This window comes from Lithobates pipiens, unplaced genomic scaffold (genome assembly GCF_037356315.1).
Source record: "Lithobates pipiens isolate NorthernLeopardFrog02 unplaced genomic scaffold, aLitPip1_a1.2 Scaffold_13, whole genome shotgun sequence".
NCBI lineage: Eukaryota > Metazoa > Chordata > Amphibia > Anura > Ranidae > Lithobates > Lithobates pipiens.
In genome coordinates, this window is record NW_027507718.1 from 362,353,993 (window position 1) to 362,426,081 (window position 72,089).

At 43.5% G+C, this 72,089-nt stretch overlaps 1 protein-coding gene across 2 annotated transcripts; it reads left to right on the top strand.

The window, feature by feature from the left end:
• Nucleotides 1-1,924: 1,924 nt before the first annotated feature.
• On the top strand, nucleotides 1,925-44,709 carry LOC143975135 (E3 ubiquitin-protein ligase TRIM63-like). Of its 2 annotated transcripts, XM_077477170.1 has the most exons (10): nucleotides 1,925-2,517; nucleotides 5,638-5,724; nucleotides 14,042-14,275; nucleotides 18,506-18,528; nucleotides 21,036-21,166; nucleotides 22,426-22,511; nucleotides 22,593-22,700; nucleotides 39,074-39,716; nucleotides 39,818-39,919; nucleotides 44,605-44,709. In XM_077477170.1, exons 1-10 carry the CDS (start codon nucleotides 2,050-2,052, stop codon nucleotides 44,607-44,609), a joined length of 1,887 nt encoding a protein of 628 aa, XP_077333296.1. In that variant the 5' UTR covers nucleotides 1,925-2,049; the 3' UTR covers nucleotides 44,610-44,709. The 2 variants fall into 2 exon arrangements, with proteins under 2 accessions (XP_077333296.1, XP_077333297.1); XM_077477171.1 differs by lacking the exon at nucleotides 22,593-22,700.
• Nucleotides 44,710-72,089: the final 27,380 nt, after the last annotated feature.

Sequence of the window (72,089 nt, forward strand, 5' to 3'; positions counted from 1 at the left end):
CACGCCATTCCTGTAGCCATCACTTCTGATGATGGACTAAATTCCCATTTGCTGGATGCAGCAGCTTTAATCAATGTGTCGTTATCAACCAACATTAGGAAGGCTTATGCCTCGGCCTGGAATTCCTTCCAGGTTTTTCAGTCTCTGTACCCGTCTTTTGATGGGTATGATGTTCGTTATCTGTTGCCGTTTTGCCACTCAAAACTGAAGTTGTCACATGGCACTATTAGGACATAGCTTGCAGGGGTTCAGCACCATCTGTCCCGTCAAGATCCAAATAGATCTTCCATCTTCACTGCCCATGCTGTTAAGGCCATTCTGAGGGGCATCCTGAGGAGTTTCTTTCATTCTTCTGTCAGTAGACTGCTGGTCACGGGGCCCATCTTCTGGGGCATGTCCGAGTTACTGGACAGGCTGCCTTTTGGAAAGCTCCTCAGTTTGGTCCTTAAAGCTGACATTTACTTGGCTTTTTTTGGATTCCTCAGGCCGGGCGAATTAACCCGTACCAGCTCGGGTTCACTGGCTCACAGTCAGTCAGTTGGTTAGGTATCCGGACCATTTCAGGTTACCCCTGACTGCGTGTAAGACACAGCAGTTTGGGGCTGGTACGAATGTGAGGTTTTTCAAATCCGGCAGTGATTGGTGACCCGTGGCAGTCTTGGATCAACTGTTGTCATTGGTTTCAAGCAAGCCTAGGGACAGCCCGTTATTACCCTTCCCTCACGCTCCCCTCTCGATGGCACAGTTCACCAGGCATCGCCGGATGTTATGGTCTAACCTACGTTTGAACCCAACAAGTCTTTCGGGTCACTGCAGCTTCTCGCCAGGGGATCCTGGCTCATGTTATTAAAAAATTGGGGAGATGGAACTCTGCATGTTTCGCTAGATATATCCCTGATCCCCATGTTGAGATGGCTTGGGCTTTCAGACATTTGACTGACTGATGTTATGTTAAATTTAATAAATTTGTTACTGAGCTACCCTATTGTCTTAATTTTTGCCCCCTTTAGGTATACTGACCACGTGACCTTTTGGCACACCCCAGGTCTTTTCCATGTGTTCTTTCGTCCCGTACTCACTCAATCTCTTGTTGAGACTCCGAGTACAAATGAGAAGGTCGGGCCGCAGGCCAGGTCGGAGTTTGTAGGAGGAGTCGGGGGGTATTTAAACCCACCCACCTCCTGCTTACTCCTGTCGGCCTGGTTGTTTGTATCCCACCCTCTCGACCCTTTTTATTCTTTTTTTTTAATTTTTCCTTTCCATTTCATATTTGGGAATGCCCCCTTTAGGTATACTGACTACGTGACCTTTTGGCACACCCCAGGTCTTTTCCATGTGTTCTTTCATCCCGTACTCACTCGATCTCTCGTTGAGACTCCGAGTACAAACATAATTTATATATACTGTGTCTAACCTGGTGTAGAGCTTATGTGGGAGCTGGTAAAACAGGGGGAGATGTAATTCCTATCTCTCTTGGCTTGGTGAACAGAGGAAGTCAATAATCTTCCTATTTCCGCCTGATTTCTCGGGTGAATTCTCTCCTAACTCCCCAATTCACCAGCTCTGGGCTGGTGAATTGGGGAGTGTGAATTTGAGCACAGATCGCCAGTGAAGTGCTGACATCAGCACTTCATAAACTGGCCGTTTCTGTGCATGTTAATGAGTGCTTCTCTGCTCTGTTGTGAAGATCAACGGAGAACGTGCTCTCCTTTGATCTTCTCACTGTGATAAACCGCTAATGGTCAGAGATGAGCTGCGATCCCCAGGATCACCGTTCATCTCTGTTACATAAACGGACACCAGAGACCAATAACAAGGCAGGCGGGGCTGTGTGCTGATGTAGAGGAGGCGTGTCCGGGGATGGGCTACATCCTGGAATTGGCCTCAGGAGCGCGCGAGTACTCGGACTGCACATGCGCAGTGTGTGAAGTAGCTTGCGGGAACGCGCATTAGGACTCTTCCGTATCTTGTGGTAACGACTGAGAAGTTTACGTTCTGTATGAGCCGTGGTTGCGTACCGGAACACACATATCGCGGCTGTAGGCGGAGATGGAAGCCAGCCTGACGTGTGCCGTGTGTCTGGGCGTGTTCCGGGATCCGGTGACTCTCCCTCTCTGTTCTCATAACTTCTGTAAGAGCTGTGTGCTGGAATGTGGCGGGGAGACCCACACCCGGGGCCTGCACTTCACCCTCCCGGGGCCCGCTCAGGTCACGTGTCCTCTCTGCCGCAAAGTCAGCTCCATCCCTGGTGGCCTGGCCGTTCTGCCCATCAATACCACCCTGGCAGAGCTGGTACGGTTTCTGTCCCTGGGCTCCCGGGAACAGGGGGCAGGCGCCCAGGAAGCCGAATATAGTGAGAAGGGGGCGGCGGGGCGCTGCCCTGAACACCCAGAACACAAGCTGGAGCTCTTCTGTAAGAACTGTGCTGTACTCTGCTGTGGGAAGTGTGTGTCCTGCCACCACCAAGGGATCTTCCACAACGTCAACCTCCTGGACATGGTCTACCAGGAGGAGAAGGTGAGCTGACATCAGCACCCCTATATAATAATAAAACATGGGTGGGGAACCAGGGCACCCTACATTGGAGACCCATTAGTGAAAACACACCAGTCTCCTGGACATCCTCTACCAGGAGTAGGTGAGCTGAAATCAACACCCCTATTTAATAATAAAACATGGATGGGGAACCAGGGCACCCTACATTGGAGACCCATTAGTGAAAACACACCAGTCTCCTGGACATCCTCTACCAGGAGAAGGTGAGCAGAAATCAACACCCCTATTTAATAATAAAACATGGGTGGGGAACCAGGGCACCCTACATTGGAGGCTCATTAGTGAAAACACACCAGTGTCCTGGACATCCTCTACCAGGAGGAGGAGGCGAGCAGACATCCGCACCCCTATATAATAATAAAACATGGGTGGGGAACCAGGGCACCCTACATTGGAGACCCATTAGTGAAAACACACCAGTCTCCTGGACATCCTCTACCGGGAGGAGAAGGTGAGCAGACAGGATCCCTAGCCAATGTCCCATAATAAAACATGGATGGGGAAACGGGACACCCTACATTGGAGGCCCATTAGTGAAAACACCAATCTCCTGGACATGGTCTACCAGGAGGAGAAGGTGAGCAGACAGGTTCCCTAGTTAATATTCCATAATAAAAAAAAAAAAAGGGATCCAGCCCAACACTGGATGCCTATTAGTGAAAACACAACCTTGTGACATGGTCTACCAAGAGGAGGAGATGTACTGCCAGGGCTGACATCAGCAACCATATCCAATATCGCATAATAATACAACGGATGGGGAACCAGGGCACCTTACATTGGAGGCCTTTTCGTGCAAACGCACCAATCTCCTGGATATCCTCTACCAGGAGGAGAAGGCAAGCAGACGACAGGATCCCTAGCTAATGTCCCATAATAAAACATGGGTGGGGAAACGGGACACCCTACATTGGAGGCTTATTAGTGCAAACATAACCGCCTGGACATAGTCTACCAGGAGGAGAGGGTGAGCTAACATCAGGATCCCTAGCTAATATACTATAATAAATAAAACGGATCCAGCCCAACATTGGAGGCCCATTAGTGAAAACGCACCAATCTCCTGGACATGGTCTAACAGGAGGAAAAGGCTAGCAGACAGGATCCCTAGTTAATATCTCATAATCATAAAAAAGGGATCCGGCCCAACACTGGGTGCCTATTAGTGAAAACGCAACCTCCTGGACATGGTCTACCAAGAGGAAGAGGTGCGCTGCCAGGGCTGGCATCAGCACCCTATACAATATCTCGTTATAATAATAAAACCTGGGTGGGGAACCAGGGCACCCTACATTGGAGGCCCATTACTAAAAACAAAGCCTCCTGGACTTGGTCTACCAGGAGGAGAAGGTGAGCTAACGTCAAGATCCATAGCTAATATATCATAATAATAAAACCGGGATCCAGCCCAACATTGGAGGCATATTAGTGAAAGCATAACCTCCTGCACATGGTCTATTAGGAGGAGAAGGTGAGCTGCCAGGACTGATAGCAGCACCCCTATCTAATATCCATAAGCATAATAAAACGTGGGTGGGGAACCAGGGCACCCTACATTGGAGGCCCATTAGTGCAAACCCAACCTCCTGGACATGGTCTACCAGGAGGAGAAGGCGCGCTAACATCAGCCCCCCTCCCATCCAATATCCCATGATAATAAAACATGGGTGGGGAACCAGAACACCCTACATTGGAGGCACATTAGTGCAAACAACCTCCTGGACACGGTCTACCAGGAGGAGAAGGTGAGCCAACATCAGGATCCCTAGCTAAAATCCCATAATAATAAAAAAGGGATCCAGCCCAAAATTGGGTGCCTATTAGTGAAAACACAACCTCTTGGCTATGGTTTACCAAGAGGAGAAGGTGCACTGCCAGGGCTGATATCAGCATCCCTTTCCAATATCGCATAATAATAAAACATGGGTGGGGAACCAGGGCACCCTACATTAGAGGCCTATTCATGCAAACACACCAACCTCCTAGACACGGTCCACCAGGAGGAGAAGGTGACCTGCCAGGGCTGACATCAGCATCCCTATCTAATATCCCATTATAATACATGGGTGGCGAAACCTGGGAACCAGTGCACCCTACACTGGAGGCTTAGTGCAAACACATCGACCTCCTGGACAGGGCCTACAAGCAGGAGGAGGTAAGCAAGTACCGTGTGTCATAGTAAAACGTGTGTCCAAACCTTGGTATCCAGTGCACCAAACATTGAAGTCCTACTAGTGGAAACGCCTCAATCCCCTGTACATCGTCTACCAGGAGAATGTGAGCTGCTAGGGTTGACATCAGCATCCCTATGTAATAGTCCATTATAACAATAAAACATGGATGCCAAACCCTGGGAACCAGTGCACCCTACATCGGAGGCCTATTAGTGCAAACACATCAACCTCCCCTCAACAGGGTCTACCAGGAGGAGAGCTGCCAGGGGTGCCATGGAGGAAATTGAGCCGTCTCTGGCTGCTGTTGCTGAAATTTGGCTATTGTCTGACGTTTTTGGTTCACGTTGCCCTTCCCAAGCAGCATACACATTTCCTCTACTCAACCAAAGTTTAGTAGAGCCACCAGGAACAGGCAAAGCACTCAGTACTCACAGGAATGAAGGCGTATGGGCCTCGCTACCCAGCCTCATGTGTCAGGGCTTGGTAATTAGATTGGTAGGGAGAGAGTCCATCACCCCCGTATAAGCCCTAAGAAGAGCGACCCCTCTGCAAGCATAGTCATATCAGGCATACGTTGTCTGAAAGATGCATGTATTTACGAGAAGACACAGAAACCCTGAATGAAGCGTGCTCCTGTGCATTCTCCATCAGAATATATGAATAAATTGCAAACTAATGAGAATTTTCTTGGCTAAAAAGCTACACATTTATAGAGGTGCAGCTCCCCGCTATGTCATATATGAAAATCTGTGAATATATTTGTATGCTTGAATAACATTTTGTAAGACCTCTGCTTTGATGACGACATTTATTTTGTATTATGACATAGTGAAGGTAAGGTAAAATGTTGGATATCTTATTTGCTGATACTGCATGTTACTTATATCACTTTTTTTTTCTTCCATAGCTGATATTTTTTAACAGTTTAAAAAAACTTAGAGAAATGCATGAAAGATTTACCAAGAACACTTCGGATGATAACAAGGATGTAAAGGTAAACTTCCTTTCTTTTCTATATATTATTTTTTTTTTATGATGTCTGCAGGAACTGAGAAACTGGGCATGTTTTGCTTTTCCAAATTTATAAGGCTACTTTCGCACTGGGGCGGTGAGAACGTTGGCGGTAAAGCACTGCTAAAATTAGCATTGTTTTTGTGGTGCTTTTCGGCCGATAGCGGGTAGAGCTGCGCGATTCTGGCTAAAATCAGAATCGCACTTTTTTTGCTTAGAAGATAGATCACGATTCTTGTAACATCATCATTCACATTTTTTTTTAATTGAAGTGCATTTTCCCAAGTCTGTCTTTCAGGACAGCCACCATAGAGAGACCCTGGCTCCTCCCCTCTTAGGAAACACCGCCTTCAATCCATAATTTAAGCCTCATCCTCCCGCCGGCCCATCAGTTATGGTGTTTCCTCTGGCGAGGAGACACCACCAAGGAACCGAAGCATGATCAGCTGGGGAGGCTGAGGCTATATTTTACCTGGAGGGAAGGAGACGGGTCTCTCTGTCTTGCTGGGCAGTCCGGTTGGCTAGGGAGCCTTGTTGTACTGAGCACGGCTGATTCTACGCGCCCCAGCTTCCCTTAAGGAAGGAGGAAGTCTGGGAAGGTCTGCCTTTCCCTCGCCTAGCATGGCGCTGCTGGAGGAGGTGCCTAGTTCCCCCTGTGTTCTATGGGCGGAGTTGGAGGCCGGACTGGATGACGGGCGAAGTCACTTCCGGTGGGGGAGGGCATCTTCCCTGCGTCTGTGAGTTCCGGACTCGGCAGCTCAAAGGGGACCGTGCGCTCGGCTGGTGGGGCCTCATGGTGTTTTTGCTGTACAGACAGCGTTCTGAGGCACGTTGTGACCACTCATCCTCGGCTGGACATGTCGGGAGCAGAGGCTTCAAGAACATCCCTGAAAGACAACAGCACCAGCCACTCTAAGGTAAGGAGAACCCTGGTGTGGTGTTCCCTTACTTTGTGACGGTAGCTCCACCGGTGTGGTCCCTCCATGGTGGTCGGGGGGGGGGGGAGGGGAGAGTATCTGGGACCTTGGTGGTGTTTGGTCCTGGGGGGCACTCCTGGTAGTCCTCCAGTTAGCACTGGTGACACTTAGTTTATGCTGCCTTCTCTTTCTATTTTTATGTGTTTCAGAAAGCCAGTAGCAAGTCGCCCCATGGTTCCAAGAAGAAATGTCCTTCATGCAGGGCCTCTATGGGGGAGTCTTGGGCTAAGGCACTTTGTAGGGAGTGCATTGAAAGGCTGGTGAGGGAGCAGGCATCAGAACAGGGTGCGGACCTGGCGGCATCTGTGAGGGAGCTTTCTAGCACCTTTCAGTCAGTCAAGGCGTTATTTTCCAGCTTTCAGTTACCTTAGCCCCAGAGCAACCTTCCCAGCGCAACGAGTGGTTCACCTAGCCCACTGGATATTGTCCCTTCTTGTGGGGATAAGCCGAAGGGCTCCAGAGAGGAAGTTGAGGAAGCAGACAGTGCCGCTTCAGATTCCCAGGGGGAGTCGGATGAGGAAGGTTTGGATGGAGAATCCAATAAGGTCCTCATGGTATAAGCTTTCCCTGGATGAGGTGGAGGAACTCTTAGGAGCCATTCATACCACTTTAGGTATTCAAGAGGAAAGGAAGGCTTTGTCACTTCACGATCAGATGTACAAGGGCCTGGGGGAACAGAAGAAGAGGGTGTTCCTGGTTCACGAGGTCCTGATCGATGCCATCAAGAAGGAATGGCAGGATCCCAAGAGGTAACCCTTCTTTTTCAGGGGTGTTGAAAGGGAGACTCTTGTATGGCTCAAGTCTCCTAGACTCAATGTGGCTTTTTCTCGAGTGTCTAGACATACTGGTATGGCCTTTGAGGACATGGTGGTACTGTCAGACAACATGGATCAAGGATGGATTCACTCTTTAAAAAAGCTTGGGACTCGAAACCTTAAGCCAGCCAAGCCAGCCATGGCATCTACTGTGGTAGCCTGTAATATGGAATATTGGCACACACATAGAAGCAGGAACAGCAGAGGAGACTATACTGTCTTCTTTTCCCACGTTACTCAAGGGAGTAGCTTATATTGCGGATGCTTCAGCGGAATCTGTTCGCATGTCTGCGAGGTACACGGCTCTGACCAATTTAGCAAGGAGAGCCTTATGGCTGAAAACATGGCAAGGAGATAGTGCGTCCAAAATCAAACTTTGTGGGATTCCTCTCACAGGTGATTTGTTATTCTGACCAGGCTACCTTATGGTGGAGGTATTGGCATTCCTACGACTCAAGGGCATCTCGGTAGTCGCATATCTGGGCAACCTTCTCCTGTTTGCACCTTCCCCGGAGCAGTTGGCTCAGGATCTTCGGGTAGCAAGAGACATCTTGAAAAACCTGGGTTGGCTCTTGAACCTGGAGAAATCCAATTTAGTTCTGTCTCAAAGAGTCACCTTCCTGGGCTACGTGTTGGATTCAACAGAGAAGAAGGTATTCCTTCCCTTGCAGAAAATTCAGAAGGTAGAGAGAGCAAAGTTGCTTTTCCAGGGCAGTGGTCAGGTCTCCGTAAAAGTGGTTATGTCGGCCTTGGGCCTACTGACATCCACGCTCCCGGCAATGTGGTGGGCGGGGTTGCATTTTCGTCCTCTGCAACTGTTCATTCTGAGAGTCTGGCACCACAGTCAGGGGTCCTTGGACTCACTGGTCTCTTCCAATTCAGGTCAGGAGGTCCCCCTGTTGGTGGAGACAGGGGGAAAACCTGTCACAGGGCCTGGAGTGGGTCTTACTGTCCAGAACTGTCACAACCAATGCGAGTGGCTCAGATTGGGGAGCGCACATAGATTCCTGGATTGTACAGGGTATCTGGGGGAGGACGGAAGCAATAAAGTCCTCAAATTGGAGGGAGCTGAGAGCAGTAGATCTGGCACTCAGTCTTTCAGAAGGAACTTTAGGGGCAACACATGAGTCCGGTCAGACAACTCTTCAGTGGTGGCCTATGTCAACAGACGGGGGCACCAGGAGTGGATTCCTTTTGGGTCCTGGCAGAATCCCATCCTCAGATGGGCCAGGGCCAATGTTCTGTCTCTCTGTGATACATTTGAAGGGGAAACAGAATCAGATAGCAGACTTCCTCAGCAGAAAATCTCTGAGGGAGGGCAACTGGGTATTGAAGCAAGAGGTCTTCGAAATGATCACCCGAAAGTGAGGATTTCCTTCTGTGGATCTTTTCGCCTCAAGGGAAAATGCAAAAGCGCGCCTCTTCTTTTCCATGAGCTGGTGGGACGGGGCATTAGGAGTGGATGCACTGGCATTCCCCCCCCCCCCCCCCCCCGGTTCTGATTCCGATTCCTGCAGTTTTAAGGACATTTCAGGCGGAGTGCACAACCCTCATTCTGATAGCACCACATTGGCCCAGGAGGCTGTGGTTCTCCATTCTAAAGGGCTTGGTGGCATAGTCCCCCTGGATGCTCCCAGTCCAGGAGGATCTTCTTTCTCAGGGGCTGGTCTGGTGTCCTCAGGTGGAGCGGTGGAAACTTGCAGCATGGCTTCTGAGGATGATTTGCTGAGGGGCAAGGGGTTCTCTGATCACTTAGTAGCCACTCTTCTTCTAAGTTGCAGAAAGTGGGAAACGCAGACTATCTTCTGGAAGGTGTAGAAGCGTTTCAATAGTTGGTGCTCAGAAAGCTCCTTTGATGTACACAGCTCTGTAGCAGTGTTGGAATTTCTGCATGCAGGGGCAGATAAAGGCCTAGCCCTTAGCACCTTGAAAGGACAGGTATCCGATTTAAGTGTTTTTCTAGAAAAACAACTAGTGACAGATCCATGGATAAGCAGGTTCTTTAAGGCCTTGAGCAGACAGAGACCAGTCAGAATCTCCCCCTTTCCTGTGTGGGATCTTTCTTTAGTCTTACAGGGGAACCTTTTGAGCCATTGGGAACCTGTACGTTAAGATTGATCACCCTCAAGACGGTATTTTTTGTGGCAATCGCTGCAGCAAGGAGTGAGTGAACTTGAAGCCCTCTCTGTGAGGGCACTTTTTTTTAAGGTTTTCCCAGACTGTAATATTTAAAAGGGATCCAGCATTTTTGCTAAAAGTAGCCTCTAAGTTTTCATAGAGGTCAGAAAATTGTTTTACCTACTTTTTGTTCGAATCCTATGAGGGAACAGGAACTTATTTTTCATAATTTGGATTTTAGAAGGTGTGTCCTGCAATATTTAGAGAGTACAAGTCACTTTAGGAGGATGAGGATTAAATTATGGATTGAAGGTGGTGTTTCCTAAGAGGGGAGGAGCCAGGGTCTCTCTATGGTGGCTGTCCTGACAGACTCCTGGAAAAGGATGTTAGCGGTAAGTAACTTTGTTCTTTTTTGAAAGACCGCTGGGCAAATACAGTATAACATAAAATATTGCAGTAATTGACATTTTATTCCCTAGGGTCTCGGCTAATAAAAAAAAAAATATATATATATATATATATATATATATATATATATATATATATATATATATATATATATATATATATATATATATATACACACACTGTATGTATATGTGTTTTTTTCTAGCAAAAAATATTGATTTTTAATCTAAACAAGTGTCAGAAATATTTTGACTTTAAGTGGTTAAACTTCCTGCATTTACACTTTGTTTAAAAACTTGGCAGACTGCCAGGATTTTTTTTTCTTCACACACAAGTTTCCCTTTGATCTAAGAAGGAAGTTGGTTACAATGTTTCATTTTAAAAACTTGGTAGACTGCCCAGATGTTTTCTTTTGACAGCTGAGCAGATAAGTCTCTCCACTTGTTATATGAAAGAATCGGCAAACTCTGCAATAGGGATTGTCAGGGGGGTTGAATCGAGATCACGCTTTTTTTTAATGATTAATTGTGCAGCTCTACTAGTGGGGCACCTTTTTAACCCTGCTAGTGGCCAAAGAAGGGGTTACTACCACCCATGTAGCAGTGATGACTATTCATTTCAATGGGCATTTTGTTCCCCTCAAAATACCTCAGAGAGAAAGACTTTCCATAGTGTAACACTGTAAAACTCTTTTAATCTCAATAAAAACCACTCATTATTGCACTCACATGAACATATCTTAAATGAAAGCACTTCCAAAACACTTCACTCTTCAACAACAACTCCCTTTCCTCCAAGGCATTGGTGGTCACACTAGATACTGGCAGGATTAGCGGCACAAATACTGCCTCTAGCTCTTAATTACTGCTGTTTGGTACCTGGCAGCGAAGCATAGAGTTTAAATCCGGCGCCAAAATCTCCCAGTCCTCTCTCCTGTGTCACCTCCTCCCTCCGCCTCAGCTGTAATCCTTAGTATGTCAAAAGATAGTTGCCAGATAGCCACGTCCCCGACATGTTTCGTCACGCGACTTCCTCATGGGTATTTTGAGGGGAAATTCCAGTGATATCTTAAGGAAATTATACTGCAAGTGATTGCCGAATATCTACTAACAGCTTTAAAAAGATCTTAAACGCTTATCTTGCTCAACACGAGAGTGCTGAGCGCTGCAGCTGGTGAGTGCTCCAACGAGGGGGGTCACGAACACCAAGGGTGTGGTGAAGGCTTTTATTATATGGACACTGATTTTTCACACAAGGAAAAGTTTTTTTTCATTTTAGATTTTTTCTTATGGACTATTTTGTTTCACATTTGTATTGTACTTTATCGCTTTTTGATTATAAGTGATTTTCTATATGCGAATTTATATAGATTTGGGGAAAACACAGTATTGCACTCAATGAAAATAATTTTTTTGTTGCATACGTGTTGTTTTAAGTCGAGTGCTACAAGGTGGTTTATGTGGTAATTTATTTATATTTCTTTATTCACCTTCTGGTTTATGTACTTATATATTTAAGTAGCAGCTGGGGTAGGGGTGTGTGTGGCGCTGTGATGATACACAAAGTTGGCGAATTTTAAAGTGTGTATCCAGTTTGTGTGTGTGTGTGTGTGTGTGTGTGTGTGTGTGTGTGTATGTATGTATGTATGTATATATATGTATATGTATAAAAATTTTTTATACAAAACACCAAAATGTATTCTTTAACTGTTTTCATATAGCAATGTGTGGTAATGATATGTAGGCTAAACCTAACAAAATATCTTTTTCTATGAATGCTCACATAAACTATAATAGTAAATAAGAGGGTGTATGCTGTGCGTTGCTTTTTTCTACTGTACAAGTGTGTCTGCATCCTGAGAGAGTACATAGGATAAATGTCACTCCTGCTTTTATGTGCCAGTTCCCACATATATAAATTTTCATACCACATACTGATGGGCTGATTTTGTAGTGCAAAAAGTGGCCATGTGCATGAACACTTAGCAGCCAATCAGAAATAGAGTATCCTCTGTAATTTTTGCTAAACGGCTGCAGGGTGGATTTGATTTAAATCAAATCAATTTTAAATAAGTCATAAAAAGGCTTGGTTTAAATCAACTAATTTAAATCAGAATTTTTAAAGAGCAACTGTCATCTCTGTCCCACAGCGGCGGCTTCTGGTCCCATTCACTTTAATGGGACCACTGGTGATGTGACAATGACACAACAAGGTGAGGGACATGGCGGCAGCAGGTGAGTGGATGCCCGCTAACAGGCGCAGCCATGATGTATCTGAAATTACAGGTGCTCTTTAAATGTAAGAACTTATTCTTGCTGGTAGTTAGAATCCTTAATATTTGCAAACAAAATGAAGGTTTCCTATTTAGAATAATAAGTTGTCAGGTTGGTAAAACAGTGATATCAGAACTGATTCAATCATACAGTTTGTAGTGTACATAGATTTGTAAAACAATGCGATAAAGGAATATTGTTTTTATCTCATGGTTATTTTGAAATTGTGTGACTGCATCAATATAGTGCATGTTATCTCAGCTTGCAGAGCTTGAATCCATTAAATGAATTTACCAAAAATGTAAATATTGCAGAATATACAGCGTCATGCTCCATTTTGTGCTAAATTTAAATTATTAATGTCTCTTAAATAGAAAACTATTTTGATAGATTTTTACTCCAAAAGCATATTATTATTATTATTATTATAATATATATATATATATATATATATATATATATATATATATATATATATATATATATATATAATATAATTTTTTTTTTTTTTTTATTTCGCTGAATTTTTCACTTCTACAGTTTTATGTTCCACTTAAATTTTGCGTTTTGAAACGTGCCAATTTGTATACTTTTATTTTTGCCCTTCAGTGGACATGACACTGACAAAAAAGGTAAGCTTGAGTTCTGTATAGTCTCTTTTACAGGAGTTGATATTCTAAATAAATTAAGCTACTGGCCTATATCAGCACAGATAAGATGCCTCATGTCTGTTTTTGATTTGTAGATTAGGCATATTTGTAAAAATTTCTCCAAAGATTGCATTGCAGTCATATACTGGTTTAGCAGTGCATACACGCACAATAACAGGCTAGTGTTGACATTCAGGAAATCAAATCACATTAATGTAAAATGAATAATGTATAGCTAATTAATCATAGAGAAACAAACTTCAACGTATTCCGTTATGGAGGTTTTGTCCTATGTATACACTGGGTAAGTAATTTGCGTTCCATTAATACAGCCAAGGATTGCTTTAATATAGTTTACACTCTTCAGCACATTTAAAATGTTTGACAGCATTTCTCACTTTTTTTTTTTTTTTGGAAACTTGAGGACTGTATGCCCTTACCTCTTAGGCTACATTCACATCTGAGCGTTTTTCGCTCGTAAAACGCCCAACAAGCAAAATTTTTCATTTCAGTTTCACCTGTTCACATCTGAGCAGTTTGTCACCTAAAAAATGCCTTAAGCTCAAAAAAGAACATGAGCTTCTTTGGGGCAGATTACAAGCCTTTTTTTCTGCTTTTTACATTGGTGAACTCTAACATCGTGGTAAAAACCCCCTTTCCCATAGATGTAAGGATAGGTATGCCATGTGAATTAGGCCCAAATGCAGATTTACCGTATCTGCAGGGCACTTTGAATATTTTATAGCCCCTGCAGTTTTTACTGTGACTGCCCTTGGAAACGTTTAAAAAAAAAAGTAAAACATTTCTTAAACAAGGAACACTTGCAAAGTTATTGTGAAGTGTTTGATATGCCTGTTTAAATGGTCTGTTAATTACATCCTAAATACAAGTCGTACACCCCTGCTCTATAGCAGTTTTCTGAAATCTCAGCCATATCCTTCTAATATATACAGAGATCAGTTGTTTTCCTTGAAGTGTGGTTGTAATACTTTTATTTCCTGTTACTTTTTTTTTTTTTCAGTAAGTCCTGGTTTCAAGTGTTTTCTGTTTTGCTTCTAGGAAACGCTAAAGAAGAACATTGACGTGGTTAGCTTAGCATTTGATGAAGCATATAAGGCTCTGGATTTAAAGAAAAAACAGTGTTTGGAGTTTATCAAACAGCAACAAAATGCTGCTATAAAACGGCGTGAAGTACGTGAGACGGCAGTGGCTCATCAGAAAGTCACAGTTGAAAGTCTTCTGAAGGATTGTGAAACCCTTGTGGATGAATCTGAACCAAAATGCTTTCTTCAGGTAATCTTCTATTACATGTACAATACATTAAATTGTACATTAAATGCAGATGCTTCCCCAACATCACTCTATCATTTCCTTTTAAAGGAGAAGTAGGTTTTTTCATTACTACCTATTATTCTCTCTCCCCCCCCCCCCCTCCAAAATTTATACTTGCCTAGGTAGATCCAGCATGGGGCCGATGCTGCATCTGTCCCCCAGCGCCTCTGCACTGAGTACTAAGCAATCGAACATTGCCGATGGCTTGGTTCCCACAGCTCTCCCCTCTGAACCACACCCCCGTGCGCTCACTGGAGCTCTGAGCTGCGGCGGGGCGGGGAGTGGCCGTCTCAGCCTCTCAGCAGGGAGCTAAGTGGCTTAGACTGGTATCAGGCACCTGGCAGATTCAGACTTTGTCTGATGCGATGCCTGGACTGATTTCTGTGACTGCAGCAGAGAGTGGACTTCAGACAGCTCTCTGCTGAAAACTGGTCGCAGGAGTGCATAACAAATTGCATTACTGTGACCCATAGGAGAAGCTCAGGCTGGACTTCACCTTTTTAATTCTAAAACAACTGTCTATATATTGTTCTCCGGTGGAATTCCCCACACGATGGAAACGCAAACATTTCAGCTGAGAACAGACACACACATATGCACTTGCTGGGTGACACCATATTTTACACTGGCAGGAGGGCTTGCGGATGATGGTGGCACATAAACTGAGCACAGTGTCAGGGCTCAGCAGCCACAATTAACCGTGGTGAGTTTACAGATGGGTGGGCAGAAACGATCAGGCTCAGCCAGGTATTTTAGGTGATAGAAGGGGCCAAATGACACAGCACTTACCTGAGCCCGATCTCAAACCATCACTGTCCCATCTGCAGCAGCTTTTCTGTCCCCTCCCCTATCTCACGGGCTTAGCTGAGAGCAGCGGGAGCTATTGCCTCCTGTTAGTCAAATTCTCTGAGCAGAGAGCAAGGGACAGGGCTGAGATGTGCTGTGTGTGTCAATATATGCACACAATCAGGCCCAGGATCGAGCCCCCACAAGCTCAGAATGGAGGAGCCGAGGGTGCTGGCAAGGGACACCAGAAGAGGATTTAGGTCGTCTGCAAAACTGCACAGAGTAAGTAAATATAACATAACATGTTTAAAAAGAAAAAAAAAGTTAGTCACTTTTATGTTTTTGTTGGCTAAGACCATCGTATTTAGACATGGTATGAGAAATGGCATACAATTTAAAAACTACAATGGACATGCTAACCAACTTTACATGAGTTCTGCATTTGTAAATAGACCCATATTTAGGGTCCTTGCAGGATAAATAACATAACTTGTTTTAAATTGATGATGTGTTGGTACTAGCAGTTCTTCAAACATGTTGAGTTTTAAAATGGTAAAACAATGCATTTTTCACATTTTGTTTCTATTTAGTAAATAATGATATCAAATTGTATTAACCACTTAAGCTCCGGACCATTTTGCTGGCCAAAGACCAGAGCACTTTTTGCGATTTGGCACTGTGTCACTAACTGACAATTGCGAGGTCGTGCGACTTGGCTTTCCCACAAATAGCTTTCTTTTGGTGATATTTGATCACCTCTGCATTTTTATTTTTTGCGCTATAAACAAAAAAGCGACAATTTAAAAAAAAAAAGCATTATTTTTAAAATTTTTGCTATAATGTATATTCCCCCCCCCCCCCCCCCCCAAAAAAAAAAAAAAAAAAAAAAAAAAAAAAAAAATATATATATATATATATATATATATATATATATATATATATAATATATATTTCCCCCTCAGTTTAGGCCAATACGTATTCTACATATTTTAGGTAAAAATAAAAATCGCAATAAGCCTATGGTTTGCGCAAAAGTTATAGGGGATAGTTGTATGCCATTTTTATTAATACATATTTTTTTTATTTAAATTTTTTTACTGGTAATAGCGTAATTATCATGACTGCGACATTATGGCGGACACATCGGACATTTTTGGGGCCATTGTCATTTATAGAGCAAATGCACTGATTCCTGTGTAAATGACACTGGCAGTGAAGGGGTTAACCCCTAGAGGGCAGTATAGGGGTTAAGTATGTCCTGGGGAGTGATTCTAACTGTGGGGATCTGTGGCTACGTGTGACACGTCACTGATCTCTGCTCCCATTCACAGGCAGCAGAGATCAGTGACACTGTCACTAGGCAGAGCGTGGAGATGCTTGTTTACATCTCCCCGTTCTTCCTCTCCGTGAGGCAATTGTGGGTATTCCCGTGGACATGGAGTCCGTGGGACTCAAGACCCAACTCACGGAGGTCTCGGCCGGTTCGCGATGGCATGGCGGCAAATTTAAAGGGACATACAGGTACGCCCATTTGCCCCGTTGTACAGCGGCGTGCATGGGGTCGGGAACTGGTTAAAGAAGAAATAAAAATGAATTCCTATCACAGAACCTTGCATGACTAAAAATAAAGCACTGTCTTCTTCTCTTATTTGGAGCTCTTGCACACTTTTGCCTAACATAAGGCACTGTATGCAAAGTGTTCATATGTTATTTATTTTTTATTTATTTTTCACGTGATTACTGTTAAAGTGGTTGTTAAGCCACTTGTATAAAAAGCTCCCACCCCCTCTATATTCGAATAAGTTTCCGTGTCTGTGTTATATAATAAATCTGCTTATCTGTACTGATAAAACAGTCTTCCTGCGATTAGTTGCCTCCTCTGCCCAGCTGACAGTTTCAGTGGGCGGGGCCGAGCACTGCCACTGATGTCGGCCAGGGAATGGGAGAGCCAGAGTTGAGGAGTCACATAATCGCAGGAAGACCCTTATCGGTACAGATAAGCATATTTGATATAACACAAAAAGCGTGCCAATAAAATATCCCACACACCGTTACACCACCACCAAGCCAGATATATATTGACCTAAACCGATGAAGAAATTTTATTATTTATTTTATTTTTTTTTGCAAAAAAGTGTGTTTTGTGTGTGTGTATACTTATGCAAGAGGTGATCAAATTCCACCAAAAGAAAGCTCTATTTGTGGGGGAAAACACCTCAATGTTTGGGTACAGTGTCGCACGACCTCAGAATTGTCAGTTAAAGTGACACAGTGCCGTATTGCAAGAAATAGCCTGGTCATTAAGGGGGTAAATCCTTCCAGGGCTGAAGTGGTTAATGGTTTACTGCTGTTCAGGGGCTCTGGGTTTCAGCAAAATGACAGCCCCCAGCAAGAAGAAAAAGGAGCAATGCTGGAGGCAATTTTACAGCACACCCTAATTTTGGCAGCATAATTAACATGGAATGCATGTTCCTGGCTAAAGAACATTAAGTTTTTATGGGTAAAGTTCTGCTTTAGCACTTTTTCACACATGCGGATTGTTCAGGTCCGCCTGTCAGTTTTTCAAGCGGACCTTAACGGATGCCCCATGCCCCTCTGTGGCGTGACGGATGTCAGTGGGGATGTGTCTGCTGACATCCGCTAAATCCAGATGTATGCAAACCCTATTTTCCATCCGTTAATAGGATGACAACAGACAGGCGGTCCATTTTCATCCGATTTACCCCCTCCACTAGAGGAGAGTGGGGCTCTTACAGGTCCGTTCCTGGACAGTGAGCAGAGATGGGCCTGTCATCTGCCAGCTCAGCGAGGATCAGCGGATCGATCCCTGCTGAACAAGCAGAGTTTCAAAACTGACAGCCCTGTGTGAAAGGGGCCTTAAGAAGGAAAATTATCAGATCAAACTCAAATTTTCTTCAGGTACCTAATTCAAGAGTGTCTCTATTTTAAAGCAAAACTAAACCCATTGATTTAACCCATTTTCAAAAAATGTTCCATTCCCGACTTATGCCGGGAATGTAACTGCCACATTGGTTGTGCTGTAAACCAAACTGTCGAACCATCAAATGACTGGTGTCATAACTGATCATGTGTAGCACCGTGGCAATTGAAGATCAAATAAAGGCCAAGATGGCAGCTTCCTTGGCTGAAAATGATAGGAAGGCTTTTGTTCTGTTTTTTTTTTTTTTTTTTTTTTTATTGAAAAATGTCCCATTAGCACATTACTTTGAACACTTAGGATTACTTCATACTGCCCTCCATTGACTGTCTATTTTTAAAGTTGTGGGTGTACCACCATTGTGTGTCACTTTCTCGATGTGCTGGATCCAAGGGCCTTTTATGTTCAATCTTTGCTGTTCCTTAAACAATGCTTCTATTACATTGCAAACATTCTTTCTTTTTCAGATGGCTTGCAGTCTAAATAAAAGGTCTGTATAATTTATTGTTGCAGTTCTTAATCATAATGTTAGTAAACAAGTCAGTATTATGGCTTTTTATTCCATCTGTACTCGTTTTCGTGAGTGCCAGCCATGTCAACAATTTTATACAGAACATTCAGGTAGATGCGAGAAGAAACTTTGCTGAACAATTATACAAGTAAAGTGTTCTAATCTCTTGTAGTATTTAGTTGTGTTTTAGCAAGACAGATATCTGATTTGATAGAGAACCTATAATGAATATGTAACTTTGTCATTGATTAATTCTCCTGCCTGGCTGTTACATCAATGCAAAGGCTGCATTCTTTCTAAGTTGCTGACACTGAACTGGTATGAATATCTATAGTTTGGAATCTCACTTGCTGCTGCATGCATTTGACTTTGAAGTCAGTGAAGCCAGACACAGCAAGGGAACTAGCATTTTAAGCAATCAGAATTGCAATCTATATCTTTCTCTTAGTGCAAGTTTACTTTAAATATGGTTCTAAAGTCTGACTTTTTTTTACTTTAATGCATTCTCTGCTTAACAGTAATAAAAACCTTCTGTATGCAGCTGCCCCTTACCTGAGCTGATCTCAATCTGGCACTGTGGCCAAGAGCAGTGGCCCTTTCTGCTCTCTCCCACCGCTGTAAAGAGGCAGGAGCCATTGGCTTTGCTACTGTTAATCACAGCCAGTTAGAGTGTGTGGGGGTGGGGGCCAAGACACTGTGTTTGGCAATAAAATCAGAGTGTGGCTCAGGATTGTGCTTGCACAAGTGCCCCCATACAAAGTGGCATGCTATGAGGGTGGGGTGGGGGGTGGCTGGGGCCAGGAGTGTTAGTGGAGGACCTGAGAAGAGAAGTATCCAAAACATTGCACAGCATAGGTAAGTATGACAAGTTTGCTGTTAAAGTGATTGAAGTTTTGTTAAGTGTGTGTGTGTGGTGTTTTTTTTTTTTTTTTTATTTTTTATTCTTTACCCTGTGAGTTGAATATAGAGGGAAAGTGTTACATCTTTTGAGTAGTTATTGCTGCCCTGTCCCTGTTGGAGAGGTGATGAGGTTCTCCTCAATAAGAACATGGCAATAAAAAAACTTGATGGAGATTCTAAAGTACTCTGTACTGAAAATGTTTTATTGCCATAAACGTTGGTTGCATAGACTGTGCTCATTCTTGTTGCAGTTCCCACACAGGAAATATGATCAAATTTCCCCAGCAGGGTCAAAAAAAGCTTTAAGAACCTGACCAAGGGTTCTTAACCACTTTCAGACCGGACCAATTTGCTGGTCAAAGACCAGACCACTTTTTGCGATTCGGCACTGCGTCGCTTTAACTGACAATTGCGCGGTCGTGCGACGTGGCTCCCAAACAAAATTGACGTCCTTTTTTTCCCACAAATAGAGCTTTCTTTTGGTGGTATTTGATCACCCCTGCGGTTTTAATTTTTTGCGCTATAAACAAAAATAGAGCGACAATTTTGAAAAAAACACATTATTTTTTACTTTTTGTTATAATAAATATCCCCCAAAAATATATAAAAAAACATTTTTTCCCTCAGTTTAGGCCGATACGTATTCTTCTACATATTTTTGGTAAAAAAAATCGCAATAAGCGATTATTGATTGGTTTGCGCAAAAGTTATAGCGTTTACAAAATAGGGATAGTTTTATAGCATTTTTATTAATAATTTTTTATTATTTTTTTTTTTTTACTAGTAATGGCGGCGATCAGCGATTTTTTTTTTTTTTTTTTTTTTTTTTTTTAATTTTTTTTTTTTTTTTTTTTTTTTTTTATTGTGACTGCGACATTGTGGGGGACCCATCGGACATTTTTGACACATTTTTGGGACCATTGTCATTTATACAGTAATCACTGCTATATAAATGCAGTGATTCCTGTGTAAATGACACTGGCAGTGAAGGGGTTAACCAGGGGGTGGCAGTGTAGGGGTTAAGTGTTCCTAGGGGTGTGTTACTAACTGTGGGGGGGTTGGGCTTTCATTTAGTGAACACTGATCTCTGCTCCAATCACATGGAGCAGAGATCAGCGTCACTAGTTGCTAGGCAGAATGGAGAAATGCTGTTTACTCGGCATTTCCTCCATTCGGCGGCTCCGTGAGACGATCGCGGGGATGCCCGCGGCGATCGAGTCCGCGGGTCCCGGGACCGGACTCACGGGGGTCCCGACCAGCGCGGGAGCGCGCCGCCGCCGGTGCGCTCCCGATGGCAGGGCGGCATTGAATATTGGACGTACCTGTACGCCAATATGCCTGCCCGTGCCATTCTGTCGACGTACATCGTCGTGCGCTGGTCGGGAAGTGGTTAACTTTCACCCACTATATGGCTTAAAGCTTTTTAGGGTGTTGGGCAGTGCAGGAAGCATGGCAAAGAAACCTAGTCTCCAGGTTTAAAGGGAATTTATTATGAAGCCCAAAACCATAACAGTTTTCTCTCCTCAAGCAGGCTTTTTCATGAATCAACAAAATCATATGAATATATGTGGCATTTATTTTCACAGAATGACCTCCAACCTTGACCTGATGGAACTTACCGCCTCTCATGATCAAGATATAGTAAATCCAAAGCCTATTATTGTGGATCTCAAGGCAGTTCTGGATGCTATTTCAGCAGTGAATATTACAGCTAATGGTCAGCCTGCAGTACCTCCTGTCCTTCTCTCTCTTTTTTTTTTTTTTTTTTTTCCAGTGTATATGAATTTAGTTCCAATGTGTATCTACATTATAGTAATAATTTAGCTTGTAATTGTGGAAAAGGATTTATTTTCATGGCCGCGATATCCATTATTACAAGATAACTGAGCCAAACTGCTTGTAGCTGCTGTGAGAAGAATGTAAGTGTGTACTGACAGTGTGATTTTGATATGTTTTGCAGTCTCCTCAAATGGGTTGTAAAGGTGTTTGTTTAAAAAAGGAAAAATGCAACATGTCGCCACCCTTACCTCTTCTGTGTAAGGGTTTTCCACAGAGTGGCCCTGATTCTCTTCTGGGGTCCCTCAGCGGCACTCCTGGCTCCTCGTCCTCTTCTCGAATGCCCCACATTCCATGGGGGCACTCGTGCGGATGTGCTCCCGAGTCCTGCTGCATCCATTGACCGACAACGGGCTCCCGTTTCACTGGACTTGATTGACAGCAGCGGGAGTCAATGGTTTCTGCTGCTATCAATGTATCCAATGAGGACCCAAGACAGCGGCTGGAGCTGCTGTGCTCGTCCCCCTCGCTGGAACCATCGGGGTCAGGTGAGAAAAAGGCGGGCTGCTGCACTACAGAACAATTTTCACCTTAATGCATTAAGGTAAAAAATCTTGAGTGTTTGCAACCCCTTTAATTCTAGTTGCAAGAATTTTAAAATACATGGCCAAAAAACTTTATAAAAGGGCTGTTTCCAAACTAAGGTGAATGCAGTGTTGCATGCTACCCCATGTTCTTGTAGGAACTACATAATGAAGCCATACTAACACCTGACATTGTACCCCATGTTCTTGTTGACACTGCTAAGTAATGTAGCCCCTTCATTGCATTAATGGAGCCAGATTACAATGCAAACTTGACAAAACATGCCCTAAGTATTCTCATCTCCTGGTAAGACTTCAGCCCTGTCAGTTTCCCAACGTGCTTCTGGTTTCAAAAGTACTGGGCCCACCTGTTAGCTGTGGGAACATTCATTCATACAGGTTATAAAGTCTACATGTGTTAGTTGATGATACAGTATCCACCAGTGGAAACAAGGTAAGGCTGTATCCGTGCTAATTAATTCAGCACTTTTATTGCAAATGCAGTAAGAGAATTGGTATTTAATTCCCGTGCTCCTGGGGTAAATCTTATGTTCTATGGACCTAGGATAGGAAATAATCGGGTAATTGTTGCTTACACCTACTTTTTCTCCTACAGTTTCTCAGCCTAAATTTAATGGAATTTCATTTAAAACCATAACTAAAATATGGAATCCTGAACAAACACCCGCTGAGAAATATTCTGTAAGTATCCGCTAGTGTGATAACATAATTGATCAGTTATGTGTGAATATCTGGCACACTGTTCACTGTCATATTTTACAGCCTGTCCAAAGTCAAGAGCTCTGTTATCTTCAAGGTCAGATACAAAAATTGGCCATTCGCTTGTTATCTATAACAGAGATGCCAGAGTATAAACACTTGAGCTTTGAGGTAATATTGCTCTCAATATTTTTTTATAATACATACTTGGTTAATCATTGACAATGTTGCACAGAATTTAACTGTGGTGAAATCTGTGATCGCATAAATAATTAGCAGGGTGGTTTGCTTAAAAACAAATTCTCATTCATAGCTGTACCAGGGAAGCAAGTAGTTGTTTTTGTCAAATGGTCAAACTGGTGGGTACTTGAACCCTCATCCTACACTGAGTTGTTTGTAGTGTTAGCCAAAACATTTATTTTAACTCTGACCGTTCCTTACTTTCTGTGATGGGAAGTCTCTCCAATGGGGCACAGAGAAAAAGTTTTAGTAGTGAGAGACCCTGAACTTCTGACACTGGTTTTATTTTTGTCTGTGGATTTATGTCCTGGTGATAACCACATTTCTAGTGGTGTTACAGAGATCAGCATTGAAGAATTGATTCCAGGCATCAGCAGTGACCCAGCTTGGAAAAGTGTAACTTTGTATATGGCATATCCATGCCCCCCACAGCTGGAAATCGCTGAAGTAGACAATGCTACTTCAGTGATCTCCCACTTGCTTCTGGGTCCTGTGCTGGGCACCGCTAGCCTGATATATTGTGAATACAGGCGGTCAGGTGACTCAGCATAGGCACTTTTCTGAATGAATAAAATGACCACCTCTCCACCTCATATAAATGCTTTGCGTTCATTCAGAAAATGCAAAGAATTCTCTGACTGTTGCCCACGCCGAGCGGCTGACCACAATGCAGGAGAACAGCCAATCAGCATGGGACCCAGAAGCAAGTAAATTACTAAACTATTACAAAAGTAGCGGTGTACTTTATTTTTCAGTGGCATTGGCAATATCCTCACATTTTCAGGTTTTCTTGAAATATGTGAAGCAAAAATAAAGTCTGGGAAACCTTGATAACAAAAGTTACTAGTTAAATGCAGTTTTTTTATTTTTTTTAAATTTGTTTATTTTTAACCACTTCAGCCCTGGAGGATTTTACCTCCTTCCAGACCAGAGGCCTTTTTGCGATTCGGCACTGCGTCGCATTAACTGACAATTGACGTCCTTTTTCCCATAAATAGAGCTTTCTTTTGGCGGTATTTGATCGCCTCTGCGGTTTTTATTTTTCGCGTTATAAACAAAACGACAATTTTGAAAAATGCTATATTTTTTTTTTTTTACTTTTTACTATAATCCATATATACAATATTATGAGAGAGAGCTGTGATCACTGTCCTGTCGCTAGGCAAAAGGAGAAATGTTTTACTTACAAAAGCATATCCCCGTTCTTCCTCTCAGTGACACAATCGTGGGCACCTGGCTGACATTGAGTCCGCGGGACTCAGTCACACACTGCCGGCCTTGGGCCCACGCCCACACCCACGACACCGCTTCTTAAAGGGGAGGTACCTGTACGCCCTTTTGCCTACCGGCGCCATCCTGCTGACGTACATCAGCATGCGCTGGTCTGCAAGCAGTTAACCACTTGCCTACTGGGCACTTAAACACCCCTCCTGCCCAGACCAATTTTCAGCTTTCGGTGCTCACAATTTGAATGACAATTACTCAGTCATGCAATACTGTACCCAAATGAATTTTGTGTCCTTCCCCCCCCCCCCCCCCCACAAATAGATTTCTTTTGGTGTTATTTGATCACCTCCTGGTTTATTTTTAATTTTTTGCGCTATAAATAAAAAAAAACTAATTTTGAAAAAAACAAAACACATTTTTCTTGGTTTCTGTAATAAAATTATGCAAATGATTAATTTTTCTTCATAAATTTTTGCCACAATTTATACTACTACATATCTTTGGTAAAAATAACCCAAATTAGTGGATATTATTTGGTCTTTGTGAAAGTTAGGGAGTCTACAAGCTATGGTGCGAATCATACAAAATGGATCACATCTGATGTACTGGTGGCCTATCTCATTTCTTGAGACCCAAACAAGCCAGGAAAGTACAAATTCCCGCCAATTGACCCCTTTTTTTGAAAGTAGACATTCCAAGGTATTTAGTAAAGGCATGATGAGGATTTTGATGTCATTTTTTTTCCCACAATTCTTTGCAAAATGAAAAAAAAAAATTTTCCCACAAAATTGTCATTGTAATAGGTTATTTCTCTCACATGGCATGTGTATACCACAAATGACACACCAAAATAAATTCTGCTGCTACTCCTGAGTATTACGATACCACATGTGTGGGACTTTTTCACTGCCTGGCCACTTGGAGAGGCCCAACATGCAGGGAGCACCGTCGCATGTTCTAGGAGCATAAATTACACATCTAAATTGTTGACTACCTATTACGCTTTTGAAGGCCCTGGAGCACCAGGACAATGCCACGTGGCACTGACCACAGATGGCACTGATACGTGACACTGATGTGGCACTGATGGCAGATGCCACTAATATGGGGCACTGATGACACGTGGCACTGACAAATGGCACTGACACGTGACACTGATATGGCACTGATGACAGATGGCACTTATACGTGGCACTGGGGGCAGATGGCAGTTTATTTTTATTTATTTTTTTGTAACTTACGGCCACTGCAGCTGTTCATCTTTCCCTCCTCACATGCTGTCTGTGTGAGGAGGGAGAGCAGCGCTGAGAGATCTCTCATTGGACACTCTGATCGCGCTGTAAACGGCTGCTGTGATTGGCCGTTTACACTGATTTGTGATTGGCTGTGTCCAAGGGACAGGGTCAGCACAGAACTTCCCTGATGCGCGCTCTCAGGAGCACGCATTGCGGAAGTAAATAGGAGGACGTCCAGGGACCCCTTCACGGCAGGTAGCGTCCGCGCTGTAGCCGTCTTTCAGCTATAGCGTGGGCGGGAAGTGGTTAAGTACCATGTTTTCAGTTTTATAATTCTGTTTTGGTAGAATTCTACTATAATTATTACAAACAGTGAAGTTGATTTACTAAAGCTGCAGAGTGCAAAATTAGGCTCACTTCTGCAGATTAATTTCTATGCAGAAGTGAGCTGGATTTTGAACTCCCCCAGCTTGGTAAATAAACCCCACTGTCTACTGGGTGAGCTTACTTGGTGTCTTAATCAATCTATGTATGGCCATTGCTATTCTTGTTTCATAAGAAATTGATCTATCTGGAAAATGATAGACTGCAGCGCTGATCTGTATATTCTGATGGCGGGAAGGCAGGATATAAATATGACACAGCGGGGAGGATTTCCACATCCACACTGAATGTGTAAATGTGGGAATTCAGTTTATGGTTTAGCCAGCTGAATGGCCCTCCTGATCACATGACAGCCATGTCCAATAACAGCTGTCATGTGATGTAAACAGCCAGTTGCCAGGCAATCGGCTCTCTTCTCCTCACACAGAAGTCGTTGGAGAGGAGAGCAGATCGCTGCAGCCGGCTAGTGATCAGTGAGTATGAGCTGTGTGGTGGTTTGTTATTTTTTCTCACTGATCACCAGTCTAGTATAAAACACATATGTCCTCAAATAATAAAAACATATGTCCCACTAAAATCGCATGTCCCAATGATTATCTGTACACATGTCCGTGATCACCTGCACACATCTGTACATGATCATTAGCGTACATATGTCTGTGATCACACAAACCAATTATTATATACTTAACAGAATTTTTTTTACCAAAAACATGTAGCAGAATACATTTATGACCATTCAATTTTATTGGATTCCTTTTAAAATAAAAAGAAGAAAATATTTTTTTTTCCAAATTTCCGCTTTTTTTCACTTAACGCAAAAAAATAAAAAACGGAGCCATGAATAAATATCACCAAAATAAAGCTCTATTTGTGCAAACAAAATTATAAAAATGAATTTGGGTACAGTGTAGCATGACTGCACAATTGTCATTGAAAGTGCAAGAGCGCTGAAAATTGGGCTGGGAAGGAAGGGAGCGAAAGTGCCCTGTATTGTAGTGGTTAAACACAACTATTTTTTAATTCTGCTCAAATCTACTATTACTAGTAATAAAAAATGAGAATTAGAACTTTTAAATTTTATTTGGAAAATACTGCGCTAATGGATGGAAGGAGCTGCTAACACCACGATTGACATAAATTGTGTAAATCTTAACCGATTCGCGAGGGGCTCACGTCTTTTTACGGGGACAGAATGGCACCCCTGTGCAAAACCCAGTGTGTATATTTCTTAATCGTGCATTACGGGACACAGAGCCCTAGTAATTACAGGTTACAGGCCATCTTCAGGTGACGGACACTGGCACACCATAAGACAGGAAGTCCACTATATAACCCCTCCCACAACTGGGAGTACCTCAGTTTTTTCGCCAGTGTCTTAGGTGTTGGTCATGAGTAAAGATGCATCAGGCTGAGCGTTAATAGCAGCGGCAGTTGTTGGACTATTGCTCAAGCAGTGAATGCAATTTCTTCTGGTAGTACCTCTGCATTTGCATCGGGCTATGGTCAGAAGGGGGTTAAAAACACCCCCAAAAAGGGCTCAATAGGGACTCCAAGCTCAAAAAAGCCTAAAATCATCTCTAAACTGGCATCCTCCCCTGAGAGATCTGAAGTGGCTGGTCAGAGCGAGCCGTCGGAGACATCAGTTGATGCAACGGTTTCCAACACTGCAGCCCCTGTCTATCACTGAATACATTTTTCTCAAGTATATTAGGATTGGAGCAGAGGTTAGGGGCTTTAATTGCATCCCAGAGTGGGTCTAGATGCGATAGGTCCCCTTCCTTTACCCAGGACCCTCAAACTGAAAAAGGGGGGTAGGAGATGAATTTTTCTCAGGAGACCGGGAAGAGGCGGATGACTCCTCTTCTGCAGAGGGATCAAGTTCATAATTGAAATATTGATGGTAAAATCTCTTGCTGAATTGGTCCACTCTACATTTATGCTACTCTTAACTGAGTCTGATGAACCTACTTCTTGTTTGGGTTCGCTAAAGCCTCCCCAAGCTGTGCATGAATTTCCTATCCATTCTTTGCTGGAAAAGCTTATGGGATCACCCAGATGAGCATTTTTATTCTATGAAGGAAACGTTTAATTATAAATGGGAGATACCAGCAATTGACAATGCTATATCCTGAATAAAAGATTGAGTTGTCCAGTAGACAATGCTCAAATGCTTAGGGATCCAACGGATAAGAAGTTGGAATTCCTATCAAGCACTTTTTCTCTGGCATGTTCAGTGACTCAGCCTGCTCTGGCAGCACTTGTTTAAACTCAAGGATTGACATACACCAGGTGCTCAAGATTATGTCTGATCAGCAGGCTCAGGATTTAGCCGAGCTACAATGGGGCGTTATGTTTTGCAATAGACGCTATGAGATATTCTGTTCTCCAGGCCTTATGCTTGGGCTGTTGCATATGTGTGGAATACTATGGTTGAAAAATTGGTCAGCTGAAGCGCCCTTCAAAAAGCTCCTGGCTAGTTTTCCTCTTCGTGGTGAATGGCTGTTTGGGGATGACTTGGATAAGTACATCCAAAGCATTTCTAAAGTTAAAAGTAACATTTTGCCAGTTAGGAAAAGGAGTAAGCATATTTCATTTAAACAAGCTACTTCAGTGCCAGGGGGGCATCAGCCTCCAGGCAGTCATGACAGCCTCCACTATCAAGTTCCTGAGGTAAACTTCAGGGTCAACCCCAGGACAAAAGGTCCTGGGGAAGGAAACCTACAAAACAAAATACTAAAGCCTCCTTATGAAGGGGCGCTCCCTGTCACTCGAGTAGGGGGAATACTTTTGCAGTTAAGGGTCTGGCAGGAAGAGTGTCAAAACAAATGGGTGGCTTTCTAAATTACTCTAGTGTACAAACTAGAGTTCCGAGAGTCCCTGTTTCCTCATTTTCTCAGCTCAAACGTTCCCAGGGATCCAGAGAAAAGGGTCTCTTTCAAGCATTGGACCATCTTGTGTCTCAAAAGGTGATATCGGTGGTCCCGATAGAAGAGCACGGGTTGGGGTTTTATGCAAAGCTTTTAACAGTACCAAAACCAAATGGAGATGTCAGACCCATTCTAGATCTCAAAGATTCCTTCAAGGAGGAGAACTTCTGGTGTCAGTCGACATCAAGGATGCATATCTCCATGTGACGATTTTACCCCCTCACCAGAAATATCTACTCTTCGAGGTAGGAAATCTTCATTTTCAGTTTGTAGCTCTGCCTTTCGGTCTAGCTACTGCGCCTCAAGTGTTTACAAAGGCCCTGGCCCCTCCTCTACCCAGATTAAGGGCCCAAGGTATAATGATTATAGTGTGCCTAGATGATCTGCTCTTGATAGACCAGTCGCTTAGACCAAAGTATGGTTACCACAGTCAACTACCTGGAATGCCTAGATTGGATTCTCAACCTAGAGAAATCTTCCTTTAAAACCATCAAGGAGATTGGAATACTTGTGTCTGATCATAGATACAGTCCAGAAGAGGGTATTCTTACCCCAGGCAAAGATCAGTGCCATAAGGTAGTCAAGCCAAAGAAGAATCCTATTTGACTTTGCATGAGGTTGTTGGGGAAGATGGTGGCTTCATTCGAGGCCGTACCTTATGCTCAGTTTCATTTGAGACTGCTGCAAAACAGTATCCTATCAGCTTGGAACAAGGTCCAAGCTTTAGATTTCCCAATGTGTTTGTCTCCAAAGGTATGCCAGAGCCTCAGTTGGTGGTTAATAACCAATAATCTGCAGAAGGGAAAATCCCTCCTACCAATTACCTGGAAGGTGGTAACTGATACCAGCCTTTGGGGTTGGGGAGCAGTCCAGAAAGCAGAGACTGTCTAAAGGAAATGGTCCAGATCAGAAATGACCTTGCCCATCCAATATTCCAGAGATTCGGGTAGCGTGCTTGGCCCTGCGGGCCTGGATGTTCAGGTTAAGGAATTGTCCTGTCATGATCCAATCCGACAATGTCACAGCAGTGGCCTCTATCAATCACCAAGGGTGCACGAGAAGTCATGTGACCCAGAGAGTGTTGAATCATATCCTAACTTGGGCAGAAAACAATGTACCTTGCCTATCGGCAGTCTTCATTCCAGGAATAGAGACTTGGAAGCAGACTACTTGAGTCACCAGCAGTTGTTCCCGGGAGAATAGTCTCTTCACCCTGATATCTTTCTGACAGTATGTCAAAGATGGGGTGTTCTGGACGTAGATCTGTTTGCATCCAGGTTCAACAAGAAGAGTGACAACTTTGTCTCAAGAACAAAAGATCCACTAGCTTGCAGAACAGATGCCTTGGTATGCCCGTAGAATCGGTTTTCACAGATTTATGCATCCCCTCCTGTTCTGCAGCTTCCATGGATTTCTTTGCAGGATCAAGCAGGAAGGGAAGTCAGTGATTCCTGTGGCCCAGGAGATCTTGGTTTGCAGAGATTATAAAATTGGCGGTAGGGGGCCCATGGACTCTACCACTACGTCCAGACCTTCTCTCGCAAGGTCTGATATTCCATTCTACCTTACTGTCAGAAACCATGAAACAGGCTGAGACAGAAGTACAATTAAATCACACTTTATTAATAAAAAGGTAAATAGAAAAAGCGTAGTCAAGCATAGCCAGAGTCCAGTAACCAGATCGGGTAGTCAGCCAGGCCAGAAGTCAGGGATCCAAGTAGAGCACAGCAAGCAGGAGCCAGAAGGGATGTCAGCAAGAGGTGAAGAGAGTTGGAAGGCTCTAAGTAGGCAGGTCAGATGAGCATCATCAGGAACAGCTGGTAACACTGGAGAGAGAAGAGAGCTGGCACTTAGCAGACAGCTGAGCGGCCAGCCCAGAGAAGGAAGGGCTAAGCCAGCCCTGACACTTACAAACGCTAAATTTAACAGTTTGGCTATTGAGACCCACATTCTGAAGAAGCTGGGCTGTCAGGTTTAGTGGTATCTACCTTGATTAATGCAAGGAAGCCGGCCTCAAGAATCGTATATTATAGAGTCTGGAAGGCATGTCTCCTGGTGTGAATCCCGGGGTTGGCCCCCCAGGAAGCATGACGTAGGTAAAATCCTTGACTTTCTGCAAATGAGGTTCGAAATTAAGCTGACTTTGAGTACTATCAAAGGCCAGGTCTTGGCCTTATCGGTGTTATTTCAACGACCACTTGGTTTGCAGCCTTTTGGTTCGTAGCATTATTCAGGGGTAACGCGGCTTAATCCTCCGATTAGGTCATCTCTGAACCCTTGGGACTTGAATTTAGTTCTGTCAGCCATTTGAGCCGATACAACATATTCCCTTGGTCCTTTTGACAAGGAAACTAGTTTTTATGGTAGCCATATCTTCTGCAAGAGTTGGCTGCTCTTTCTTGTAAATAGTCATATTTAATTATTTGTCAGGATAAGGTAGTTTTACGTCCTCATCCTAACTTTCTACCGAAGGTAGGTAGTGTCAAGTTTTCATTTAAATCAGGATATTGTTCTACCTTCATTTTTTCCAGAACCCAGTTCTATGGAAGTAAAGTCTCTACATTCACTTGATGTGGTGAGAGCAGTCAGTCTACTTGAAGGTGTTTGCGCAGATTCGAAAAACTGATGTTTTGTTTGCATTGCCTGAACATCCTAAAAGAGGACAGGCAGCATTGGATCTTTCTAAACGAAAATTGGATTCCACAAGTAATTGTTCAAGCTTATGGTTTGAAGAGAAAATTAATGTTTTGCGCTAAAGTGCTGGTGTGCATGAATTATAAAAATCTGTTAACCACAATAGATATCAATAGCCAAAATCATACCAATAAACATATGAATATAAGTCAAAACCTATATATCAGAAGTGCTAGAAATAATAGTATGCAGTCTTATTACAGAAAAGCAAGTGAAAAATCCCCAAAATGTGACTACTATAAAATTGGTGCTCAATAATATAAATAGAATAGAGAGTCCAATAAATGATAAATTATGTCCGATACGTGACCTGGTTATACAGGCTAGCTTTATCCAAGGCAATATAGATAGAAATGTGAATAAGATTCTAGTCTCAATAGATAGTGAAGATTTCCCGTGATCAGAAAGGCAACACTAAAAAGTGCTCTGAATAAGGTGAAGATTTTCTATCTACCACAACACCTAGAATCGTAGAGACTAGAATCGTATTCACATTTCTAGATATAGAGAGCTATATATGTATTGCCTTGGATAAAGCTAACATGTATATTCCCTGGTTTATTTATGATCTATAACCAGGCCACGCATCAGACATAATTTATAATTTATTGGACTCTTTATTCTGTTTATAATACCATTTTTTAGATTTTTCACGCTTTTCTGTAATAAGACTGCATACTATTATTTTTAGCACTTATGATATATAGGTTTTGACTTGTATTCATATGTTGGTATGAATTTGGCTATTGATATTTATTGTGGTTATTAATAGATTTTTATAATTCATGCACACCAGCACTTTAGCGCAACATAATTTTCCTTTTTATTATCTTTTAACCGTTGGTCTTTCGGTAATGTTTGCTGCTTTTATATTATAGTCACAGCGCAATATTTCTTTCTATTTGTCACTATGGTTTAAAGAGGAAGATTACGCCCTTTCAAATCAAAGCACACTCTACAAGGGCTGTCAGTGCTTCCTGGTCAGTGCATCACCAAGCCTCCATGGGTCAAATCTGCAAGGCCGCAACTTGGTCTTCAGTCAATACATTTACCAGATTATATCAGGGAGATGTAAAAAAAAAAAAATCCATGAGGATATTGCCTATGGTCGCAGTGTGCTGCAAGCTGCAGTATAAGTTCTCTAATCTCATGGTGCCCTAATTTTGTTGTCTCCCTCCCTTCAGTTGGCATTGCTCTGGGACATCCCACATAGCAATTACTATGGCTCTGTGCCCCCGTGATGTAGGATTTAAGAAAATAGGATTTTTATAACAGCTTACCTGTAAAAATCCTTTTCTTTGAAGTACATCACAGGACACAGAGGTCCCTCCCTTCTTTCTGGTATACACGTGTAATGCTTTCCAACAAAAACTGAGGCATTCCCAGTAGTGGGAGGGGTTAGGGAGTGGACTTCCTGTTTTAGGGTGTGCCAGTGTCCATCACCTGAAGGTGGCCTATAACCCACATAGTAATTTACACATGTCCCGTGATGTACGTCAAAAGTATTTTATAGGTAAGCGGTTATAAAAATCCTATTATGCGGTGTTCCCTTTAAGAGCCACCAGAGGGCATGCACTTGCTGCATGGCAGCGGACCTGATGCACGTGGTCGCGATCGCCGCCGGCCACGTGCGGTCATGTGCACAAGAGCCAGCACCCGGATTTGTATGTGTAAACGCACAAATCCCTGTCCTGTCAGGGGAGAGGAGACATATTGTTTGTTCCTTGTAAGTAGAAACAACGATATGTCTCCTCCATTAGTCATATCCCCATACAGTGGGAACACACATTTAACCCCTTGATCCCCCGCTAGTGTTAAGCTCTTCCCTACCAGTGGCATGTACAGTAATCAGTGCCTATTTATAGCACTGATTGCTGTATAAAACGTCAGTGGTCCCAAAAGTGTCCGATCTGTATGTCGCAGTACTGCTAAACATCGCAGATCACGGCAACTGCTAGTAAAAAAAAAAAAAATAGAATGTCATCTTTCGTCTGTAGACGCTATAACTTTTGCGCAAACCAATCAATATACGCTTATTGTGAATACTTTTTGGTAAAAAAACTAAAAAATATGTAGAAGAATATATATTGGCCTAAACTGATGAAGACCTTTATTTTTTTTTAAACATTTTTGGGTAAATTTATTATAGCAAAATTTTCTTGTTTTTTTTTTGTTAGCGCAAAAAACACAGAAGTGATCAAATAGCACCAAAAGAGCTCCATTTGTGGGGGGGGGAAAAAAGACGCCAATTTTGTTTGGGTACAGCATTGTATGACCACACAATTACCAGCACAGTGCCAAATTGTAAAAAATGCTCTGGTCAGGAAGGGGGTAAAACCCGTGGTTAAGCATATAAATAAGTGTTGCGCTAATGAAGAATACAATAAACACACAAACTGTGCAAAGTGTAACAAAAGATCATGTCAATTGACTGCTGGTTAATTAGAGAAGCCAACGATCTACTAGCACTTGTTGTGCAAATGAATGAGCAATCATCGACCAATCGCATAAAATATAACCAATATAAAAGGCAAAGTGCATAAAAAAGTGTCTGCATCGTTCATAGACTTCACTGCATCATAATGTGACTACACATGAGTGGTCTTCGTAAATGTCCATGCTGTTTCCTTCACATGTGTCATGAAAGTGCAGGAATCCACCACCAGGTAAAGTGTAGAATGTGCTTACCAGACGTTATGGTCTCGCCAACCTATTAGGCAGAGTCAGAAAAACCAGTATGATAAAAATCACTTGGGAAATCTTGCAGCCACCAAGGCATAAGGCAGGTCACACACTGCTATTATGGTGTGGCACGAGATGGCGGTTTTGCAGAGAACGACGATACATATTTATATGGTAAATGTGGGCTAATAAGTCAAGAGATGCTTAGCAATTGCACTATTAGCACTATAAGCAGTAGCGGGGTGCGTTTTAAATTTCTTCCATTGGGAAGTCATTGATTGGGACAAGGGGTAGGTCTGTATAGGATTTTTTTTTTTTTTTTAATCTGACCCTCACTGACCTCCTGAAATCCGTCCTTATGCCACTTGGGGGTCTATGAACCACAATTTTTAAACGTTTACAGTTTTACATAGTCACCTTCCAATCAGGGCTTCGGCGCCTTCTCTACCTTCAGCGCTTTTCACTCATGCGCTGCCAATTATTTGCATTACATAAGGCTGTACTGGTGGCTGTCCTCTCCTCCTCTTTAGGAGTGCCCCCTCAGCAAGCCACGCACCTATGTAAGTGAAACCATCAATCCCTTTTGTGATAATAAATTGGCCATAGAACAAAGTCACCGGCAAGAACGTATGCCCCAATAATCTAGTTGTGGTTTGCTTAATACTGCCTTCTCATTGTTTTGTGTTTTTGTTTTTTCATTTGTTGTTTTTTCGATGATTACTAGCCAGTACTCCCACATCTGTAAGATTCTAGGAGGATTTTTGTGTATGGTACATATATTTGTAGGTTTTGATTTGGTTGTATTTAGTATCTCTATTATTGCATTACATCATCATGCATATAGTATGCTAACTGTTTACATGTCCTCACATTGACAGATTGTAAAAATGGAGCTTTCTCTTGTAGAGCCCTTTTATACTGTCAGCGGGCTGCGTTAGCGGTAAAGCGCCTCTAGTTTTAGCAGCGCTTTTTGGGTGCTAGTAGGGAGCTTTTAACCCCCCGCTAGCACCGCTGCCAAATTTCAGTGTGCAGGGGCAGTGGAGTAGCGGTTTATACACTGCTCCTCTGCCACTCCAAAGATGCTGCTTGCAGGACTTTTAACATCCTGCAAGCGCATTGATCCAGTGTGAAAGCACTCGGGCTCTCACGCTGGGGCTGCAGGGGAGGCGTTTTTCTGTGCTTTACAGGCAGTATTTTTAGCCCTTTAGCGCCTGAAAAAACACCTTCAGTGTGAAACGGGTCTTAACCATTGCCTTTTTCAGGTTACCTCTCCCATCATTTATAAGTGTGTACTTTTTAATTGTGTTTCTCTCCTCTTTCCCACTTTATCCCACATACTTTTGCCTTGTGCAGTGTTTCCATGTGGCATTTTTTTTCACGGTGATGGCTAGTGCTGATTTCTCAGCAAACCAATACATTGCAATCTTGCAAGTATACCGCGCACGTACCGATTTGTGCACTGCACTTGCATCAGTGTGTTTGTGGACCAGATTCCCTGTGAGAGTTGATGTTGCTTCCCCCCCCAGGGGCTGGGACTGAGCCACACACCTGAGGCATAGGGTGCTGGGCAACAGCGTTGGGTGAGGGTTGGCAGGATTCTGATGTCATTATGCTGCCTCAAGGAGTGTGCAGTTGGTTATTGTAATTGAATGTCTACTTTATGTATATCTTTTAGTATCGCTGTATTTGTTACTATGTCTCCTTACCTTGGCCAACTTGACTGTGACATTGCACTCTTTTTATTTTTTTTTTATTTTTTTTTTTGCAACCGTGTGTTCGCTCATGCGACATCCCCTGCTGTCACTACGAGCACCCAGTTGTCAGACGCTGTAAGGAATGCAGGCCTCCTATTCAAATATGTGCCTTTCAGGTTAAACCTTTTGATGCACCCCTGGACTATTTTTCAAGGACATTTATTATTCTTTGTCCAGGGCAAGGTATCTACAAGCTGGAAATTTAGTCTGTCTCCATCGTTGTGTAATACTACTGTGCTCTGGTGCAGCTCCTCTCTTGGAAGGTCATAGTTGTTACCCTGGCAGAGTTAGAAGTTTTTAGGTTTCTACCCAAACCTGTTCAGTATCCCCACAGCAAAAAGTAGCATAATGTCCTTCATTTCTGCTAGGTGGATGGAATCCACCCACTTTGCTAACGTCTCCCTTCATCCTGAAGACATCCTGGCCTCCAAGGACATCAAGACCAGTGCTCATATTTCCACATTATTTGTAGAACATCAATGCTGCCTGCATTTGATGTGGGTAAACACAACATTACCATTGCTTTTAACTTTGGCCGGTTCACTGCACCTCACATCTTTACCAAGGTGCTGGCTTCTATTACTCTGCTTCACTCTCAGGCCTTCCCCCATAGTGGAATGTCAGAACAACCTTCTCAGGAAACGGCTGCCTCAGATGTCAACCAACATCCATTTGATTGAGTGGATCATGAATCCCATAATTCATTACTGGAACTGCGTCATAGCTTGGGGTATTTGGGCCTAGCCTTAGACATGGCTCTGTTCGTGTTTTTTTTCTTTTCTTTGCTTTTCCTTGGATAAACCCCAGACCCTCCTCTTCCACATTCAGACTGTGCGGTCTAGAAGCCAGTTGACCCTCTACTTTGTGTAAGGGTCTTGGGCCGAATGGTGTCCTTTTCAAGGCAGTTCCACATGCCCATTTTCACTGTGAGCCATTGCAGCTCAAAATTCAAGCAGCATTGGACAAGAGGGGGCAGTCTCTGGATTGTCCCATACACCTGTCCAGCAAGACTAGGGTTCCCTTGGCATGACAAGGCACCAGTTTGTGCTGGAATTTGAGAAATCCTTCCTCCATTTGGTTTGGAAGGTACTCATGACGGATGTCAGCCTTTAGGGCTGGAGAGAAGTCCTAGGTACCCTCTCAGTTCATGGTGGCTATATTGACAAAAGTAGGCCTGTTTCCTGATATATATTCTAGTAAATCTGGCTTGGGCAGAACTTTATGTACCAGCCTTGACCACCATGCACCTTCTAGGTGGAGAAAATTGTCATACAGATATCCTCAGCCATCGTCTGGCTTTAGGAGAATGGTCCCTTCACTGACAGGTGTTTCAAGTTCTCTGTCACAGGTGGAGGATGCTGGACTTGGGCCTCAAGCCTCCTGGTGCTCCGGTTCAAACTGGAGCAGGTCTCCAGGTCTAGGGATCTTTTGTTTTTTACAGTGAATGCCCTGATGACTTACCAGAATAAATTCAACTTGTTCCATTTATTTTGTTTGTTTATTTTAGGTACTTGTATAGCTCCATGAATTTATGCAGCACTTAACATACATATTTCCCTACCAGCATGTCTTTGAAGTGTGGGAAGAAACCTGCACAGGAAGAACATGCAAACTCCATGCAGGTAGTGCAGTGGTTGGTATTTGACCCTAGTGCTGCTAGGCAGAAGTGCTAACCGCTTATTCCTTTCCTCCTCCTCTTGGTCTACTACACAGGCTCAAGATGGAGGACATTCTGGTAATTCCCATTGCACTAAACTGATCTAGGAAGATATGGTACTCGGGCATTCTCAGACTCCTGAAAGAATGTCTGTGGGTCCTTCTCATGTGTCCAGATTTTCTCTCAGGTACTGGACCACCTACTAGCTTCTTAGTTTCATGGATTTGAAGCCCAGGTGCTTAGACAGGAGCCTATGGGATTTGGTCACCCCCCCCCCCCCCCCCCCATACTTTTTAAATCTAGAATATCAACTTCCCCCAAGTCTACTTGAGAGGTTATTTCTCCCATTGTGAGGCTGGGCAATTTCACCTCTGTGGAACAGATCTGTTATTCCTTCCATTTGGTGTGCATCAGTGGTTGCTCCTGAGTGCCCATGGACCGATTTGTCTCTTCATTGGTGAAAACCATGTGCAGGGTGTCGCTCACTTGACTCCCTTTGCCTTTCCCTGTGACATTGAGATTTTAAACCGGTCTTGTCAGTCCATCAGAAGCTGCTTTTTTACTCTATCAGGGAGATTCCTCTGCCTTCACTCATAGGTTTGCCTTGTTTGTTGCTATTACGTCTGCAATGTCAGTTTGTTAGCAGCCTTTTCCTATAAAGAGCCCTTCTTACTGTTACACAGGGATAAGGTTGGGTAAAGGCCATCTTTATTTCTAAAGGGTCTCTTTCTTCCTCCTTTACACACGGTCTACTAAAGTGTACTTCCATGGAGGGCTGTGTTTACCCATGCAATCCTGTGAGATCTGTCCATGCTTCAGATATCTGTTTCACAGATTTGCATCTGTTCATCAGATTACGTTTGTTTAATTTTTCTGCGAGGATATTCAGACCTGATGCCATGTGGTGCTTTGGCCTGCCCTCTGAGTTTTCAAGGAAAGTGGAAGGATAGCACTGCACCCAAAGGATTATTTTACTGTTATGGTTATCTCAAATTGTTGGAGTGAATGATCTGGTTCCTAGGCAGGTGGCTTCTACATCCCAGAGGATCTCCACAGTCTCCTTGGCTTGTAGTGTAATGTAAGAAGTGTTGAAACTTAAGTGCCACGCCACTACTAAGAGGTCCCGATACAACTTTATTCCATTAAAGGTCAGGGGTACAGATCAAGAAGTAGCCAGCATGTTTCATGGGTCTACCTGCCCCTTTCATCAGGGCTTGACTGGCAACCAAGCAAACAAACCCCTATTGAACTGGACCTACAATGGTATGTATTCTAGTGTGAGTTTAAAGCTAAGGCCTAATCAGCAGCTTGTTTGCCTGTAGACGTTTGCTGCTGTGTTGCCCACCCCTTAGTTGCACTGCTTTTGGATATCCCAACCACCTGAGACCAAGATCCTATGCCCTGTATTGTATGATTAAGAAAATGTTTTTCTTGTACAATTCTAGAAAAAAAACCCTATGTCTTTAATAATTTAGTACACTGATCCATCCCCTCTTTTTTTTTATGACAGATGAATTGCATTCAATATAGGAACATTTTGACCTCTGGCCAAGGGGAAACTGCAAAATGCAGCAAAATTGTGTTTTGAATTTTCCCATGGCTGCGGTATATCGCGGCCAAGTGTACATGAAGCCTTAGTGATTTATGAAGATCTGCCATAAATGTTGCAAAAAAAAAAAATTATTTTTGTTTTATAGAAATGTTAAGAGTCATTGTTCTGAAGCCTTGTTTTCTCCGGTAGGAACTTCGGATGAAATATTATGAAGACTCGGTCGTACAAGAAAATACTGGGGATTCTTTGCCTGAAGGAAAAGTACAGACTTTGTCTAATGCTGAAGACAGTCCTAACTTGAGAACAGGCGAAGCAACTAGATTAAATGCGAAAATTAGAAGATCAGATTTTTCTGGGGCCTGTTCCACTAGTAAAAATATCCAAGAAAGCATTGACAAGGCTGAATCAAAAATGGAGATTGCACAGGAGCCTCAAAAGGATGGTCTAAACAAAGCTGTATTTAAGTTCCCAACCTATGCCGCAGTCAGGGCCAAAGATCCTGTAAGCTGTTCCTTGAAAGGGGCAGCCAGTGACCTGTCCCTTGATAATAAGGTTCAGAAAGAGACTGAAGTTCTGAAGGTTGTTCCAAGCTTTTGTTTGGGCAAGTCCAACACCACAGATTTAACGAAGCCCAGCAAAAGTGGAAAGTCATGGAAAAAGCCAAAGACTGCATCGCTTTTACAGACAACCGCAAATGCTGAACCATTTGAAAGCAAGCCTTTTTTCATTTTTAGCAGTAAAATGGACCCTTTTGAAACCAAAGTTGCAGATCCATTTTACAATCCATTCAGCCAGCAGGAGTGTAATGCACAAGGAAAAAAAGATAAGTCATGTAAGTTTTTCTTATGTTTGGTTGTTTTCTACAATAGATGTGTAATGTCTGGTTGTGGTTTAGAGAACAAGAACATATATATATATTTTTTTTTTTTGCAGTCTCTGAGGACCATGCTACACAATCTAGCAGTTGTGAAGAATTTTATGATGCAAACTCTGATGCAGAAGAGACCGAACAAGCCAGGCCATCTAACAGTAAAGGTGATAGCTCATCAGGCACAGCAATGTGCTAATCATGAGAAATATGCCTGTGAACCATTTATAATTAAACTTTTATTTTGAGTATTTTTTTTTTGTATAGATTTGTGTAAATTTTCTTGTGCTCAAACTAAAAAAAAAAAAAAAAAATTTTTCTTGGGTAGATATTAACCACTTAAGGACCGCCTCATGTAAATATACGTCGTTTTTTTGAAGAGGGATATCTCGGTAACGGCACCAGCTGCTGCCACAACCGAGGTATCCCTCTTTACAGGAGGCGGCCATGTGTACAATAACGGTGGCCTCCGTGGCGGGTTCGCCGCAAGATCACCGATATCGGCGGCGGGAGAGGTGCCACCCCCCCCCTCCCGCTGCTTACCAGAGCCATCGGTAGCGGGGGAGGCGATCAGGTCCTTCTTGCTGCTGGGTATGGAGACGAGTGAGGCTAAGATGGCCCCCACTCATCTCTATACCATAGGAGGGCAGAAGGACGTCAAAACGTCACTTCTGCCCATACCTCCTTAAAGGTTTATTTTTTTTCAATGTAATTTTTTAAAATTACTTTTTTTATTTTTTTTATTTTTTTATTGCATTTAAGTCCAAATATGAGATCTGAGGACTTTTTGACCCCAGATCTCATATTTAAGAGGACCTATCATGCTTTTTTCTATTACAAGGGATGTTTACATTCCTTGTAATAGGAATAAAAGTGATCCATTCCTTTTTTTTTTTTTTTTTTTTTTTTTTTTTTATGTAAACATAAAAATAAGGAAGACATTTTTTTTTTTTTTTAAACCCCCCCTCCCCACCCCGACGAGCTTACGCACAGAAGCGAACGCATATGTGAGTAGCGCCGGCATATGAAAACGGCGGGCAAACTACACATGTGAGGTATTGCCGCGTTTGGTAGAGCAAGAGCAATAATTCTGGCCCTAGACCTCCTCTGTAACGCAAAACATGCAACCTGTAGAATTTTTTTAAATGTCGCTTATGGAGATTTTTGAGGGTAAAAGTTTGACACCATTCCACGAGCGGGCGCAATTTTGAAGCATGACATGTTGGGTATCAATTTACTCGGCGTAACATTATCTTTCATAACAGTAAAATTAGCCCAATTTTTTTTATATTATTTTTTTATTCAAAAAAGTGATTTTTTTTCCAAAAAAAGTGCACTTGTAAGATCGCTGCGCAAATACGATTGAAAAAAAAATATTGCAATGACCGCCATTTTATTCTCTAGGGTGTTAGGAAAAAAAAACAAAATATAATGTTTGGGGGTTCTAAGTAATTTTCCAGCAAAAAAACAGTTTAAAACATGTAAACGCCAAATCTGAAAAAGAGGCCTTGTCCTTAAGTGGTTAAATACAGCTTATTAATTGCCACTGCAGCCAGAAGGTGGCATGCTCGTGTCCGTTCAGACTTGGATGCCTTTCACACTGAGTTTCAGGGGCTAAAGGGCTGAAAATAGTGCCTGAAAAATGCCTCCCCTGCCACCCCAGTGTGAAAGCCTGAGTTTCACACTGGGCGTTGCGCTGGAAGGACGTTGAATTCCTGCAAGTAGCATCTTTGGAGCAGTGTATTCACTGCTCCTCCCACTCCCCATTGAAATGAATGGGCACCACTGCCAAAGCGCTTCAGCAGCAGTGCTACGCAGGCACATTTAACCCTTTGGCCGCTAGTGGGGGTTAAAAGTTTCCTGCTAGCTGCCAAATAGCACTGCTAAAAGGATGGTAAAGCACTTCACCACTAATACTGCTTGCGGATAAGTGTGAAAGGGCTCTTGTTCACACTGGCTCTAAATACTGATGCTTAGCAAATGCGTTTATAGCGTTAAAGCATGCTAATAGGTGCATTTAATAAGAATTTAATAAGTGTTAAGCCACCTGATGCATGTTTGCGCCGCTGTTGACATGCATTTTTTTGGCATGTAACGTCACACCACAAACCCCTATTGTAATGTTGCAACATGTTACCATAGACTTGAATGGAAGGATTTCAACTCCATTCAAACTCGACATGAGGCGTCTGTTTTGAAGCAAAGTGGCTCTAATGCTTTTTGTTTGGGTAATGTGTACAGCACTGTACACTTTCCATAATATCAACTGCGTAGGCGTTTCAGGAGTGTTTAAAAACAATTCTGCTCACTCATTCTGTTTATATGAGCATGTTCAAAATGTTCATGCGAAAGTGTCATGCTAAACTAATAAAACATTAAACCTTACTGAAATTAATCAATATGAAGTGCAATGTGTAAATAATTGTATAATAAAACTTAAACCACAAATGTGTGTGACACTATTAACCCTAAAAACTTTAAACCTCACTTCAGTTATTCACTTTCAAATGATTGTATAAAGCGTGAAACCACAATTAATTTGCAATAAAGTGCATGGTGTGTACAATAACTTGGGATTGTTAAAGGTTTAATGTTCTTTTGGGGTTGATAAAGTGATGCTTTTTTTTTTCCTTGTGGTTTGTATATTTTATAATCATTTGCACTTGCCTACTCCTATTAATCTGTACAATCTTAGTTTGCAAGCTTTGTGAAGAGTCCTATACAATTTGTGGTGTATTTACTAAAGGCAAATCCACTTTGCACTGCAAGTGCACTTGGAAATGGTGATTTCCATCATCCAGTCATGTGCAAGCAAAACATTTTTTTATTTTCCTTGTATGTCCCCCTCAGATCTACAGTAACTGCACTTTCAAGTTCACTTGTAGTTCATAGTGTGTTTGTCTTTATTAACCACTTAAGGACCAGGCCTCTTTTTCAGACTTGGTGTTTACATGTTTAAAACAGTTTTTTTGCTAGAAAATTACTTAGAACCCCCAAACATTTTTTTTTTTTTTTCTAACACCCTAGAGAATAAAATGGCGATCATTGAAATACTTTTTTTCACACCGTATTTGCGCAGCGGTCTTACAAGCGCACTTTTTTTGGGAAAAAATTCACTCTTTTGAATAAAAAAATAAGACAACAGTAAAATTAGCCCAATTTTTTTTTATATTGTGAAAGATAATGGTAAGCCGAGTAAATTGATACCCAACATGTCACGCTTCAAAATTGCGCCCGCTCGTGGAATGGCGTCAAACTTTTAGCCTCAAAAATCTCCATAAGCGACATTTAAAAAATTCTACAGGTTGCATTTTTTGTGTTACAGAGGAGGTCTAGGGCTACAATTATTGCTCTCGCTCTACCGATCGCGGCGATACCTCACATGTGTGGTTTGACCACCGTTTTCATATGCGGGCGCTACTCACGTATGCGCTCGCTTCTGTGCGCAAGCTCGTCGTGGCGGGGTGTTTTTTTTTTCTTATTTATTTTAATTGATTTTATTTATTTTTACACTGTTTTAAAAAAAATAAAAATAAAAATGGATCACTTTTATTCCTATTACAAGGAATGTAAACATCCCTTGTAATAGAAAAAAGCATGACAGGTCCTCTTAAATATGAGATCTGGGGTCAAAAAGTCCTCAGATCTCATATTTGGGCTAAAATGCAAAAAAAAAAGAAAATCTGACATTTAAAAAAAAATATACCTTTAAGAGGTATGGGCGGAAGTGACGTTTTGACGTCGCTTCCGCCCTCCTATGGTATAGAGACGAGTAGGGGCCATCTTAGCCTCACTTGTCTCTATGCCCAGCAGACGAAAGGACCCGATCGCCTCCGCCGCTACCGACGGCTCCGGTAAGCGGCGGAAGGTGCGGGGGGGGGGGTGGCACCTCTCCCGCCGCCGATAGCGGTGATCTCGCGGTGAATCCACCGCGGAGACCACCGTTATCGTATAGCCGACCGCCGCCTGAAGAGATGGATATCTCGGTTGTGCCAGCAGCTGCTGCCGTTACCGAGATATCCCTCTTCAAAAATAGGACGTACATCGTCGTGCGGTGGTCGGCAAGTGGTTAAATCAAACCCAGTTTTCCTTGAGCTCTGTGACATGTAACAAATATGCCCTGTGAGTAGACACTGCTGTGTCACACATTTCACAGAGCCTGCTTTCTGAACTACAGAGGTGCTGAGAGGAGTTTCAGGAATCGCTGCTTGCAGGCAGAAAGGTACCATGGGATATGTTATTAGAAATGGAAAGTAATTGGGGAATCTGAAAAGCATGCAGGGAATCCAGGAAGTTGGAACTCTTTTTTTTTTTTTTTTTTTTTTTTATTTATTTTTTATTCTTTATTTAAATTTTTCATTTAAGTTGCTCCTAAAAGGAGGTTTCATTCTCCCCTTGGAGCATGTATAGCAATGGATAAATGATATACCTGCCCTTAGAATATATTATCCATTGCTATATATGCTCCAACGTGGGTACGCTGAAACATTAGAGTCGGCAAGGCAGTGTAGCCTCCACATATATATTTGCAATAGTGTTTGCTTCTAAAACCTCTTGTTTTAAATACAAATTGTTAGAGAATTCGATTTTTTTTTTTTTTTTTTTATCTTGTGTTTGTGATGCTTCATAGTTAATTTTATAGTTGTACATTTTATATTTACATTTTCAGTATAATTTTCTGGAAATTTTTATTTTGTGAAAAATATTGTATAAAAGTTTTCTGGCATATACAAAAATGTTTCCAGACACTCCTGTTTGACTTATATTTGCATTTCTATTTTTCCTCTTTACATATTATGTATGTATGTATGTATTCATATTGTAAGCATTAATGTTTGCATTTTCTTTACAGGATAGGATTTTGATACCAGGAACCATAATGCATAAACTGAAAATTCCTTTTTAATAGTATTGCAAAAATAAAGTACAACAATTTTTTTTTTTTATTTCACTCCAACTGCTGAAAAAATGTTTTTTGTTTCATAATCTTTAGTGAGCAAGATGGATAAATGAGAAATTACATCTTGAGGTGCAATGGCCACATTCAACCATACATATTTTAACTGTTAACAGTGTAATAAATGGATGATACAGTTGCAGAACACAAGAAGGAAAGTACATCATAAAGCAGTACACAGTTGAAGTATATTTAAATTTTCCTATAAAATAGGGAATCTCATTCATGTACAGGGTCTGCATGTAGGTATGTGCATTTTATAGGTTCTGATCGGCCAAAAAGGAGCACGTATTGTATGTTGCAAAGGTAAGATGAACAATGTAGGGGTATTACGAGGAAAGGGTGAGAGGGGAGAAAAAAAAGATGGGGTAGGGAGTCCACACTCTCAATCCCTTAACCACATTTTTTCCCTTCTGATTTTTAAACTGTCAGCAGCCTGTAATTCACAACTTAATTTGGCTATTTCAAACTATTTTCCCTGCATATGTGTAGTCAGCAATGTTATTTAAATATTCAGGCTTTGTGCAGGCAAGTCACAGCACTAGTGTGATAATCCCTTCCTTGCAGGTTCTCCATGTGAACCCTTTACATGTTCATTTGTCCTAAACGCTGCACATCGAAACGCCAACAATTCTCCTGTATGGTCTCCAATACATTATAAAACATATTAACATGTTGCAGCCATTCTGTGTGAATTATATTCCATGTGTGTAGTAGTATTTGTGTAAGAACAACTTACTCCATGAAGCATTATAATGTAGACTTGGCTATGTATAAGGTGCATGTCTGCTTTAGAATTTTGGGTCCTTATAGCACTCTTATTGCTTAGAAAGCTTTAATTTACTGAGCCCCAGTCTGCAGATCAGCACGCAGAGACATGGGCATACCAGGTAGTGGGAAGCTGTTGGATGGCTCCCTAGGGATTTCTTAACTAATCAGCATGCAGTAGTGTGATCCCAGAGGAACAGAAGAGTTCCAGGTAGTATGAGCTTTTAGAAGAGGTAAGACTTACAATTGCTCATTTTCTTGCATAGTTAATTTGGTTGAAAAAGACACATCGCCAGTATCCTTTTTATGTTCTTATGAATCTTAGGTATATAATAATTGCGGTTTTAGCAGCTTCCGGAGCTATAACGCTTCTTAAAAAATGGAGGAAGATGTAAAGATTTTAAAAAGTGAAGAAATTCAGAAAAGAGAAACTATGGAAAACAAAGGAAATGGAGAAAAAGAAGGAAGTGATCATCTGGCCGGCAGATGAAGGGGGGGGGGGGGGGTTGGTTATCATTAGAAAAACAGGCCATGCAGAACAGATAAAAAAAATTGCTAAATGTCATGGATGCGTACAAAAAAAAAACCTCAAGGGCAACCTGAAAGGGGAATATTAGAAGAAACTGAAAGCATTTGTACAAAAAGGAAAAGATAAGAGGATTCTATGTCCCTAAGATTCATAAGAACCATGAAAAACCACTGGCAGACTCATAATAAGTGATAAAGCCATTTTTCTACAGCCACTTGTACCAGAGGGTAAATCCTATCTGAAGAACGGCAACTGACTAATCCTGGAGTTGAAAAACATGGAGATAACAGATGAGGATTTTTTTAGTAACAATCTGTGTCAACTCACTCTATACCAACATTGTAGAATAGGCTCTGCAGGCCCAAATACAGCTAAAACGAGGCCAGATAAACTATTTTTAGAAGGCTTAAGGATGGCAATGAGCCACAACTCTTTTTGGTACAAGGGAGAACATTACACGTAAACTAAGGGCGTAGCTATGGGGGCCAAATATGCCCTCAGCGTCACAAACCTGTTTCTTAATAGATGGGAGGAGGAACGAATTTATGGTGTGAGAAGGGAAAATCAAAAATTTGTACATACAGTACAGTGATGACATTTATTATATGGAGAGGCACAGAAAGTGGTTTGAAGAGTTTCCTTGAAGAAATAAATCCCAATATTTATGGCATTACGTTCACAGGAGTATGGGACAAACAAAGCATTAATTATCTGGACCTCCAAATTTTTAAGACTGGAAGGGATTTGCACACCAGAACTTTTCTCTTTCATTCATTGATGGACGCAGCTCCAGTAATCTTGACCGTTGAGTTATATATACGCCACCTTCAGGAGAGGACTAGGCAGAACATGTAATGCATGTGAAAAACAACAGAACTTTACAGTTCTGCCCAGGGGGTGGTCCCTCTGGTAATAACCCCTCAGCCTGCTTCTTGCAGCGCAGTTTTTTTTCTGCTTGGTGAAGAAGGACCTAGGCTCCCTGTGGGGCCATCGGTCCTGGGTATTTTTCTAGATTTTTGCCGTTTGCGCAATGTTTTAAGATCCTGTGATCTGCTATCAACAGCCGGCTGGGTGACAGGCTGGATAATCTAGATCCTTGTAGTCTCCCGAGCCTGACCATAGAGCATGTGCAGACCCTAGCTACGCGCTGATTCGACCACGATATGCCCCTCAGGCTCTAGGGTTGGCCGGTGAGCGCAATGCTCTGGGGCCCACATATGACCGGACTGCCAATTTCTTTGTCACAGTGTGCTGTGCTAGCAGGCACCCCGTACTGCTCAGGAGTGGGTCTGTGATGGGATGTCCACAGCTCGTCCGGATGGTAAGTACAGCTCTTCCTGCCTTGGCAGGATTGAGCAGCTGGGCATTCCCTGGGAGGTCGATTAGGGGGTCCCTCTCCTCCCCCTCTTATCTCCCTGTCCCTATTTTCCTCCCCCTGTGGGGGATGCTGCATGGCTGGGCTTCTGAGTGATATGTGTATCTGAGCCAGGGGTCCTTCGGGGGGGCTCTGACCTTGTATTGGGGGCTGCCCCGGGGATGTGTGTCCCTGGGTGTCTGGAGGATCTGCATGTGCTGTCGCTGCCTATCTCTGTTCATTAACTATGGACAGTTGCTTGTTGGCCATTTTCTGTGTGGCTCAGTGGTAAGCATGGTAGGGGGCCATTTTCCCTATGATAGTCCCTTATACAGGATGGCCAGCGGCCATTTTTTTGTAGCTCAGCGCGTTTTTTATCCTCAGTGCTGGTCCCTGTTGCTCAGAACAGCGTGGTCTTTTTGCTCTGGACAGCTGGGAGCTGATACTGGACACAGGCAGCTGTAACAGAAATGGCGCAGCACTCGGTGAGTCCTGCAGTGGGGGCCCCTCAGTCTGCAGCAGCTAGGAGGGTGGGATTGGGCACCTGTCCTAAGTCCCCAAGGGTGGCAGACAGGGTGGGTCAGCATGGCTTCAGAAACTGGTGTTTCTTCCCCAGAACTCCCTGCAATTGCAACCGGCCCGTCTGCAAACAGTGCAGTGCTGTTGGACGCTTTGTCGGTGGTCCTTGAAACGTTAGTTGCCAGGGTGGAGGCAGTGTGCGGGCGCAAAGGTGGTAAAAAGCGGCCCCTGCCCCCCCCCCCCCCGTCCTCCTGGGAGAGCTCAGACTCTGGCCCCTGCTCTGATGTGTCAGATGACGCTGACCAGGACCGATTGGTGATTCCCCATCCGGGCCTGCGCAAGACAAAGCACTAGTTGGAGCACTTATCACAGCTGTGCGCGATACCCTAAAAATTCAGGATACAGCAGGACCCTCTGCTGATGTAGCGGTCTCTTTTGGGTCCTGTAAGCCAGCCCGTACACCTAAGGTGTTTCCATATCTGACTTATTTCAATAAGTTCATATACAAGGAATGGGGAAGCCCGCAGCGGACCTTTTCGGCCTCCAAAAGAATGGTGGTGCACTACCCCTTTTGAGGGGAACCTTTTTAAAAAAAAAATGGTCGGCTCCTCCAGTTGGGGACCTCCCCAGTATCCAGGTTAAATAAAGCAACCACGATCCCTACCGACAGGAAGACCGAGGCAGTGGCCCGTTCCTTGTTTACGGTTGTGGGCTCAGCAATACGACCTGTACTGGCCGCAGCACTAGTGTCAGACACTGAATGGTCAAAACTTTTGCACCATGAATTGGAGAAGCAGCAGGCTACTCCTGTCGGCTTGGAATTAGCAGACCAGTTAGTGCATGGCCTTAAGTACATTTGGGACGTGCCCCTGGATATGCTTCCTTTGCTCTCCAGGGCTTCAGTGTCAGCAGTGGTGCTGCGGTGCCTGATTTGTCTAAAATGCTGGTCTGCCAGGCATCTAAAAAAAAAAAAAAAAGCCTTGACTGATCTACCCTTCCTTGGTGAGCAGCTATTTGGAGCCTCGTTGGATGACATTATTAAGAATGTCACAGGTGGGAAGAGCACCTTGCTCCCACAGGCCAGGAAGAGTAAGGAGCCATGCCGCAGGCAAGGGCCCTCATTTTCTGCTCAAGAGACTTTTTCGTCCTCCCGGGACTTCGGTTAAACGCTCCCAGTCCGACAGGGCGACTACTGAGGGACAGAAGCGTCCCTGGACTCTCAAGCCTAACAAGCCAGCGAGAAAGAATGCTTCCGCATGAGGTTTGCCCCTGCCCGTCACTCGGGTGGGGGGTTGCCTTCGGGACTTTTCAGCCCAGTGGGCCTCTCGGCTGTCCGACCAATGGGTCTGCGAACTGATTTAATTGGGCTACAAGATAGAGTTCCTCTCTTGGCCACCAAACAGATTCTTCCCCTCCAGCATACCCTTACTCCCGGCTTGCCGGGAGGCCCTGTTGGGGGCAGTAAGGGACCTGCTAAGCTGCGGGGGTGATAGTGCCTGTTCCGAAAACGGAAAGGTTTCAGGGGTTCTACTCCAATCTGTTTGTAGTCCCCAAAAAGGAAGGGGTACATCCAATCTTGGACCTAAAAGCCCTCAATTGCTTTGTAAAGTACAGAGGGTCAGAATGGAATCCGTTCGCTCAGTTGTAGCTGCACTCCATCAGGGGACTCCTTGGCATCCTTGGACATCAGGACGCGTGCCTGCACATACCCATATGCCTCAGGCATCAGGTTTCTGCGATTTGCAGTAGGGGAAGCCCACTACCAGTTTGTGGCTCTGCCCTTCTGGCTTGGCTTCAGCACCCAGAGTCTTTTCCAAGGTATTGGCTCAAATTTTTGGCATTGTTGCGACATGGGATCGCAATCGTGGGTTACCTAGATGATCTCCTTAGAGCAGCTTCTGCCTCAGAATTTAAAGGCGGATGTGGCGATCACCATGCAAACCCTGCAGGCATTTCGGTGTCTGTTAAACCTAAAGAAGTTGCTGCTTGTGCCAACTCAGCACCTGGAGTACCTAGGCTTACTGCTGGACTCTGTGGAAGCGAGAGTGTTTCTCCCTTCAGACAAACTGCAGACACTTGGAGCCATGGTGAAGCTGTTGATGAACCGTAGGTGGTCGTCGCTGTGCTTCTGCATGCGAGTCCTGGGCCTCATGATGGGCTCCTTTGAGGCAGTACCGTACGCCCAGTTTCACACCAGAGTCTTGCAGAAGGAGATATTGACAAAATGCGACAAATCTCAGTTATCCCTGGATCGACGGATTTGGATGAGCCAGTCAGTCAGGGACTCCCTGCTCTGGTGGCTGAGATCCCTGGCACTTTGGTCCGGGAAGTTGTTCCTACCTCTGCATTGGACAGTGATCAGGGTGGAGTACTGGGAGTACAGTCGACCCAGGGCCTCTGGTCGGGGGAGGAATCCAAGTTGCCAATCAATTTACTCAAGCTCCAAGTGATCAGGCTATGCCTCTCCACATGGTCGATGAGACTAAGAGGGCGTCCGATCAGGATCCAGTCAGTCAACACCACGGCGGTGGCATATGTCAACCATCAAGAAGGAACAAGAAGCTCGGCTGCAGCATGGGAGGTCGCTCACAGCCTTCGGTGGGCAGAGCGACATGTACTGGCCCTGTTGGCCATTTACATCCCGGGAGTAGAAAATTGGCAGGCGGACTATCTAAGTCGCCAGATGCTGGACCCAGGAGAATGGTCATTGCATCCGGAGGTGTTCAGGCTTCTGTGCCTGCGGTGGGGCACACCAGACATGGATCTCCTGGCTCAATCGGAAGGTGCCGAGGTTCGTATTCAGGACCAGAGATCCTTGGGCGGACACGTCGCTTTGGTGACTCCATGGGCTCGGTACCAACTGATCTACGCCTTTCCTCTGCTAAAGCTGTTACCACATCTGCTCCGCAGAGTGGAGGCCGAGGGGATTTCAGTGATACTGATACTGATAGTGATAGTACGCCGACCTAGTACGCCTTGTGGATGCTCCCTGGTGGTTACCAATGCGAGAAGACCTGTCTCAAGGTCCGATTCTCCATCCTGCTTACCATCGCTGGTTTTAATGGCATGGCTGTTGAGAGCCAGGTGCTAAGGAACCGAGGCCTGTCTGAGTCTGTGATTTCAACTATGGTACGGACATGGAAATCTTCTTGGAAGATATACCATCGTACATGGAAGGCCTATATCTCCATGTGTGAGGATATAGGGTGGCTTCTGCTTACCTATTCCGTTTCCGGTATCCTGCTGTTCCTACAGCGAGGAGTAGACCAGAAGCTGGCTTTAAGCACCATTAAGGGACAAATATCAGCCTTGGCTGTCTTTTTCCAACGACCTCTGGCATCTCACTCTAGTGAGCACCTTTTTGTACAAGTGGTCTGGCATGTAGTCCCTCCGGTGTTTCCACCCTTGCCCCGTGGGATCTGAACCTGGTGTTTATCGGTGCTTCAGAAACCGCCGTTTGAGAACATCAGAGAAATTCCCTTGTTGACTCTTTCTCAGAAAGTGGTCTTGGTGGCCATTACAGCGGCCAGGAGGGTTTTCGGAACTGGTGGCCCTGTCTTGCAAGTCGCCCTATCTTGTTATCCACAAGGATAAGGTGGTGTGTCCGCAACTTTCTTTTCTACCGAAGGTGGTTTCCGCTTTTCAAGACATTGTGTTACCATCTCTGTGTCCTAAACCGACACATCCTAAGGAGGTGGCCCTCCATTCCCTGGATGTGGTCCGGGCTCTAAGGGTATATCTGTCTGCCATGGCTCCCTTCTGGAAGTCAAACTCTGTTCATTTCGGTAGCTGGTCCGCAAAAAGGGATGGCGGTCTCGTTGGGCACCATTTCCAGGTGGATCAGACAGATTGTGGTCCAGGCTTATGCCTTGAAGGGGCAGGTGCCCCTCTTTCCTGTCACGGCCCATTCCAACAGGGCAATTAGGACCTCTTGGGCTTTCCGTCAATCAAGTGTGTAAGGTGGTGACTTGGTTGTCCGTTCACACCTTTTACAAAGTGGATGTAAGCACATTGTCTGATGCCTGCTTTGGCAGCAAATGGCTGTGTAATGTTGGAATTTTACACTCTTCTGTTAAGAAAAAGTTGCCTTATGAATATTAATGCACCTTGCTGCATTTTGTTGACCGCAAGTTCTGATGCGGTCAGTTCAGGTGGTGACTCCCGTTAGGGCGCACCGCTGGTTGTGGGTGAAGTTATGTTGCTGTTCCCACCCCTCCTTATGACACTGCTTGGGGACGTCCCTACGGTCAAGATTACTGGAGCTGTGTCCGTCAATGAACGAAAGAGAAAATGTGATTTTTGTACTCACCATAAAATCCTTTTCTCTGAAGCTCATTGACGGACGCAGCACCCTCCCCTCCTATTGGTTTACGAAGCAGGGTGAGGGGTTATTACCAGAGAGATCACCCCCTGGGCGGAACTGTAAAGTTCTGTTTTTAATATGTATTGCATGTTCTGCCTAGTCCTCTCCTGAAGGTGGTATAATAACCCTACGGTCAAGATTAATGGAGCTGTGTCTGTCAATGAACTTCAGAGAAAAGGATTTTACAGCGAGTACAAAAATCATTTTTTTTTTTTCAAGAACTTCCACCTTTTTAATGTAAGATGCCACTAGTAAAATACCATTACACTATTTTGAATGATGAAGGCATTTTTGTATGTATAAATGCACTTTATATTCTTTTTTTTTTTTTTAGCAACTTTTTTGCAATTTGAGACTTGCTGTCTTTTTTTTAATCTCAATAATACCGTCTTTTCTCTTATGTCCACCTTCAGATGTCACTATACATCCTGTACCATTTTTTACCTCTAGTCCAGCAAAATACCATAATGCAATCATATTTCTTAACCATTTTTTAACTTAAATTTAATTTTGTAATATTGTGTATTAGGATATGTATTTTGGTATTATGCCATGTGTCCATTTACAACTTTGAGTTAAGTAGTCCTTTTTAAAATTACCCCTCGTCATGTTGCTTAGTAGTGTTGTCTATTGGCATTTTAAATCGCACTACTAGCAATAGCATCCGCCATGCCGAAGCCTGTACTAACCAAAAACGGCCGCAGTCACATGGTCATCAATTTAGGAAACGCCTCATACCCTATAAAAACGGGATGGTGTAGCAAGATGGCACTGCTCCAGATGACGTCCCATTGACGAAATGTGTACGGCGGGACTATACAGCGTCATCGCATCACTTCCAGGTTCGAGCCGTGGCGCTCAGATCGCTCTTCCTGTTTTAAACGGTTTACGCTTTTAATGATTTTTATTAAATATGAGTACCCATCAGTATTCTTAATACATTTTTGGATATTTTTACCGTATCACACTAGTCTCTTCCTCTCTACATGTGGGCAACATCTAAGAGATTAACTGTGAGGAGACCACTTACAGCGCAGACAAGGAGGCACTTGGACAGGAAGTTTCCTCCCACTTACCAGGATACACAGTGGCTCATACTATGAAGGTGAAATACCTCCTTGTGGGGTGAATAGCGGTAAGTGCATTTCTTATGGGGCACTGTTTTTCAAGATGCACAGAACAATTTGAAGGAGCACATTGTCACTTTATTGGACTTTTTTTATTTTTATTTTTTTATATATACACCAGGGTTTAAGGACGGTATATGCATATTTCTGAACAGTTTCACAGCAACGATATACACCAGTCACACATGTTGCATTTTTTTGCACAGAAATGTCACTTTGAATTGCAGGTTTTGCACAGGATTGTGTTCATTTCATTTTCGTTTGAACATAACAATATGCATTATATATAAGCGGTTAGGAAGTTTACACAGTAGGATTTTTTTTTGTAAATATACAAATCTTTATTTTCTGCACTTTATTGTCCCCTTTTGCATTAAATGCACCCGTGACACACGCCTCTCAAGTATTTAGATGTTGTAGGTCACCTCTTAATAAGAGCAGCGCCATACCTATCCCCTCTTTTTCACATTTCTTCTAGATTTACCCTGGGGTGAATTTATTGATAGAGGCTGCAGCTCCTCATTTTTCATTTTCACCATAAGTGCGGGGTTCTAATCTTTTCACTGATTCTAATCTTTTCACTGATTCCTAAACCTAAGGACTTGACACTGTTTCAGCTATCGTCCAATATCTTTAAGTGGAGTATACATGAAAATTTACGCCAAACCGATTGCGTCACGTCTCCAATCTCTTATGCCAAGTTTAGTACACAAAGGCCCGACTGGATTTGTTGAAGGAAGAGAAACGCCTAACACGATAAAAACGCTCTTGCTTTTGGGCTATGCCCAAACGGCTAAAATACCAGCATGCCTTCTCGGTTGATGCAGAAAAGGCTTTCATCGCGTTGGGTGGCCTTTCCTCGAGCGTTTCTTGAGGCAAATGGGGATGGGCCCAAATTTGCTTAAAGTGGTTGTAAGCCTAGATTAAGGCTTACCTGTAGGTCCAAGAAATATCTCCCAAACCTATACGGTTTAGGAGATATTTGCCCGAAGGCTGGCACCGCTGTCTACGGCGCATGCTCGTAGACAACGGTGCGCAGGCGCACTGAGCGTGGCCTCCTCGATGACGAAGATGCCGTGCGTCTCGGCTCCCGTGCGCATGCACGGGTGTGACGTCATCGCGGCTTCCCCAAATGACAGCGGCGGAGCTGCGAGACCCCACCGAGAAGATGGATGCGCTGGACTTCAGGGGACAGCGGTGACTTCGCTGGCTCCTGTGTCAGGTAAGTGACACATAATGGACTACTATGCGATGCATAGTAGTCCATTATGCTTTGCCTTTGCAGGGAATGAAAGAGGAAGAAAACTAATCAGGGTTTACTTCCTCTTTAACAAGATCTTATCCCTATATTCTAATCCCAAGGCTCTAATAAGGATGAATGGATCGACCTGCAAGTTTTTCTATACAAAATGGTACTCGCCAGGGATGCCCTCTATCTCCTTTCCTTTATGTTCTAGTAATGGAGCACTTCGTAATAGCAATCGGACAGAATCCTTCTATCCCATAAAGATAGATCAGCAGGAAAATAAACCCACATATCTCAGTGTTTTGGAGGTTTGAGTAATTTTCAAGGTAAATGTATCAAAATCATAAATTCTTAACGTGTCCCTTTCATCACACCAAGTGACAACAATGAAGAATAATTTTTAGTTCAGATTATTATTTAACCACTTGCTTACTGGGCACTTAAACCCTCCTCAGTCCCAGACCAATTTTCAGCTTTCAGCGCTGATGCGCTTTGAATGACAATTGCGCGGGCATACAACACTGTACCCAAATGAAATTTTTATCATTTTTTTTCCACAAATAGAGCTTTCTTTTGGTGGTATTTAGTTACAGCTCGGAGTTTTATTTTTTGCTAAACAAACAAAAAGATGCAAAAAAAAAAAAATCATGTTTTAATAGTTTGTTATAAAATTTTGCAAACGGGTCATTTTTCTCCTTCATTGAAGTGCGCTGATTAGGCGGCACTGATGGCTGCATTGATGGGCTGCATTGGTGGGCACTGATGGGCTGCATTGGTGGGCACTGATGGGCTGCATTGGTGGGCACTGATGGGCTGCACTGGTGAGCACTGATAGGCACAGATAAGGCGGCACTAATAGGCACAGATAAGGCGGCACCGATGGGCACAGATAAGGCGGCACTGATGGGCACAGATAAGATGGCATGGATGGGTGGCACGGATGGGCACTGATAGGTACCACTGATAGATGGGACTGATGGGCACTGATAGGTGGCACTGATGGGCTGCACTGCTGGGCACTGATGGGCGGCACTGGGTCGCAGCACCTTTGAGGCACATTGTGGGCACTGTGGGTGGCACTGTTGGTGGCACTGTAGGCACTATGGGCACTGATGGGGGGCACTTACTTTTATTCAGGATGGCACGGCGGTGGGCACTGGCAGGGGGCAGGTGGTCAGCTGTATTGCTGGCCGTGATCGGGACTGATGTCCCGATCACGGCCGCCGGTGATCGGCTTTTTTTTTCTCTCCTCGCGCTGTCAGCGCGAGGAGGAATAATAGCTGATTACCGGCTCCGTTCTATCACATGATCAGCTGTCATTGGCTGACAGCTGATCACGGGATAAGGGGTCGGGATTGACCCCTTGCACGGATCGGTGATCAGGCGAGTCTCACGGACTCGCCGATCACAGAGCGTGCCGCGCGCGCCCCTCAGGGGGCGCGCAGGCCGCTCGTATCCGGGACGACGTCAATAGACGTCGTCCCGGAAATGTAGGTCCGCGCTGATGCCGTCATTTGGCAATAGCGCGGATCTGTAGTGGTTAAGGTACTTATAGCGCACAGTCAATTTACGCAGTACTTTACATATATATTGTACATTCACATCAGTCCCTACCCTTAAGGAGCTTACAGTCTAAGGTCCCTAGCTCACATTTAAATAATGGGGCCAATTAACCTACCAGCATGTCTTTGGAGTGTGGGAGGAAACAGGAGTACCCGGAGAAAACTCATGCAGGCACAGGGAGAACACGCAAACTCCAGGCAAGTAGTGTCCTTTTTACTGCTAGGCAAGAGTGCTACCCACTACACTGTGCCACCCTGATTTAGATTCTGCTCATCTACAGTAAAATATTTATATTTATTTAATATTCCTTCAGATTGGACCCATTTATATTTGACAAATTATACCTCTCTTATGCAACATGCTCTTCAAGATCTTAAAAAATATGATTTTAATCTATATGCGTGGTTCGGGAGGATTAACACACTGAAAATGGACAAAATAACCCACTTTCAGTACCTTTTTCAAACTTCCTGTTCCTAGATCTTTTTTCTCAATGTTAAAATCTGCTTTTACAAAGTTTATATTGGGGCACAAGAGACCTAGATTAAATAGGAAAACACTAACATTACCTGAAGTGAAAGGAGGAGCGGGTGTACCGGATCTATATTATTACTATGTTGTCATACTTATCTGCTCTTCTTGGGTCCCCTACCAGTGCTTCGGGCTCCTCCCCTCTGCCAAGTGCCCACATAGTAAGCAGCATGCCATAAAGGCATTCATGCAGGCTCACTGCCAGGTCCCAGGCCAGACTGTGCATGTGGCAATGGCTTCCACTGCTGTCTCTGAGCTCTGTCTCTATGAGGAGGGACAGAGGGGAGAGATACACTGCTCTACTGCACAGTGCTGGATTTAGATTGGGCTCATGTAAGTATAAGAAGGGGAGGATTACCACTACCTTACCTGCTTGCCTACTGGGGAAGGTTTTCATTTTTCACATACATGCTCAAATAATCCTTGTTTTGGTAGAAAATTACTTAAAACTTCCAAACATTTATTTTCTGAAAGTAGAGCCCCTGGAGAAGAAATATAAATAATGGTAAATCGATACCAAACATATCGAGACTTAAAATGACACATACCTGTTAAATGGCGATAGACTACGGTAGCTAAAATTTTCCATAGCTGATGCCTTTAAAAGCCTTTACAGTTTATCAGTTTAGAGTTAAATGTGAGTTTTTGCACTAAAAATATTACTCTGATTTCGATTTTTGCGGTAATATGTTACCTGCTTGATGCAATCGCATTTGCATGCGAGCATGAGGTAGGGACGAGGGTGCTTTTTGTTTTAAAAAATAATTTTTACATATTTTATTTTATTACTTTTAATTTTCTTTATTTACATTTGTGCTATTACAAGGGGGCCCAAGCCCCTTATAAAGGCTTTGGGCAGTGACTATTGAGACATCTGGGGTCTAATAGACCCCTGATCTCTTTCTTGCTCTTCAAAGCATCTGATCACCCCCTACCACCCGTGCTGTTTAACATTATCTCTGTCCACCCCTCAAAATCATCAGCAACCAGGACCTGCTTTACCACTCCTATGTAGACGACATCCAACTCTACCTACGCATCACCAACAAAAAAGACCAATACCAGGCACTGGACAGCTCTCTCATTGATTGATTGGATGATGGAGCGCTCCCTTAAAGCAGGGTTCCACCCATTGGAACCCTGCACCCCTGCGGTGTCACATTTGCAACCTTTCACGGGGGGGGGGGGGGGGGGGGTGCAGATACCTGTCTAAGACAGGTATTTGCACCCACTTCCGGGCATAGACTCCTACGGGAGTCTATGCCTCTTCCTATCCCACCGCGCTGTCTGCGGGGACACAAACGGGTCCCAGCAGACAGCACGGACCATTCCTAGTGCGCTGCGTGACTCACGCATGCGCAGTAGGGAACCGGGAAGTTAAGCTGCAACGCTTCACTTCCGGATTCCCTCACCTAGAATGGCGGCAGCAGCTGAGAGCCGAGTGATCGATCGGTCTCGGCTGCCGACATCGCTGGACCCTGGGACAGGTGAGTGCCCATTTATTAAAATTCAGCAGCTGTAGTATTTATAGCTGCTGGCTTTTTTAATAATTTTATTTTTCAGTGAAATCCCTCTTTAAACTCAATGGATCCAAAACAGAACTCCTCTTCCTTCATGCAAACCGAAACAAAAACCCTGGCACGATGTCCACACCACTCCCCACCTTCGGACAACCGATCACCCCCAGTACTAAAGCCAAAAGCCTCGGCGTCATCCTTGACTCAAACATGACAATGGATGCACAAATAGGATGTCTTCAGTGGATCCCACTACCTTCTTCACCTATAGTGTAGACTCATCCCCTTCATCCCAGAAGGAGATGCAGTAGTTGGAACAATTATCAATTCCCGACTTGACTACGCAAATTCCCTCTATCTAGGACTTCCCAATTATCAAATTTCACATCTACAAATTGTGCAGAACACAGCAGCCAGACTGGTAACTGGGAAAAAAAAAAACCCTGGGAATAAATCACCCTATCCCTGAGGACCCTCCATTGGCCAGCTGTGAAGGACCAGGTTACATTTAAGACCCTCTGCCTCACACACAAATGTACACAAGGAAATCCCCACAATACCTCTGCAACAAAATAAAGCACTACAACCCCAGGTCGCCCTCTCCAGTCAACTAACCAGAACCTCCTCCACATCCCCAGGACCCGTTATAAATTAAAAGGCAAACAAAGGTTTGCAGTCCAAGAACCACGGCTATGGAATGCTCTACCCGCTGACATCTGCTTGGAAGAAAACCATCTGGCCTTCAGGAAGAAGCTCAAAACCCATCTCTTCTGAAGACCCAGATGGACACATTGAGGCAATTTAGTTTGCATATGTAGTTGCTATACAAGTTATTCATTCAGCTCTGGTCCTGTGAATAAATATGTAACCCAAGGAGGGGAAGGGGATGGAGAAAGGCAAGTAACAGAAAAACAATAAAGCACAAGGGACGTCAAAGGGAGAAAAAGGGCCAGAATAAAACCACTAAAAATTAGCACATTCTCAGAATCCATAATAGAACAGGATATTGAATCAGACTTGCTCGCAAGAAAAGAAGAGGAACAACAGCTCAACTGCTAACAAAAATAGACATGGAAACAATGTTTGCGGCCCTGGGAAATTCTTTAAAAACAGAAATGGCAAAAATCCATAAAGATGTGAGCCACATGCTTACAAGAGTAGAGGAAGTGGGAAAAAAATGGACTCCCACACAAGCATAATAAAAAGGAGAAATAAACATTTAAAAAAAAAAAGACCAATAGGAACAGGCGTATAGATTAGAAGAACAAGAAAATGGGCATAGGAGGAAAAATATTAAGAATACGAGGTGTTCCTGACCCACCCAGACAGAAAATGTAATAGAAATAATAAGAAAAGGTTTTTAATCCAATTCTTGGTAAAGAAGACAGAAACTCAATAAAAATTGACTAAGAAGACCGCAAGGGCTCACAACGGAAAGTCCAAGAGACATAATAGTCAGATTTGAAAACTGGGAGGAAAAAAAAAAAACTAATTTGGAGAAACCTCAGGGGAAAGCCACCAACTGAATATGAGGGAAAAGACAATACAAATTTTTCCGGACCTTTCACAAGAATCCTTGAGAAGGAGGACACCTTTATTGAAAATTCTACAGGAACAAGAAATCCAATATAACTGGGGTCTCCCCGCATGCTCAATTGCTTGGAAAAATTAACGTACTACTAAACCTTAGGTTTATAGAAGAAATCAGATTTTTGCAAAAAATTGGATATCCCAATACCGGAAATCATCAGATAAGACAAGAAAGAATGACACAGGAAGAACAATGGCCATTGATCCCTAGGAAACAGACAATCAGATCAACTACAATAAAATGATCTAATACTCAAAACTTAATAAAAATAAAGAAGTCTGGACTTGGGGGGAGGTAGGAGAGGGTGAATATAAGAAAAGAGAAAAAAACGGAGAGGAGCTGGAGACCTGGACATGTGGTGCGCCCTGAGGTCTGTAGGAGAGGTTGACCTCAAGTGCCAAACAGAACTCCACCTCGGGCCAGAATAAGAAGAGGGGCAAGGGAGCCCCTAAAAGATTAGTTATCTGCTCTAAGACCATGAGGTCAAAATACCAACAGCAAGGGGGGAGGGAGGATAGGTGAGGGTGGGAAATGGTTTGTGAATCTCGGGATGGTCTGCAGCCCTCTGAGTCTTAATAGTTATGAAGTGCACCCTGTGCCTCCCTATGTTCGGGGAACCCCCTGCTGTGGTGGGGGGGAGGGGACACAAGGGAGCTGGCGAGAAATATAGAAGCATGAATAACATGAAATTCCTGACATAATGTCAGAGGTCTAAATTCCCCAGAAAAAAAGACATAGGGTATTACGAGAACTGGAAAGAAATGCTGCAGAAATAATCTTACAAGAGACACATTGCACAGGACACAAATGTCAAGTGGTCCTCGAGGAATATCCCAATTTGGTACTATGGAGGAGCAATGGGTTTTGGGAAAACCGTTTGCTTTATAGTAGAGGAAGCAACCTAAGTCCACTTTTCTTTCTGAGGGGGACCTTACAGGACACAAAAGACATGCTTGCAAATGTATACTGCCCCAACAAAATCCCCCAAAAATACTTGGTAGGAATATTAAAATGACTTGATGGGCTATCTCCTACCCCCCCTACCCATTCACAGCTGATTTCCGCTATAGCACATATGCGTAGGATGGAACACATGACTGCACTGGTACAGGATTCCCTTCCAAAGTTCTCTAAGATATGGGATAGGTGGGACAACTCCACGTTTAATCCAGAGACGCCATTCTAATGTGATGTTACGAACGCCCAGGAATGTTTTATTAAGGCTAGGTCTCGGGATTCTAATTATATGTCCTTTCTACAACTTACAATTTTTATTTTCATTATGTTTCTTCTGTTTTTGAATCTGTGGTGTATCCTTTTACCCCCCCCCCCCTAATGTGACTTTTAACTGCCTCATCACTTTATACCCCGCCTGCGGCGGTTTTTGCTGTTATAACTATACCGACAATCCTGAATGTTTGTATCGAAAGTATATTTTTTTCTGTTATGCAAATTTTTTTTCAATAAATATACATTTAAAAAAAAAAAAAAAAAATGACTTGATGGAATTCAAACAAGGCAATTTAATATTAGCTGGAGACTTTACTTTCTCCATGGATCATAAATTAGACAGTACGTCTGCTGCACTGGACAGAGAATATAACAATTAATAATTATCGAAAAAAAATACATGAGCATCAATTAGTTGACATTCCACGCCCAAGCACAAAAGATTATTTATATCACTCGGCCGTGCACGATACGTACTCCAGGCTGGGCTATTTTCTGGTTGAGCACAGAGCCCTGGAGGTGGTAATGAAAACAATAGGAATAACAACAATGTCGGACCATGCTTCTGTAATAATGAAGATGAAGAAGAAAGCCCCATGGAGATTAAATGAAGATCTAATAGAAGATATGGAAATAGAAAAGGTTATAATAAAAGAGATTGATCAATATTTTATGAGGCATGAGATGCCAGAACTAACAAAAGAAACTATATGGGAAGCACACAAACTGTCATAAGGGGAAAATTGATTTCCATCGGGGCAAGAAAAAAGGCGAGAGAAAATACCATGGGGAAAATTATAAAAGAAATATATGATCTGGAACAAAGGCATAAAAAGCAAGTGGAAGTGGAAACCCATTGGACCCCAATTATAAAAATTAGATCAACTAAAAGACCTGATGGAACAGGAAACTAGTTTAACAGAGTAACACAGGAGAGATACAAATGAGGTAATAAGCCAGGGAAACATCTCACAAGAATTTTAAGAAAAAAGATCTTAAATTATATTGAAAAGATAAAAAAAAAATGAGAAAGGAGAAATGGTAAATAAGACCACAGATATAGCAATGGCCTTAAAAGCGTACTATAGTGCACTCTATGCAATAAGAAATTAAGATACACAAGATGAAAAAGGAACACACAAGATTACTTAATGAAGGCCAAACAACCAAAAATACAAGGAGGAAAAATTAACACAGTTGGAAAAATTAATTACGGCAGACAAAATTAAAATGGCATTGAAAGAAACTCCTATAGGGAAAAACCCAGGACCAAATGAGTTCACGATTTAAATGCTACAAAAAATTTCAAAACCAACCAAGAGTCATTATTAGCCAACATTACTACAATAATAACCAAAATGGGAAAGAATAAAACCATCTGCTCTAACTATAGGCCCATAGCCTTTTTGAATGCGGATACGAAGATCTATGCAAAAATTCTGGTCTCGAGATTAAAAAAAACGGATGCCAGAGTGGGTGGACCCAGTTTAAACGGGGTTTATACCTGGCAGAGACAGTAGAGATAATAACATAAAAACAGTGTTAACCGATTGCCGACCACCGCCTGTATAGTTACGTCGGCAGAATGGCACGGCTGGGCAAAGTAACATACCCGTACCTTTCCTGCCGCAAGCTCCGTGCCCACGGGACCCGTGGACTCTATGTCAACGGGGATGCCCGCGATTGTGTCACGGAGCTGAAGAACAGGGAGATGCTGATGTAAACACAGCATCTTCCCGTTTCTGCCTAGTGACAGGACACCGATCGTCTGCTCAATATCATCGGCAGCAGCAATCAGGTCACTGCTAGCCCACTCCCCAGACAGTTAGAAACACCCCCTAGGACACACTTAACCCCTCCCCGCCACCTAGTGGTTAACCCCTTCACCGCCAGTGAAATTTTTACAGTAATCAATGCAATTTTATAGCATTGATCGCTGTATTAATGCCAATGGTCCCAAAAATGTGTCAAAATTGTCCGATGTGCCTGCCATAATGTCGCAGTCACAATAAAAACTGCTAATCGCCGCCATTACTAGTAAAGAAAAAAAAAAACGTAATAAAAATGCCATAAATCTATGCCCTTTTTTGTAGACGCTATAACTTTTGACCAAACAAAGCATTGCGATTTTTTTTATTTTTTTTTTTTAACCAAAAATATGTCGAAGAATACCCATCAGCCTAAACGGAGGAAAAAAAACATTTTTTTTATATATTTTTTGGGGATATTTATTATAGTAAAAAATAATGTTTTTTTTTTCAAAATTGTTGCTATTTTTTTGTTTATAGCGCAAAAAAGAAAAACTGCAGAGGTGATCAAATACCACCAAAAGAAAGCTCTATTTGTGGGGAAAAAAAGGACGTCAATTTTGTTTGGTACAACATCGCATGACCACGCAATTGTCAGTTAAAGCGATGCAGTGCCGAATCGCAAAAAATGCTCTGGTCAGGAAGGGGGTAAATTCTTCCGGGGCTGAAGTGGTTAATGTTGTGAAAGGGGAAAAATAGGGGATCCCCAGTACTACTGTCAATTGACGCAGAAAAAGCATTCAATGGGGATTCATCATGGATACGCTTCAACACTTAGGACTGGGACCCAAAATTATGCAATGGATTAAGTATTTGTATAATCGGCCTACGGCGATGGTTAACGTTAATGACGGCGGGAAAATGTCGCCGTCTTTTGAAATGTATAACAGAACAAGACGGGGTGCCCACTCTTGCCACTCCTGTATGTACCATCGATTGGAACCATTTCTCGCGACTTTGCGGAATAATGGAGACATAGGAGGTGTGGGAAGAGGAACATAAAATCGGGGCATACGCGAATGACACTTTTGATGTATGTAACCAACCCAAGGTGACATTGGCAAACATAATTAGAGAAATAAAAAATATGGCAAACTGTAAAATTTTAAAATCAACCCCATAAAAACAAATATTAAATATTGGAGTATAAACAAAAGAAGAACTCCCATCACAAATGTAATTCCCTTTCATGTGGGTGGGAAGAGAACTGTCATATCTGGGAATCAAATTGACATCTACCATCAAGAAGCTCTACCTGGCAAACTACATTGCATTATTGAATGAGATTAAAGCAGAATTAAAGGGCTCACTGCAATCCCTATTGTGAATGGGAAGGATAAATATGTTTAAAATGGCGATCCTTCCAAAAATAATATATAGATTCTAAATGTTACCAATAGCTATACCACAGAGTTTCTTTAGAATAATAAAAAGGATGATAAAATATATTTGGCAAAATAAAAAGCCGAGAGTAAAATTTGCACTAATCACTAGAGAAAAAAAAAAAAAAATGGGCTTAACAGCACCAAACATAAATAGATACAGTCAGTTATTATGTCACAAATGGGTTAATGAAAAATGTGGATTAGGATTGAAAATATCTGACCCTTGCCCAAAAACATTTGGGTACCACATAAGGACAGAACATTAGATTTGGAACATATTTTTTCAGCCCAGAGAATGGGACGCTTTTTGGTGCTAGAATGGGAAACGCACAAATAAGGGACCTCACTATACAGGGGAAGATGAGATCACTACAGGATCTAAAGGAAACAAAAAGGGTGGAAGATAAGTGAATAGGAGTACTTTCAATTAAAACAATTGGTAAATACACTACCACAATCCATTAGAGAGGGCAAGAATTTAAATCCACTGGAAAAACTTTATGGTATACAAACCTCACTGAAACATGGGATATCAAAAGTGTATGGAATATTGACAGACTTGGAAGGACAAGAGACACCCCCTATATAGGGAAATGGGAAACAGAAATAGGCATGAAATTAGAGGATCAACAGGTTGAGAGAAAGATAGGAGCAGTATATAATTATACAACAGATATAAACACAATAAAAATGAACTAGAAGTTCTTGGTGTTGGAGGGAATGAAAAAAAAGGGCTACAATGACACACATCTGGTGGGAATGGCCAAAAATTAAGGAATACTGGAAGGAAATCCTGGAAAATATAGAAGAGATAACCGGAGAAAAGATAACTTAACAGTCTCTACAGACGTGTTTATTTCATGGATCAAGAGTCTCAAATAAGCAATATAGAAAAACATTAACTCCAGTATTGTTGAATGCCACGAAAGGACTAGTTCCATAGAAGTGGTTAAGCACAGAAAAGCCAGACATAAAGGAATAGTTTGACTGAATAGAATACTACAGTAGAATGGAATGTTTGTATGGTAGAGAAAAAGGGCAATCAGAAAAATACAATAGTATTTTGGGAAGATGGAAAAACTTCAAAACATTGGAAAAATACCTAGGAAAGATGACTGAGGGCAGCAGGGCCCGAGTAGGCCCAGAAATAAGAGAAAGAGGGTTGAGAACAGGGGGTGTGTGTGTGTCAGTTGGTGTGTCAGTCTGACACACCGCTACACCGATCTCAGTAAAGAGCCTCCAACGGAGGCTCTTTATCACGTGATCAGCCATGTCCAATCATGGCAGTCACGATGTAAACAGGAAGAGCTCTCTGACTGGGGGTCTGTACTAGCTGGGTATAGAGACGAGTGAAGTTAAAATAGCCCCCACTCTAGACACTCACCTAGTCTAGAAAAAAGGGAATCTATCCCACTAATTATCGGTCGGCCTGGGGGAAAGTCTTTATTTTGTGTACTTTGGGTAATATATACATCACAGGGATTTTGGGCACATGTAGAATGAGATACTCAGCTTCTTTCTGGTTTAAAATGTGTTTATTTTTTCCTTCTGACACCCAGTTATTTAATTCAATTTTTAATTTTTGAGTGGGATCATGCTAAAGTTTTAAATAAGTGGTTGAATCATCTAGTAATCTTCCCATCTCTTGATAATAATATTCACGGGACATTATAACCAACCCACCCTTGTCGGCTGGTCTTACAACTATTTGTTTATTTTTCTCTATAGATTTATTTCGCTCCCAAATTCTATAACTTGACACATGTCTTTTGATCTCCATGTCTCTGACCTCTCTCTACCATATTACCTTTTTTTTGGATTGAAAACCGACCTGTTTTTCAATCCACTATGTGTATAGGGATGATCAATACTAGGTACATTAGAGCTTACATTAATATTTGCAAAATGCTTCTTAATGTTATGTTTTTTCTAATGTATTCTTCGATGTCCACAAATACCTCAAATTTGTCCACATCTTTATTAGGGGCATATTTCAGTCCTTGATTCAAAACCTCCATTTCCTGATCTGAAAAAAAGTACATTCATTAGATTAAAAATACCCTGATTTACTTGTCTCTTTTTCTTTCCCCCCCTTTTTCTCTCTTCCCTCTTTTTCTGCCTGATCTTTGGAAGGGTGAGGTGAACTGGGTTGAATACGATAAGGTTCTTTCCATCCTCTCCATTCCCCCACCTGATGCTGGTTATGATGGGGTCCAGGCCTTCCCCTAAAATTCCCTCTAAATGTCCCTCTAGGGGTCTGGGGGGATACCGGTTCCGATTATAATCTGGTGGTCTATTAGCCAAAGGGCCATATCTATTATATGTCTGCAATGGATAGGGGGATTGATAAGGGTTGGATGGAGGATAGTTAGTTTTTGGAGCCAAATAAGGTTTGTTGTTTTTTTTAAGGGGTAATTGCCTGTACTTTTTGTGCTTTTACCACTGGTGTCGGAACTTGTTCTTTATCTATTGAGGTTTCAGACCCTGATGTAGACAAGAGGGTCTCCTGCCATTTGTACACTTTATTTTGTTCATAATCTTTAACATCCCTTTGATATTTTTAAATGTTTTTATTTTTAATTTCAATATCATATTTAGCTAAATGAGTCTGTATACTTTTGGCTCTCTCCAAATACTTACTGCTGGGTCAGCATGGCTTCAGAAACTGGTGTTTCTTCCCCCGAAATCCAGGCAATTGCAACCGAGTCACCTGCGGACTGCACGGTCCCTATGGACACCCTTTTGGCGGTCCTCAATTCGTTCGTTGCCAAGATAGAGGTTGTACGTGGGAAGAAAGGTACTAAAAAAAGTGGCCCCTGCCCCCCCCCATCCTCTGGGGAGAGCTTTGAAGCAGACTTGGGTCCTGCTGAGGCCGGTGAACCCTGTTCTGTCTTGTCACTTGACGCTGACCAGGACCGTTCAGACAGTGAGGATGAGTCCCCGTCCGGGTCAGTGCGTGATAAAGCGCTAGTTGGAGCACTTATCACAGCTGTGCGTGTTAGCCTGAAGATTCAGGAGCCAGCGGATCCATCTGCTGATGTACCGGTCCCTTTTGGGTCCTGCAAGCCAGCACGTTCACCTAAGGTGTTCCCGTATCTGACTTATTTTGACAAGTTCATTTACAAGGAATGAGGTCGCCCGCAACGGACCTTTTCGGTCCCCAAATACATGGCGGTGCATTACCCCTTTGAGGAAAGCCTTCTCAAGAAAGGTTAAACAAAGTAACCACGATCCCGGTTGAGGGGACTCCTGCATTCAAGGATCCCATGGATAGGAAGGCTGTGGCTCGTTACGTGTTTACGGTTGTGGGGTCCGCCGTGTGACCTGTACTGGCATCCGCACTGGTGTCGCAGACACTGACTGAGTGGGCAAAAATGTTGTACCGCGAATTGGGAGAGCAACAGGCCTCCCCTGTCTGTGTGAAACTAGCAGACCAACTATTGCAAGGCCTTAAGTACGTGTGTGACACGGCCCTGGATACTCTACCTCTGTTATCCAGGGCTTCAGTGTCAGTTGTGGTGCTGAGGCGCCTGATTTGGTTGAAATGCTGGTCTGCTGACCAGGCATCCAAGAAAGCCCTGACGGATCTTCCCTTCCTTGGCAACCAGCTCTTTGGAGCCTCGTTAGATGACATTATTAAAAATGCCACTGGTGGTAAGAGTACTCTACTCCCACAGGCCAGGAAGGAGCCACGCCGCAGGCAAGGGCCCTCTTTTTCCGCTCACAAGCAGCTTTTTAGTCCGCCTGGTGCTTCGACAAAACGTCCCCAGCCCGACAGGACACCCACGGATAGTCAAAAACGTCCCTGGAACTGCAAGCCTAACAAGTCTGCGAACAAAAGTGCTACCGCATGAAGGTTTGCCCCCACCCATTTCTCGGGTGGGGGGTTGCCTTCGGTAGTTTGCAGCCCGGTGGTCCTCCTGGTTATCCGACCAATGGGTCTGCGATCTGATTTCTACAGGCTACAAGATAGAGTTTCTCTCTTGGCCGCTGCACAGATTCTTCCCCTCCAGCATACCCGTATCCCTGGTTTGCCGGGAGGCGGTAGGGGGCTTGCTGATTCGAGGGGTGATTGTACCAGTTCCGGAATCGGAACGCTTCCAGGGATTCTACTCAAATCTGTTTTTGGTTCCCAAGAAGGAAGGGGTACATCCGATCTTGGACTTAAAAGCTCTCAATCACTTTGCAAAAGTGCAGAGGTTCAGAATGGAATCAGTGCCCTCAGTAGTCGCTGCACTCCATCAAGGGGACTCCCTGGTGTCCTTAGACATCCAGGATGCGTACCTGCACATTCCCATATGCCTTCAGCATCAAAAGTTTCTGCGTTTTGCAGTCGGGAAGCCCATTACCAATTTGTGGCTCTTCCTTTTGGTCTGGCATCAGCCCCCAGAGTCTTTACCAAAGTACTGGCTCCAGTATTGGCGTTGCTGAGACAACATGGGATTGTGGTCGTGGGCTACCTGGACGATCTCCTCCTGAGAGCATCTTCCGCCTCAGAATTAGAAGAGGATGTGGCGATCACCATACAGACCCTGCAAGAATTTGGGTGGCTGTTGAACCTAAAGAAGTCGGTGATTGTGCCGACCCAGCGTCTGGAGTACCTAGGTTTACTGTTGGACTCCAGGGAAGCAAGAGTTTTTCTCCCTTCAGACAAATTGCAGACTCTCAGGTCCGCTGTGTAACTGCTGATGAACCGCAAGTGGTCGTCGCTCCGGTTTTGCATGCGAGTACTGGGTCTCATGGTAGCCTCCTTCGAGGCAGTACCCTTTGCCCAGTTCCACACCAGGGTACTGCAGAAGGAGATCTTGTTGAAATGGGACAAATCTCATTTGTCCCTGGATCAACAGATCCAGGTGAGCCAGCCAGTCAGGGACTCTCTGATCTGGTGGTTGAGGTCTCTGGTGATTCAGTCCGGAAAATCGTTCCTTCCTCTTAAATGGACGGTGATCACTATGGATGCCAGTCTATCCGGCTGGGGTGGAGTGATGGGGATTCAGTCTGCTCAGGGCCGGTTGATGGTCAAATCCAAGTTGCCGATCAGTCTGCTTGAATTGAGAGCGATCAGGCTGTGCCTCCACACATGGTCAATGAGTCTTCAAGGACGTCCGATCAGGATACAGTCGGACAACGCGACGGCTGTGGCATACATAAATCACCAAGGGGGAACAAGGAGCTCAGCAGCTGCTCGGGAGGTCGCTCACATACTTCGGTGGGCAGAGCGACACGTACCGGCCCTGTCGGCCATTTACATCCCGGGGGTGGAAAATTGGCAGGCGGACTATCTGAGCCGACAGATGCTGGACCCAGGAGAATGGGCATTGCATCCGGAGATATTCAGGCTGCGGTGCCTGAAGTGGGACACACCAGATGTGGATCTATTGGCCTCCTGTCGCAATCGGAAGGTGCCAAGATTCGTGTCCAGAACAAGAGATCCGTGTGCAGACGCGTCAGACACACTGGTGGCTCTGTGGGATCAGTACCAGATGATCTACGCCTTTCCTCCACTGAAACTGTTGCCACGTCTGCTTCGCAGAGTGGAAGCCGAGGGGATTCCAGTAATCCTGGTTGCCTCAGATTGGCCTCAGCGGCCCTGGTACACAGACCTGGTGCGTCTGGTGGCAGACGCTCCCTGGCGACTGCGGTGGCTAGAGGACCTCCTATCTCAAGGTCCAATCTTTCATCCTGCTTTACCATCGCTGGTTTTAACGGCATGGCTATTGAGAGCCAGGTGTTGAGGAACCGGGATCTGTCGGACTCGGTGATTCCAACTATGTTGAGGGCAAGGAAATCTTCGCGGAAGATATACCATCGTACCTGGAAGGCCTACATCTCCATGTGTGAGGAGAAAGGGTGGCATCCGCGTTCCTTTTCCATAGCAAGGATCCTGCTGTTTCTCCAGCAAGGAGTAGACCAGAGATTGTCATTGACCACCATCAAGGGGCAAATTTCAGCTTTGGCTGTCTTTTTTTTTTTTTTTTTTTTAACCACTTAACAACCGCCCATTGCCGATTAACAGCTTCAGGGCGGTTGTTTAACTCTGAGAGGCCGTTAATTAATTCTGCTCTCGCGCGCCCCCTGGGGCGCGCACACGAGAGCATCCGTGACCGCTGGGTCCAGTGGACCCGGCGCATCACGAATCAAATGACGGAGTGATCACTTGTAAACAAGCCGGCGTCATGTTATGACGCTGGTTCCTCCCTCCCCCTCTCTGTACCGATCGGTACAGCGGAGGGGGAAGAGATCGGTGTCAGCAGCGATGTGGGCTGCATCTGCAGTGCCCACATCGCTGCTCACCGAAAATTAACCCCTCGATTCCCTGCATTACTCTGCAATACCCTGCCATTACTCTGCATTACTCTGCAATGCCCTGCATTACTCTGCAATGCCCTGCATTACTCTGCAATGCCCTGCAACACTCTGCAATGCCCTGCAACACTCTGCAATGCCCTGCAACACTCTGCAACACCTTGCAACACTCCGCAATACCTTGCAACACTCCGCAATACCTTGCAACACTGTGCAACACCCTGCAACACCCTGCAACACTCTGCAGCACCCGCCAATACCCTGCAACACTCTGCAATGCTCTGCAACACCCGCCAATACCCTGCAACACTCTGCAATGCCCTGCAACACCCGCCAATACCCTGCAATGCTCTGCAACGCAGTACTCTGCAACGCCATACTCTGAGATACCCAGCCATACTCTGAGATACCCAGCCATAGTCAGTGATACCCTGCAATACCCAGCCATAGACATCCCTCCCGCCGCCCTCCGCCCTTCCGGTGCTTCTACCGAATCGCTAATACGATCAACGCCAGAATCTTTTTTTTTTTTTTTTTTCAGGCTTCCCAGCTTAGAGGTGAGATGCGGGGTCTTATTGACCCCACATCTCACTGTAAAGAGGACCTGTCATGCCATATTCCTATTACAAGGGATGTTTACATTCCTTGTAATAGGAATAAAAGTGATCAAAAAAATTATTTTTGGGGAAAAAAATGTCAAACTAAAATAAATAAAGTAAAATGAACAATAAAAAAAAATGTTTTTTTTTTTAAAGCGCCCCTGTCCCCATGTGCTCGCATGCAGAAGCGAACGCATACGTAAGTCCCGCCCACATATGAAAACGGTGTTCAAACCACACATGTGAGGTATCGCTGCGAACGTTAGAGCGAGAGCAATAATTCTAGCCCTAGACCTCCTCTGTAACTCAAAACATATAACCAGTAAAAAAAAATTTAATCGTCGCCTATGGGGATTTTTAAGTAGCGACGTTTGGCGCCATTCCACGAGCGTGTGCAATTTTGAAGAGTGACATATTAGGTATCTATTTACTCAGCGTAACTTCATCTTTCACATTATGCAAAAATTGGGCTAACTTTATTGTGTTTTTTTTTTTAAGCACAAAACTGTTTTTTTCCCCAAAAAAAGCATTCGAAAAATTACTGCGCAAATACCGTGCGAGATAAAAAGTTGCAAAGACCACCATTGTATTCTCCAGGGTGTTTGCTAAAAAAACATATATAATGTTTTGGAGTTCTATGTAATTTTCTAGCAAATAAATGATGATTTTTACATGTAGGAGAGAAATGTCAGAATTGTCCTGGGTGCTCCAGAACACCTGATGGCGCTCCATGCATGTTGGGCCTCTGTATGTGGCCACACTGTGTAAAAGTCTCACACATGTGGTATCGCCATACTCGGGAGTAATAGCAGAATGTGCTTTGGGGTGTAATTTGTGGTATGCATATGCTGTGTGTGAGAAATAACCTGATAATATGACAATTTTGTGAAAAAAAAAAAAAAGTAAAAAGAATCTTGATATTGCAAAGAATTGTGGGAAAAAAT

What these genes read in the sequence shown, in the direction of transcription:
- LOC143975135 (XM_077477170.1), top strand. Translation starts at nt 2,050, where the DNA reads ATGGAAGCCAGCCTGACGTGTGCCGTGTGTCTGGGCGTGTTCCGGGAT. An exon ending in TGGTCTACCAGGAGGAGAAG is followed by an intron (nt 2,518 to 5,637) that starts GTGAGCTGACAT and finishes TTTCTTCCATAG; the next exon opens with CTGATATTTTTTAACAGTTT. An exon ending in CACCCGCTGAGAAATATTCT is followed by an intron (nt 22,512 to 22,592) that starts GTAAGTATCCGC and finishes CATATTTTACAG; the next exon opens with CCTGTCCAAAGTCAAGAGCT.